The 72089-nt window shown below is 40.8% G+C and overlaps 2 protein-coding genes across 2 annotated transcripts; both read left to right on the plus strand.

Moving 5' to 3' along the window:
- Nucleotides 1-1234: 1234 nt before the first annotated feature.
- emp2 (epithelial membrane protein 2) lies at nt 1235-16859 on the plus strand. The gene is made up of 5 exons (XM_079564043.1): nt 1235-1355; nt 14545-14682; nt 14765-14873; nt 15058-15198; nt 16404-16859. The coding sequence occupies exons 2-5, from the start codon at nt 14605-14607 to the stop codon at nt 16571-16573; spliced, it is 498 nt and encodes a 165-aa protein (XP_079420169.1). The 5' UTR covers nt 1235-1355; nt 14545-14604; the 3' UTR covers nt 16574-16859.
- Nucleotides 16860-26908: 10049 nt separating this feature from the next.
- On the plus strand, nt 26909-29566 carry atf7ip2 (activating transcription factor 7 interacting protein 2). Its single transcript, XM_079564044.1, has 3 exons — nt 26909-26995; nt 27192-27382; nt 29204-29566. Exons 1-3 carry the CDS (start codon nt 26912-26914, stop codon nt 29406-29408), a joined length of 480 nt encoding a protein of 159 aa, XP_079420170.1. The 5' UTR covers nt 26909-26911; the 3' UTR covers nt 29409-29566.
- Nucleotides 29567-72089: the final 42523 nt, after the last annotated feature.

Here is a 72089-nt window from a genome sequence, read left to right on the forward strand (position 1 = left end):
TGACAGGTTGTCCCACTGGCTATCAAGGATGGAAATTGGTTAAATTTTCCAAAGATGGGAACAGTGATTATCAACACATTGCCTATATATACACAGGTCGAGCATAGCCTGGAACGTTTGGGTGTGTTCCAATGGTGATGTGCATGTGCTATAGATAGTCTCCCTTGACATTAATACAGACACAAAAGAACATTTTGTGCAGCATGTGGACTTGACAAGAAAACAAGATGTGCGAAATATTCATTGTACATCCCAAAGTGCCGATAACATCAACCTCTTAACTCCCGCCTGAACTGAGAGCATTTTCTCCAGTTCAGCTTTACTCAAATCCTGTAGGCCAGTGTAACGCCTCATTTGAAAGCTAAGACCTACAAAACTAAATTGATCTTTTTCCTCACGTCATCAGATTTTTTTTTTCATCACTTTTTTTTGTTGGGCAGTCATCTCGTTTTTGTCAAATTTTCGACTTTTTTTTGGTCCATTTTTTTGTCAAATTATTCGCATTTTTTTTGTGTCAAATTCTTATCACTTTTTCATCCATTTTTTGTCAATTTTTTGTCAATTTTTTGTCACATTTTTGTCAATTTTTGTCATTGTTTTTGTACATTTTTTGTCACTTTTTTGTCACTTTTTTTGTCACTTTTTTCACATTTTCATCCTTGTTTTCGTCTCAGTTTTGTTGCTATTTTCACACCTTTTTCCCCCAGAAGCTTTTGGATTGGGGTAAAGCTGGAGAAAATGTGCTCGGTTCAGGTGGGAGTTAAGGGGTTAAACAACTTACATACCAAGAAAGTGAATTTAAACAAACATGTCAGGGGTCAGGCTGATAAAGATGGCTTCCTAAAAATAAAACTATGGTAGGGCCTATGCCATCACTTTTATCTTCTATTCATCCCTTTTTTTGACTTGACTTTTATTAACTAAGCTTCTTAACGCCTCACCACAATTACTTTTATGGACGTGCTTCCCGCCTAAAACCAGAACTATAAACTGCTGTCAGCGAACCTCTCAAGTATCACCACATACACACACTTTGGACACGCAAGGATGGACGACTTTACGCTTCCAAACCACGCCCATCTCCTGATCCTCCCCATCTCTCTCTCTCTCTCTCTCTCTCTCTCTCTCTCTCTCTCTCTCTCTCTCTCTCTCTCTCTCTCTCTCTCTCTCTCTCTCTCTCTTCCAAACTCACTGCGCGCTCGCGATCCAAGACAACTTTACAATTCGAACTTTTTTTTTTTGGCCGCAAGACTTGGAGGAGCGAGAGTGGGGTTTTGTCACCTCCCATTGCCAATATACATTTTTAATCTTCCACAAAAATAGACTACACCGCTTTTCTGCCCTGCCCAAATTCTGTGAGTATTCTATTTATCACAAATTTGCATGTTTGGCTACTGCATTCAAATTGTCTGTGCCCTTTTCCCGTAGACTTTCTGCGTTCTTGTGAGGGCATCCTTTGGCTTTTTTCTTGTGATAGCCTGGTTCGGTGTTGTTGTTGTTTTTGCGCACAGTGTGTATCAAAAGTTCCCTCGCCCGTGGGTATTTTTACGCACGTTGCTAAGTCCAGGTTTGAGCGGATGGAAATGAAAGGGGCGTTGTCAACGTCCCCCTGCTTGCGTGCGTGCCTGTGTGAACTGTGAAGTGTATTAGTGCAGTCAATGGATGTTTGCACTGTAAAGAGGGAAGCAGGGGCTGTTTTCTTTCTGATAGGGGCAGGAAATTCGCCTTTAAAATGCTTGCGCAAACGCCTTCCCTTTAAATGGGTCAATTGAGCACTTTGGATCCCCGCTCATTTTGAATTTCCTCATAATGAATGACGCTTGTAAATTACCAAGTAGCCCTTGCCATCCGGTTGTGCAGCATTTAATACAGCCACCTGTTAACAACAACTAAGCTGAAAGAAATAACTCATACAGACACAATGTTTTCTGATAGTTTAACGGCATTGTTATGTATTATGTCACTAAGGTTAACAAAATACAACATAAAGAGTGTTAAAAAGTGAACGCATCAGGCATAGTTTAGGCCTGAAAGTGTCATTTTATTTGAATTGATGTCTACGTAAAGAAAAGATTGTAAGGAGTGAGAGACTGTGCCGGCCAGGCTTGCCATTTGGTCTGGAGCGCCCTCTGCAGGCAGTAGTTTGAAGTAGGGCTGTGCAATTAATCGAAATTCGATTACGATTTCGATTATTACACTAAACGATTACAAAATTAGCATAATCAAAACAAAAACAAAAAAAAGAAGAAAAAAAATCACTTTAAAAAAAAAAAAAAAAATCTTTTTCATTTTTTTCTGGCAAAGCACACTTGCATTATTTCATGGCGCTGGGATTATTTTCTCTTCACATTTCACGTGCCATGGCTCATGCTTTTGCCTGACATAAAAACTAACAGCGCTGTGTGATGATGTCATCAGGCCGCGCTGCTCAGTTTACTTGCGCAGGTGTGAGCGCTGGCCAGCAGGGGGCAGGTGTGAAACAGAGACCTCTCCTTAATCGAGGCATACATGAAATCATGTACTTTTATGACTGCTCAGAAAACAGAAAATATTCAGCATTGTTTTTTTTATTATTATTAATAATAAATATATAAATAAAATAAAGACTTTTTTTAAAGGCAACAAATAATCGTTTGAATAATCGTGATTTCAGTTATGACACAAATAATCGTGATTATTATTTTTTCAATAATCGAGCAGCCCTAGTTTGAAGGATAGTTTCTAAAGCAGTGAAAACCTCTGAACCGAGCACATTTTATCCAGCTTGGCTATGCCCAAAATCTAAAAGCGCTTGAAGAAAGCATCAAAGGAACGAAAGAGCGACAAAATTGCAAGACATTATGAGGCTGCCCGATATGGGTTTTTCTATGGCCGATGCCGATATTTTGGGATGTTAATTGGCCGATGTCAATAGGCAAGGCAAGTTTATTTGTAGAGCACAATTCATACACAAGGCAATTCAAAGTGCTTCACAGTTGCATATGCTCGGCCGATGTTTTTGACCAATATTTTTTTTTCCAAATGTCTGGTCTATTATCCTGTAAAAACAAATACTTTGCCGCTCCAGCGCTGGCCGATTTTATGGTATTACTTTAGGTGGTCCAATCATAGTTTCTGTCCCAGCTTTGATTAGCTGTCGTTAGCATTAGCATATTGTTACTCGCTGCAGCATTTTGCACGGCGATCAAAAATACAATAGTGGAGGTTAAGACTAAATCATTGAATTCTACAGATTCTGCACTTCACAATGATATGCAGCATGTCCATATTGTCGGAGGTTTAGTGAAACTTTTGTTTAACAAACTTGAAGCGAAACAATTTTCATGGCGATGTTTCTCACGTCCCCTGAGGCCGAGGGAGCTGTTTTAAAGCCCTGACTTCGCTCTTTCCAGTGCACAAAACAGGAAGGCTCTATCATTCCCAGAAATATCGACTTTTCCGGCACTAGATCGGCTGCTAGTCGATATTGTAAAATCCCCAAATATCGGCCCGATATTGCAACAAAAACGCAACAAAAACATGACAAAAAAGTGATCAAAAAGCAACAAAAAAATCAGTAAAAACAGAAAACAAAAAGAGCAACAAAAATGTAACGAAAGAGAGGCAAAAACGCAATGAAAAAGCAACAAAAATGCGACAAAAAAGTGGCGACAACGCAAGGAAAAATCTGAGATGACTTTTATAGGTCTTAGCTTTGAAATGTAGAAAATGTGCTTGGTTAAGGTGGGGTATAGAGGTTATGTAAATGGCACGCTAGTGAATCCAAGGTGCTGTGATAAACACTGTTTGATTGCAGGACTGCTCAGAACAGGTCCGCAGATGGATTTACAAATGTCGAGAGCAGTTTCGCGTTCCCTCTGTGACGCAACAAAATCCATAGTTAATTTGTAAGAACTTATTGTGAAGTCAAAACATGAACACACTGTGCCAAATAGTTCTCCCATTTTAATTAAATCATACTGTTATATTGTTATCGTCAATAGCATCTGACGAGACGCCCAATTAGTGCGCCCGAGTGGAATTCAGCACCGGGATGTCTAGTCTGTGAAACACGGGGCGGTACAGGCAGCCCGACCAAACACCATGTCGAAGCAGTCGAGCTTGTAAATCTGAGCAAATTACTGCAGTAAAAAGTTAAAAGTAACACAAATTGGAGTAGTGATAAGAAACGCGGCGACAATAATATTGCGTTAAACACGTGCCGTTTTGTGCCATGTGGAAACCATTAAAATGCTTTGAAGGATTTTGTGGGTACGGACGTAAAAGGGTCCAGCGTGAAAAAAGCTTCAGAGGGGTGTCAGAGGGCAGCCTTAAAATGCAGCTGTTTAGAATAATGATTTATGACCATGGCAAGATGAATCACGATCAAACTTATCTTTCAATTTACGAAATCATGCATAAAACCTTGCTAACCCTGTTTACAACTCCACAAACATGTCCTGAAGTGGATGATTATTGCCTTGTGTGAACTAAATGTTGTGTAAACAGCAATACTTGGGACAAAAATGTCTACAAGTTTGTGTATAGATCTCAGGAGACAAAAGAGGCTTCTTCAGCAACTAAAAGAACGGCTTGAGAAGTTTCGCCTGTGTCCACATTACAACAACATGTCTCAGTTGGTCTTTTGTTTATCCCCGTTGGGCTGTGAGGAAAAGGTGTGTCCTCTTTGTGATTTCTCTAGAAATAAGTCTTGACTCGGCTATTGTTGCACACACACCCTGATATCAAGACGCTGGCGAAGACTCGGGGTGATGTTCGTAGCGCCATGAGTGCGTGACACAAGAGCTATTGTCGTCTTAATTCAATTAGAATACAACAACCTGCATTTCTTGAACTTTCAAATTTCTATCAGTCCTATCATCCATACTTCATTGAGATGCAAGACTTTTTGGAAAGTAACCATAGAGGAAGGTCCTGGTATTCCTTTGAGTGATTCAGTCTGTTTAGTCTTGTTGATGTCATGAAGTTGTGTCTTCCTCCTTTCTGTTTTTCGAATGGATCTGATCCAATCCTTACCTTCTCAGAACTTGAACTGCCTTTACTACTTGTTATTAACTTTATTTAAAGGGCTTCAATCCATTCTAAGCCTTCCATGTTTTGGAATTGTGTGTAACATTGTGTTCTTTGCACTGCGCCATGTATGTAGGCATGCTGACTGCTTAAGTTTTTGGGGACATCTAGTGGCAAATGAGACAATGCCACGTCACATCCTTGTCTGTCATACTGATACAAACATGCAAAGTGATGCATACCAAGTTCTCTTCTTTTGCATTAGCCAGTGTAGATGCAGAGGCCCTGTAAGGTCTGTTCTGTTCTGTGAGTTTGTATAATATGAACAAGAAAATGAAACGTCAGCATTTTCCACAGAGGGAACCGGTCGACACACTTGGCCCGTGAAGCCTGAGCCTCCCTTCGCGGGGCTGGATGGAGCAGAGGAATGATAGGTTTAGATTAGCGTCTGCTGTCAGGAGGTGTGTGCACTTTCAACACTGCCCTGTCCTGTCTGGTGTTTCATCTTGTTCGAGCAAATGACAGAATTCTTATAAGTAACAGAAAGTTATACAAAAGACTTTGTGTATGCGATGACAGTATGAAGGTGGTAACAGTACGTTCACCTTAACATTGTTCTCCTTTATGTGATTAAATTTACTACTACCCATCCTTCAGCGAGAGCAGTGTTTGTGTATTGTGCAGAATCCTATATTTTGTGGACTGTCAATGTATTGTTGTTCTTTTAAATAAGTTCAACCACATTATCGTCCTTATTTCCGAACGGGGGGGCACCAAAACGTTTCCGCCGCCCTCCTTTTGAGCGATGTGCTTGTTTAATATCCGTCGCGATGACTGATGGTCTTCACATGTGGAGGGCCGCTGTTATTGTTGTAGTGACTGACACTTCACAGCTGTGCCGGCGTAATGCGTGCATTATGAGAGATGAGGCGTGACACGTGTGAAATGTGTGTGAAATCTCCATGTTAGGCAAGTAAAAGGCAAGCGTATGAAGAAAGTTATTTTTATGGTGTTTCTCTGTGTAGGACTTGGGGAATTATATTCATATTTTTATACATTACAGCTTTGTACTGTATAGCCAGATATTAGGTTTACACATTATACATTACGTTATCTACTAAATGCTTTATTTTGATAACCTACTTCTATCATCAGGAACCCAGTTGGCATCACATGTTTATTTATTTGCAATGTACAACCTGGTATGGTCTTCAGCAATATTGCCAAGCGTATCTATCAATGTTTGCATCACTCTCAGTTTAATGCAACGTAGCATGAGGCGTCCATAGCAAGAAAACAGGCGATACTGGGATTGTGAACAAGTGCAGCCTGTGAAAGGGGGACATATCCTTTCTAAAGGGGAACATATAATTTTCATCATTTTTAATATGTTTCCTCTCCACAAACGTGGCTGGAGTGGTATTTCACTTTAGTTGTTAGGGATTCTGTTTACTTGGTCATTCACACTTCCTTCACTGAAGTGCTCAGATCTGGATGATTTCATTTTGTTTTCGAATGTCAGCTTAGTGTTTCAAACTCTTTATGATTTGGCCTCACAGCCCCTGAGAATGTTTGTGAAATCTTGTGATGAGGCAGGACGTAGAACAACGCGAGCTTCCTCCAGAGGAGACTGTTCTGTGAACTTTAGATCCTCCACTTTTGGACTGAATTGTTTCTCTGTAAAAACTGCAGGGATGTGGAACTCGTTGCCATTAACTGTTCGAGAGACTAGCACCTTGAAACAGTGCAAACTTAACCTGAAGAAGTGGTTGAAAGACGGTCAGATTTGTGATCATTAACACAAAACTGGTTAATCGGGTTAGTGTTAAAAATGTATGAAGGTACAAGTTAAAAAAAAACTGTATATAATTGTAATTGCTAGTGTAAATATTGTAAATATTGCATCTGAATGTTTGTTGATGTGATCCTTTTGCCGGTGCCTTATATGTATTTTTTATTGTGAATGGACTCTGAAGTTAGATGCTCATTGGCCACTGTATAAACCTGCAGAATAAATAAATAAATAAATAAATAAATAAGATTTATATTTCCTGTATTGAGATGAAAAATAAAAAAACCCACACGATTTAATTTGAAACCAAGTAAAGTAAAGAGCCGTATAGCTTCTACTTTCTTAGTGTTTCTTCCCTATTATTTCAAATGATAAAACCTAGAATATTAATGGTGTGATGCCCAAAACAATGTTTATAAGCCACGATATGTCCACTTTAATGTTTAAAATAATACAGTCTGAGAATCTATTTGCCATTTGCAAGTCCACGCTGGAAATGTTTCTGATTCCGTTTTAGTTTTACAACATGTGTTACAAAAGTTACATAACACGGTTTTGTGGTTAACAAAAAAAATCCCTCTTGTCCTCTCAGCTTTTCCCAAAAACCACAACATCTGTTAAACTTATGGCACCATGACTGAACTTGAACTTGCTCAAACATGGGAACCATGAGGCAGCTGATGAACACAGCATATGTATTCCAGGACCATGCAAATACAGATATTGTGATTACACCAGGCAGACAGCAACCGGACTTTGGGGTGTTGTTTTAGCTGCGATGACTGCAATATGAATATTCAAAATTAGCAAGTAGCAAAGATGACAGTTAGCTTACATAATGAAAAGTATCCTGTCTTAAAGTGATAGTCTGGATGTCTAGATGTTTTACAAATTTTATAAAATGTACAAAATCGTCCATCGTCCATTTTGTTGTAAAGTAATTATGTACATACGGTGTATATATTATTCTTTGTAAAGTCCCTCCTTCTCGAATCTCAGCAACTAATCAGAGTGTAGTATTTTCCCGTGTCAATCAATGAGATTTTGGTGTGAACCAGCCTGTCAGATCCAATCAGAAGGAGGGGCTTGATCTTTTACTTTTGAAAATTCTGTTCCTGTTCTCCTCATTTTACAAACCCGCAAGGGCTTTCTGGTTAAGGTTCACACTATTTCTCCTCACTTTGCAAACTTGCAGACTATCACTTTAAAGGGGGCCCTCTGACCTATAAACTTGTTTTGAAATGTATATGATGAGTGCATATGGCATGTTATTCTAATCGTGTCTTAGTCACCTTTGATACATTTGAAAATATACACTGCGTTCCAAATTATTATGCAAATGACATTTTTCTCTGATTTTCTAAATTGTCAACTCAAATGAGAGTCAGCATAATTTTCAAGTCTTTACCTGGTAGAGGATCATTTAATTTTGGTGGGAAAAATTTCCTAGTGATAACAGTATTTTTTTCAAAAATAAATATAGTAAAAACCTCAAAATCCACTGTTCCAAATGATTATGCAACTCAGCGTTTCAATACATTTTAAAGCTTGTAATTAACTGAAAATGGTAATTTGTTGAATTTGTAGCATTAGGAGGTCATATTTACTGAAATCAAAAGCTATTTCAATCAAAAAAATATTAACAGGTCAAGTTGTATTTTACCAAAGGAGCCCTTGTGTGATAGCAGCTTCAAAACTCTTAAATCCATTAAACTTGTGAGTTTTTGTAGAGTTTCTGCTTGGATTTCTTTGCAGGATGTCAGAATAGCCTCCCAGAGCTGCCATTTGGATGAAAACTCCCTCCCACCCTCATAGGAGTTTTTTTTGTTGAGGCTCCAAAGGTTCTCAATAGGGTTGAGGTCAGGGGAGGATGGGGTCCACATCATGAGTTTCTCTCCTTTTATGCCCATAGCAGCCAGTGATGCAGAGGTTTTCTTTACAGTATGACATGGTGCGTTGTCATGCATGAAGAGGATTTTTTTAGGGAAAGCACGGCTCTTCTTTTTGTAGCATAAAAGACAGTGGTCAGTCAGAAACTCCACATATTTTTCAAAGGTCATTTTCACACCTTCAGGGAGCCTAAAAGGGCCTAAAGGGGCCGACCAGCTCTCTACTCAGGATTCTGGCCCAAAACATGACTCCACCACCTCCTTACTGATGTCACAACCTTGTTGGGACATTGTGGCCATTCACCAACCATCCACTACTCCATTGATTTGACCATCCAGGGTTACACGGCACTCATCAGTGAACAAGACTGTTCCTCATGTATTTCTCAGCCCGTTGCAGCTGTTTCTGTTCATCAGCATTCAATTAACCCTTTAGGGGAGGCCCGGATAGAAGGTTTATGCACAGCTGCAGCCTCTGGAGGGTCCTATACCTTGATGTCCGGGAGACTCCAGAGGCACCAGCAGCTTCAAATACCTGTATACTGCTTTGTAGCATCTGTTCTCTAAATCTGATGTGTTTGTCTGGCAGAAAGCGTCCATATTGTGCCATTATCTGCACAAACCGGAATGTGCTCTGAATCATCCACAAATCTCTTATCAGTATGATGATTGCGCTTAATCTTTCATGAAATATCGAAGGTTTTCATACCTAGACCAAGGCATTCAACTATTTCACGCTTTTCATCAGCAGACAGACCCTTTTTCTTTACCATATTGCTTGAAAAGGATGATCTGCATAATAAAGTGGAACACCCTTTTTCAGTAGTTTTTCCCTTAACTGGGCTTAACCTGACAACTAATCACCCCAGGTCTCTGAGATTCATGTCAGTGATTCATAGAGCCCCAAGACACAATACCATCCATGAGTTATTTTTTTTTTTTTTTACCTTTTTGACACAAAAATCCAATTTGCATAATAATTTGGAACGCATGAAAGTGTCCATCGAAATGTGACACTCATTTCTCATCGGCATAATATGTTTGCATGAAAAAAAGTTCTGAAAAAAACCTGCCTCTTTGTATGACACTTCTTCCTCCCTAGTCCAGTCAATAGGCCTTTACATCTCTATAAAACCACTATGTGTATATGATTTTACTCTTTACCCTTTGCTTGCTCGGCTCCCCCTCTGGGATTTGAAGGCAGCAGCAGCAGAAACAGAAGCAGCAGCCGTGTAACACAATGAAAAGCAGCTGTGTGTATATTTATCTACATGTCTAGGAGCTTATGGATTGCTCCCAGGAATGCCAGTGCAGGTTGAAGCGGACTTAAAGATGCTGATGAGCCAGATAACCCATTGATATTTATATAGTGTGTAGTGTTGGCCATTTTGTGATATATGTTTAGCGCTAAACATGCAGAGGGAACTGCATTGACCATGATTCTTTGCTCTGTTAATGCCTCAATTTATGTAGCACTTTAGCATTGTTAGCATGAAGAAATCGAGGTCCAATATTACGCATAGAAAACATTTGTTCAACTGTGTTTACATTTATGTTTCTAACTTAGAGAAACTGCGCTTACAATAGTTGTATCACACCAGACTATTTGGAAGAAGATGCCGCGATTTTATGGTAGCATATTTTATGCTAGCTAGCTTCGGGTGACCAGATGTCCCAGTTTACCCAGGACAGTCACAGTTTTTTATTATCCCATGTCCCATGGTTTTGTCCCAGTTTTATACAGGTTGAGTCCCAGTTTTTCCACCAGTGCTGTGCCAGAAGCAGCGTTTTTTTTTTAACTTGAAACTTAATGACTTCTGGCCACTTGTGCATCAAACACAAAGTTTCCATAGCAAATTATCCAATAAAAGAAAGCTAACCCTCAGGTGTATGGTCTATTTAACTGATATTACACTTATACAAAAAATCAAAACAAGCCCTGGTTTTTGATGTGGGAAATCTGGTCACCCTGAGCTAGCTTAGCATTTGCTTAGCATTTGTTTTAAGCCGTCTTGAGACCAATGTCCTGCTGAAATTTGGTGGAAATCCTGAAAATCCTGTAGGTAGCCTAAACGTAAATTTACCATGCATCTTTTATAAGTAAGATTATGCGGGAAAGAACCAAATTATTATCTTTTTTTAGGAACCGACTATAGACCTATTCTCTCAGCTCCTCCCCCTGCCATATTAAAAACTATAGTAACTTCTTCAACTCAATGAAAGCATTACGCTGCTAAACCACGGTCTACCTTGTCTTTCATTGCAGATGTAATGACTGTTTACATCCCCATTGACTCAAAGTCTATAGCTACCTTTGATGGCCCCCTCTCCCCCCCAAAACCAGCTCCACTTCAGACCCACATGTTCCCTCACTCTAACTGGAGCCTGTTTCCTGTCTGCTGGCGCGGGGGGGGGGGGACGGGGACGAAAGACTTTTCTCTCTCTCACTTCATGTTTCAATCTACAGTAGGAACAACACACTGCTCTGACACGCTCTGCCCACGCCATGTTGGCACAGAACAGAATCCCAGGGTAACCTAAATAAAGTTGGGATTTTATCATTCTTAGTATTCTCATACATCACGGCACGATATAAATGAGTTTTGTTCTTCAGTGTCTTGTAAAAGCAGGCAGCAATGAAAGCCATTGTTCTATTGGTAAAGCTTTTTTATCGATCGTGAACTAGCAAGCTGATTGTTATTGTTTCCTTTACTGAGACTGTATTGTTGTTTCACAGTTGTGAGACTTGCATGCGTTAGAAAAGTGAGGAATGATTTCGTTTTTGGATCACAGCTGACAATTTAATACAAAATGAAATGATCTGGCAGGAAGTCAGCAGCAGAAAGATGTTTAGCGATCACGGGTTTAAAGCTACAACTTGAAATCGCCGCCTTGTTGTGTGTTTAGGTGCAAGAAAAGCAGGAACAATATTTATGGTAAGTTTAATCCGATTTATCTGACAGCAGTTCAGTTTACATTCAATATTTGAAGTCAATTTGCAAGGCTGACTCCAGATTAAATATGGTTTTATCAGTCTTTAATCGCTGCTGCGTGGAATAGAGTAAAGTAGTTCTTGGCCTGAATGTTCCAAGTCAGATGTTGGCAATAAAGCTGAGTTCCAGTCATTGTTGTGTGAGCTGAAGTCATCTCAGCAGTATGTAAACAACACCCTCCTACACAGAGTAATTGGGCATATAGACATAACATTAGCACATTTACTGTAATTTGCCGTTGAGTCTCTAAAGCACAAACATTTCTCCAACTGTGATTTGCTAATTGGTGACAGATGTTAGCTGTTGCTGTAAACATGACGTGCCAGTGTAAAATTACACAGCGAGAATGAGTGATGGAAGCAGTGTTGCGTATTTGATGCTCTTTCAAGTTTATAATACATGTAAGCAACAATATTTGCTTTGGACTTTACTCTAACACTCTATAATAGCTCCCAGTTATCATCATCTTTATACAATAACAGGCCATTGCTCATCGTAAGATCATGGAGCTTGGGGTTGTGTCGTCAAAACTGCATTTAAATAATAGTTTAAATTAATGAGTTACAAAAACATATAACTTTTTTCAGTAACTAAGGAAAAGAATAAAACATATTACTTGCACAAAGTATAAGAATATATTAGTCAATACATTTCAAGTAACTTGAGTTACAAGTGCATTTAAATCTATAACACGAAGTTGCAGCCCCAAATCCAGTTGCCGTTTGGTGTATAGGATATGCAAAAAAAAAATGTAAAAAAATGAGAGAATGGGGGAAAGTGAAGGAAAAGGAAATCTCTGACTGCACTTTTGCTCTGTGGCATTATTACTTTTTTCAGTTTGTATTTTGTAACTACATGTAACTCAAAGTAGTGTAACTCAGCTACAGTAATATGTTTATGTTTTATATATTCCATTTGTAAAGCTTTACTGAATATATTACAATTTTCAAGAAACTTGCCCAACACTGTAAATAATGCATAAATGTATACAGTAAAATTCCGGGGTAATCACACAAAACCATCTGGACACTAGTGAGCCGGCAGCTCTACATTTTGATTGTTTTTTTATTTATTTGCTCGTTACTCTTAACATGGTGGATTTAAGGCCATGCCGCCTTTGCTCTGCCCGATCCCGTCAGATCTCAGAAGCTAAGCAGGGAAGGGCCTGGTCGGTACTTGGATGGGAGACCAATCACAAATCACCAAATCACAGGCAAAGTTTATTTATAAAGCACATTTAAAATACAGTTGACATTGCCCAAAGTGCTGTACATGTTTCAGTGAGAGACTGTATAAATATACACACGGTACAACAAAACAACATAGAATGCTCAACTCAGCTCGTGTTGAAAGCCAACGCATAGAAGCGCGTTTTTAAGAGTGACTTAAAACTCTCAGTGGATGAGGCTGATCGAATGCTCAAAGAGAGCTCGTTCCAGCGACCACAAACTGTCACCTCAGGTTTTTTTCTTAGAACAGGGACAGGAGAAAAGCTGTTGGTCACATGACCGCAGGGCTCTCACAGGAGCACAGGAGTTGACAAAGTCAACATTTGATTTAAAAACCAACAGGAGGATTTTAAATTGTATCCTGAAGAGACTGTAGCACAGGAGTGATGTGGTCATAGCGCCTGATGCCTGTTAGGAGCCGTGCAGCTGCGTTCTGTACTAGTTGCAAACGACGAATGGATGCAGCATCACCAGACGTGTAGAAATGTGGACACATTTTTCCAGCTGGTTACAAGGCAGATATGGTTTTACTTTAGCAATCAATTGAAGCTGAAAGAAGCTTTTTTAACCACAGAGCTGATTTGTTTGTCAAATTTAAAAGAGCTGTCAATCATGACTCCAAGATTTCTTACATGGGAGCTGAAGGGAACACCGAGATCAAAAGTCTGTTCAGTATTGCAGAACATAACAATTTCAGTTTTGCTCTCGTTTAGGTTGAGGAATTTTAGCTTCATTCAGTCTTTCACTTCCTGGAGGCAGCTCCGCAAAGACTGCATTGAACTGCTTTCTGACTTAAGAGGCATGTAAATCTGGACATCATCAGCGAAGCAATGAAAGGAAATATCATATTTTCTAAAAATCGAGCCCAGTGGCAGCATACAGAGAGAGAACAAAGCTGGGCCTAGAACAGAGCCCTGGGGAAGCCCACAGGTGTGCTCAAACCCAATATAAGCCCTACCTTGAGCCACAACGGAATACATGTTACAGCCATATGAACCATCTCGGGTCCTGAGAACTTCAGGGAGGGGTCTCCTAGTGCTTCCCAGAGTCAGGACTAAACACGGTGAGGCTGCGTTTAGGTTTCATGCAGCTCAAATCTGGAATCTGGTCTTTATGAGGATGTGAGACAGGCCTCACCTCTGACAATGTTCACATCCAGGCTGAAAAAAGTTATTTTTACCCATGCAATATGACAACTGAAAGTATTTTATCTGCACTCTTGCCTTTTACTGTAATTGATACATTTTTATGTTGATGTTTTATTGATTTTATCTGTTTTCTTGTAATTTTATGCGACTGTGAAGCACTTTGAATTGCCTTGTGTATGAATTGTGCTCTACAAATAAACTTGCCTTTCCTGTGAGTGACCAAAACATGAATATCCCAAAAGTAGGTCCGCACAACATGAGAATAAATTGCATCATACATACATACATACATATGAACTGTGTCAATACAAGGCTAATATTGTAGCAGTTTTGGCGATATATTGGGCAGCCCAATGTCATTTGTCACATTCCTTGTTCCACACAGGCAATCGAATAAATGATTTGAACCATTACTCCTAATCATTTATTGCAGGGAAACATGTGACCTTATACGTTTTTTACATTTTCTGTCTTCCCCAACAGGCCCTTGAAGACTCGGTGTCATTTTGCAAGTAGCTGAACAAGAAAAAGTCCAAGTCCGCCATGCTGATCGTCCTCGTCCTCATCATCCTCTTCCACGTCGTTGCGGCCGCCCTGCTCTTCGTGGCCACCATATACAATGTAAGCCGCGGACCCGCATTGAATCGACGGCCTTGTTATTGCTGTGATTACATGTGTTTGACTTGAGTTTACTTTGGTGTAGGCGTGGTGGGTGGTTACTCCGGCTGGACGTGACGTGATCTACGCCGACCTGTGGTATTCCTGCAACAGCACGTGCTTCCCGGTGGAGAACAGCCACACCGCTAGTGCAGGTAAGACACTGCGAGCAATTATTTATATCACAGAATAAGTCAGTGGCAAGAAGATTAATAACCACATTTCCAAAGGTTTATGAACAAATAATAAAAAATGTCTAAAGCTTATATTGCTCTTAGCAGGACAAGTACTGTAAGTTATATAATTCTAACATCCCTTTTTCCATTCGTCCCCCTACAGCCTATTTGCAAACCGTCCAGGCCACCATGATCCTGGCCACAATTCTGTGCTGCGTCAGCTTCTTCGTCTTTATCCTCCAGCTCTTCAGGCTCAAGCAGGGCGAGAGATTTGTTTTCACTGCAATTATCCAGCTCTTGGCCGGTAAGTCCCATGCATTTGACCCATATTTGACTCCCTCTTCCTACACAAGCCGGTGTGAGCTCAAGTGCAGCTCCCCAAATGTTGACATTTCCACATTACTTTGCCCACTTTCAAAACTCTTCGAGATTTATGCATGTCTACTTTACTTAATTCCATTTCTACTTTCATTGCATTGAGATATTATTTTGGCTACGATAGTGATATATCTTTAGGGCTGATATATCATTGTATCGATATCAAGAACATTCAAGATATTAATATCGAAAAAGCAATGATATATCGTTATCGTATTGATATATCGAGATATAAACATTCAAAACATTTAAATCGAAAAAGCAAGATATAGACAATATAGATTTTCATCAATGAAACTGCACTCTTTTCTATTATGTTTTGTTTTTCTGAAAAATGCTTGGTTATCACCCAACCCATAGTTGGGTAGCACAGCGGTTAGCACTCGTGCTTCACAGCTAGAAGGTCCGGGTTCGATTCCCACCAGGGACGGGGCCTTTCTGTGTGGAGTTTGCATGTTCTCCCCGTGTCTGCGTAGGTTTCCTCCGGGTACTCCGGTTTCCCCTACCACTAAAAACATGTACAATAGGTCAGGATAAATGTGAGTGTGTTTGTGAGTGCGCATGGGGGACGACGGATGGAAATTAGCCCAAGGCTACAATCCGGTGTGGCTTGTTTACATGCATGAGACCCATGTATGTTCATTAACATGCACTGACCCGACCAAATAAACCAATAAATAAATGAATAAATAGTTGTATCGTATCGATATCAAGATATCTGGCATGAATATCGAGATAGGAAATTTTGTCCATATCGTTCAGCCCTACTACTAACCTTTCAGGGTGTTCTCTCCTATAGTAACTCAGCCAATCATCCTAAATGAATTAGTAGCTCTCTGACGGTTTTTATTTTGTGCATCTTCATTCTCATTTTCGTATCATTTTTGTCGCTATTTTGACCCTATTTTTCACGAAGCTTTTAGACTAGGGTAAAGCCAAACTGGAGAAAATGTGCTCGGTTCAGGCGGGGGTTGAGAGGTTATTAACATGCACTGTCCCTACCAAATAAAGCAAACCAAGCCAACACCCTGACGAAATGACTGTTACCGCAACAGCTGGTGATGCAATATCTGTGTCGCAAGAAGCCACAATAAATCACAGAAATGACAGAGCTGTTTTTTGTCTCTCCAGCTCTGTGCGTGATGATCGGAGCGTCGGTCTACACCGCCCAGAAGGACAGCTTCCACATCGCGAGCCTCCGGGACGGATCCTTCGGCGCTTCCTTCATCGTGGCCTGGGTCGCCTTCCCCATGACCGTCCTCAGCGGGTTCATGTATCTAGTACTGAGGAAGCGCAAATAGAACGGACGGGGCAAATACACGGGAGTTAGTCTACTTTACAAATCATTCGTAATATTAGCCTCAGGAGTTGTTCAGCCGTGCTTCTGGCGGTTCGCTGTCGACGCTTAATGTGCCAAAGATACACAAACCATCGGGCTGTGGCGGATTGTCGGATTAAAGCGTCAATTTCCTGCGCTTCTGTTTGGAAAATGTCACGTACTCCAACTTACTTCACTTGATCCCTTCACAAAAAAAGTCTTGACGGTTAAATGCATTTTATTTTTAAAACTTTCCCCATATGCATATAATAAAAAAAGCTATAACTTTAGTGTCCAAACAAGCTAGCCATCTCCTCGCTTAGTCATATTTCAAAGTGTAATTTCCTTTTCCACATTATAATAACTTATTTCATTCTCTTTAATCCCAGGTAAACTGCACTGACTGTCATCTACATATGAAGTACAAGTACACTTTTTTTGTTTTAAATGTGTGGCGTGTACAAATACTACTTACTAATGTAAAAAAACTGTGGATTCTGTCTCATTACCTCTGGCTATCTTTCCGCAATAGCTCAACGTTTGAAGAAGTTTGTCGAATTGAGACCACGTTTTGTGAAGTCGTGTGTGTTTGTAAATAGTTGCTATGTAGGTGAAGCTGTTTTCTGCCCATAGATGTGTAGTCTTGTCATTAGGCTTTATATGTAGGATTTGAACTTTTTTTGTTGTTATTTGATTTGTTTCTTTCATATTTTTGGATAAAGAAACCAAATGTTTTTTGGGGGATGACAACATTGAAACATGCTATTTGCAGTCATAACTCTAGACGAGCATCGTTTTGTAATACATAATCTATTTATTTGAAGCCACTGTTGTGTATTTTCATATCATGTGACTGATGGTGCTAGAAAACAAGTATTTTAGAATGTTTCAATTGAATGATTTGAATTAGTTGGTTACGTCGTCTAGACATTAGTACTTTCTAAATGCTTTGTTGTAGTAAAAGTTGACGCATTGAGTTGTAAAAAATAAAAAAAATAAAAAATAAACGCATTTTGCCCTGGGTAGTGCCCTGTTAGATTTTGTGTCACTATTTCAAACAACAAAATACTTGAAAACGATCAGGGGCAATGTAACTTGTAAAAGCTTTGTAAAACATTAGACCTTTCATTGCAGGAGTAACGACAAAGATTCTATGTGCATTTATCTGTTTGTCACTTAACAACACACTAGCTGTTTTGTTTACATTTGTTTTACCTGTATTGGATCCAGGACAAGTGCAACATTACATTTCTAATAAAATAGTCATTTAATACTGTCTCAAGGTCAAATCTAATCCAATACACGTGATCTATATAGCACATTAAAACAAACAAAGACTTCCCAAAGTGCTGCACACATTGATACAAATGTGCCTTTGCTGTGAGCGGCTCAGCTCTCCTAAGACATGACTGTAGCTTTACCAGGAGAGGGTACGTCTCCAGCCTGACTCCATGGAGATGTCGAGTAAAGTCAGTAGAATTGGACATTTAAATAGGTTAGGTTCTCACCCAAATCCATTCTTTAAAGAAATAGCATTTTCTGTGTTGAGCTGGTCATTACGGGGCATGTTTTGTGCTGATGGCAATAGTGTAGTCTAAAATGTTACGCAGTGTACCTTTAAAGTGATAGTCAGTAAATTTCAATATTAATATAATAGAATGACCACCTGAGCCTGCCATTTAATATACCGTTAGTAACATAAAACCAAAGTCCTTCCCTTTGCTGATCTAAGCTACTAGCCAAAATCCCCGGTGCCATAACTTTGATCAATGATGACACAGGCTTTCCTTTGAATTAGCACGGGAGCGAGAAGGGGCTTTCTGGTCCAATCATGTGCCAAGGGATTGGGGATATTGAGCATTGATTTTAAATTTTGCTTTCTTTCGCTCCTCATTTTGCAATCCCACAGACTATCACTTTAATAAAGTAACAAAAACTAGAATAACTAAACAAAAGAGAATTGAAACAATAAATAACAACGTCTACATAAACTCAATTAATTGACATAAAACGGCTTAAAAAACCACAAAACAAATACAAGACACATGAGGACACAATGTGCTCAGTTCAGGTGGGGGTTAAGAGGTTAATTGTTTTTTCACCACAAAGCAGTCCTGTGACATTAATTCTAGTCTAGAATATATCTTTTATTGTTGGAATGGGCCATCTTATATTCTGTAACTTTATATAGGCTATAATTGCACAAAAAGGCCACTTCTCAGCAGTGCATAAAAGTAACGGACTTTTAATCTATAGAAACAGCACCATCTAGCGGCCAATGCATGAAGGCGTGAGCTGTGTTTATTTTTCACGCAGGCTGAGTGTTCACGCAACAAAATAACGACTACAGGAAGCGTACTCATTCTGTGCGTGAAATACAAATGTCCTCATTTTTCACATTATGTGTGTTGAGCTTGTATATTATATCTACGATGTAGACTGAGTTTATGTTTTACAGTTTACTACCGTTTCCAGGCGTTGACCCTCCAGACCTGAAGGCGGCGCTAGAAACCCATAAATGTCCGCGTAAACACTTGGAGGCTTTGTTGCAGAGAGAACCCGAAGCATGATCAAAACATATCGACACTAAAACTTGTTCTGCACAAAGCCTCATCATCTCACAGGTAAGTCTGGCTGTATCAAATGTAGCAAAATCTAAACAAATAACTAAATAAATAATGGAAATATTCTTCGTTACAACAGCTAACAGTTTTGACAACACCGCTTGAACCACAATGCTAACGCTAAAAAACTATGAGCACACGTCTTATCATCCAAAAAGTGTAACATAATGTAGCTCGAACTGTGTAAAGTAACATGTTTCGCGAGCTTAGGTTATCATAGCTAAGTTATAGATATCGTGCTGTGCTAAGTTATGCAACTAAACATATGGAAATCTGATAGCGCGTGTGGGTGGATCAAACTATAAAGAACACGTTGCAATTATATATGATTTATATATGTTAGATTAGCAGCTGTTTCCAAAACAACTCAACAAAACAAAAGAAACTAGGCTATGCTGTTTCATCACTGAACCTACATGAGTTAAAGTTTTGCTCTCTCCACGCAGTCACGCCTCATTTACACCGAGTACGTTTTGTCCACGGCCCGTTTTACGTACGTCAAATCACGCATTCCAATTTACACAGTGTTCGTACTTCTTTAATCCGTCATGTAGTAATGTAGCCTTTTAATCACATACAAATCAGTAATGACAGCTTACTTTCTCAATCAATCAATCAAACATTATTTATAAAGCGCTTTTCACACCGAAAGGTATCACAAAGTGCTTTACAGATTACAACATTTAAAACAATACGCCTGCCACAACCTCCCATATATATATTTTATATATTGGGATTAAAGAAATAGATTAGTCAGTTAAAAGCTAAGATAAAAAGGTGGGTCTTGAGCCTGCTCTTAAAAACATGAACGTTCCCTGCAGACCTGAGCTCCTCCTCAGGTCGTTCCAGAGGCGAGGGCCGTAATATTGGAAAGACGCCTCACTGTGAGTCTTTTTGTTGACTTTAGGAATAATTAGAAGACCCCTGCCGGAGGAGCGAAGGGGCCGTGAAGGTTCACAAGGCTGACTTTAAAATGTAATATAAGAGCTTACATTAGTTTCCTACATTTTAGCTTCATTTTTTTGGGAATGTTTAGTGTTTATGTGTTTACCTGCGCCTCAAGAAACATCACATTGAGCTGCCGTTGGTCTGTGTCCTCTCTTCCTCCTCTCATCATCTGCCTGTTTGTGCTCATCTTTCCCTCTCGGTCTTCTTCTCTGTTGTCCTCTGTCCTCTCCTCGTCTCTACTTCTCCGATCATCCCAGCGTGACACTATTATCGAGAGTTGCTTCATGTAGCTTGAGAGACAATTGAAATGTCAATATGAAGGTGTTTATCACCCGGGAATTGTCCTTCGTAGTAGACATTAGGAATAGTTCACTGTTTTTCCAAACTGAGATATGTTCTTGCCTGAGCTTGGACGAGTTGAGACCTGTCCGGTCTTTGTTTGTGCCCGTGGAAGAGCGTGGTAGCTTCCAACTTCACCCCGGTTTGGAGCTCTAGGAATACATTGGGAGAGGCCAAATCCTAACAACATCTTTAGTCTTTTTGCGTGACTGAGGGCACGCACAAAGACCAGACTGGTACGCACCAACTCATCTAAGCTCAGCTCAGGTAAGGACATATCTCAGTATGTTAAACGGTGAACTATTCCTTTAACTTGTTGACTGGAGTGGGTTGGTTGAGTTTGGCTGCGTCTGAAACCATCAAATTGTAGCCTCTAAGCACTAACACTAGCAACTAACTCCTTAACCTTTCATGGGGTCGACTGTTAGATCTTTGTGCAGTTAGTGAACTAGAGCTTCAGCAGCATTTTGAACAATCCGTCCATCCTTAAACAGGGGAAAGGGAAGTGGCGCAGTGGATAGTTAGCATCACCGGTTAGTTAGCACCAGAGGTCCCTATGCTAAAGTGGCTATGATAGTTAGCATCGAGGCTCCTTTTCCTAACTCCTTCCTTACTGACAGACCAATTCGGAAGCATCTTGTCATGGCGGACGCTGAGGCACATCCGGTTTGGCTTAAGAGCTCTTACCAATCTGCTCGTTTCGGACACAGCCTATGTTTCCATTTTATCTTCAGACGCTTCTCCTCCCTCTTGTGAAAAGTAGACCATTAACTACGGGTGTAACGGTTCAACTATCTCACGACTTTAGTACGGTGCATATCATCAGATTGTTGCTTGTTACACCCCTATAACACACTCAAGGTAGAGGTCCTGAGAATAGCCTTTCAACAATATTTGGGTGCAGCTGTTGTGACTACTTAACACGTGTAAATTTTTCTGGTATTTGAGTCTTTCTTTCTTTTTCTTTCTTTTTTTAAAAGGTGTTTTGTAAAAAAAAATGTATTTGAAAAGAAAAAAAAAGTTTATTTGACCGTATGGGTGGATGCGTGGTTAACATGACCCCCTACTTTCCATCCCGGTGGCCTCTTGGACCAATTGTCTTTTAGGGGTTTCTGGTAGGTTTTCACTACTTGTGGATCTGTGTCCATGATTACGTGTACATTCCATACCAGAAACACACAAAAAAAATCGGAAATAAAGTTTGTATGGAAAGCAAAGGCGCCAAGCTAACTGCCCATACAGCCACGGGGTCACTGAAGGGTCCTTACATAATATCAACTCTCTTCTTTTTTTCACGATGCTTGTACTTGAGAACGTTTTTGTTGTTGAATTTGCAGAATGAAGAGTTATCTAAGGTCCGCATCCCCTGCATCCGCTGGAGATAAAATAAAGATCTCTAAACGAGAGGTAGTCCTTTTTATGGCCTTCTCCTACTGTGCTCCAGTTCTTAATGTATTCTATCTTTTTTACCTTAAATACCCATGGTTGTGTCTACAGGTAGAGAGAATGGTGGCAACGGAGGTTCACAGCGCGATGAAAAAGAAGGAGAACCAGTTGGACGCCTTAATAGATAGAATTCAGCAACAACTGGACCAAGGGATGAGCTCTGAGGCATCAATGAAAATACTGCAGGTCAGTAAACAGCTTAAAAACTGTGCACTTGGATGAAAATTTATATTGTTTAACATCTGTTTTTGAACATTTTCTTTTCAGAACCGGGTGATGCTGGTATCACAACGAGCAGAAATGGCCCTCGAACATTTGAACGAGGTCTGGGAACCTGAAAAGTTCAATAGAAAGGTTTTGTTTTTTATGTGATTCCAATTGTCACACAGTTTGTGACAACAGTTTTAATTGTAGTCTCACACTAATGAAGTGGCATTTTTTATTTTATTTTATTTTAATCTACATCAGAAATCACCCATTCAGAGCACTCCATACACAGTGGTGATCATGTTGCTACGGCTGCCCTTTGGGGCAAACTGACAGAAGCGCGGTACACGGAGGAAACCTACGCATGATAAAGATAGATTGGGATCTTGCTCAAAATGGACCTTTTTAAAGGGATATTTCAGGATTTTTGGCATAGGGCCTCATTTCCTAGTTATCCAGAGTGTTGTTGATTTCTGGAGATATTTTTTTCTTAAATTCATGCAGTTCTTATATCTGAAGAGCTTAGTGGTGCTAGGCTAGTGCAAGGCTAGTGCATTTCTATGGTATCAGCTAGCCTGCATTAAAAACAGTCTGACCCGCTCCACAATGAATTACTGAATTTTGAGGGTCTATTTTCTCGCAGATCACGCCGCCGCTGCATAGCTAACAACCACAAAGCTGATGTTGCTCAAATATAAGTTGTTTTAAATGCAAAATAGTTATAATTATTCTATGGACACAGACATTTATATGGCTAGTCTGGTGTTATAAGTGATTTGCCTCAGGTGCTCTGTGGAGTGGGTCAGACTGTTTTTAATGCAGGCTAGCTGATACCATAGAAATGCACTAGCCTCTAAGCTCTTCAAATAAAAGGACTGCATGAATTTAAGAAAAAAATATCTCCAGAAATCAACAACACTCTGGATAACTAGGAAATGAGGCCCTATGTCAAAAATCCTGAAATATCCCTTTAAGTCTCACGTTTCAATGGAAGTATGATATTAAGGCTATGCTACACACTGGCTGTTTCCCAATTGCCAGGATCCTCGGCGTCTCGACCACTTCTGACGTCATTCGCGTCATCACGGCGCCGCCAAGTGGTGTTCCATTTCACCTGGACCACTCGCCCCCTCGCAGCTCGACTCCTCCGTTTGGCTCATTTACGAAGGATACAGCTGTGGATCCTCCGCTGCCTCGGAGAGCTGAAATTACCCATGATGCACTGCAGCATAGTTTTTTTTTTCTTTTCTCGCAAAACTTTATTAGTTTGAACTCACTTTAAAAAAGTTGTGTTCCACATAAACAGTTTCCTGGCCTCTGTTATTCATAAAACAGTTGTTTTAATGAGCATAGATTGACACGTGACCTGACGCAGCCGCTCGCTCCGGAGGCCGTTCCATTTGAGCTCAAAGGCGGCGGGGAGAGGACACTCTGCTCCGTTTTGGAGGAGCCACCACCGAGGACGTCAACGAAGTGGCCAAACGGAGGACGGATCCTTGCAATTGAGAAACAGCCAATGTATCACCAAATGGCCATGTTGCCACGGTGCAACTGCAAACACATGGATGTATGGCTCGACTTTAATATGTGTCAATGCCATATGACATTTGAAGTAAAGTTTAATTAAAGAAAAAAAAAAATGTACAAAGTGAAAAAAAATAAGGTCCTAGTTTAGCATTTTATTTTGCCACAATTTGATGGCGAGAAAAATTATGATTTTTGCGAAAGAATATACTGTGCAGATGTGATTTAGTAAAACGTCACAATAACGATATTATTGCGATATTTGAAGATGGCGAATAGAACCTTTTTTCCTCATTTCGTGCAGCCCTTATGATCATCCCAAAAAATGTCAAGGCACTCTAGATAATAAGCCTCATGTTTGATGTGTAATCTGCGATCGTTTCAGATGCCAACGTCATCGTCTCAGGTGCCAACGTCATCGTCCCAGATGCCAACGTCCTCTTTTCAGACGCCAACAACGTCTTCTCAGTGTTCGACACCACCTTTCCAGGCTCCGACTCCACCTCTCGCTGACTCCCCTGTGGTCGAGTAAGTCAAATACAGTCTCACTACAACTAAAGGCCTCTGCATACTCCACAAGACGCGAGAACTTTGTTCTTGTTCTTGAGGCAAAAAGAACGAGAACAAAGTTCGTCTGAGCTCTGACATTTCATACTCCACAAGACGTGTTGCTGCCGAACTGCCACGCCCCCTTTTTCCGCAGCCAAAACAAACAAGGAATGACCGAAATAAAACAAGCCATTTGACTTCAAACTATTATAAAATGTATCAGTCACGATATTGAAAACATTTTGAAGATTGACTTCATGTTTAGCCACATCTCACGCTGGTTTATTATGTTAGAAAACGTGTCACTCGGTAAAACCATGTTGTTTCATTTCATTTTATTTATTTCATTCAAAAGTGATGTTGTGCAATCACAATAAAACCGCCAAGCCAACACGGTCTGAATGAAACGGAGCAGAGGAGAAGAACAAGTCTCATAATATCTAATAGTTTCACGTCCGTGTAGCTCAGTACAGGGTTTGTCCATCCAAGAACCTTCACTGAACATGTTGGTGACGTTTCCCGGTGTTTGATGAAAGGGTCTATGATGTACAAGCTTGGTATTCCTCCGTCCACAAGCCTGAACCACTTTTTTTTTTTTCTTTATCACTCGCCTCTTTTACGCAGGCAGTGCCAGGCTCTTCTGTTTCCTCTTCGTCCTCGCCCAAAATGTCCGCGTGTTTCTCCCCAGGACTTTGTTGCCATGTGCGTGTCCTTGTAATCCTTCAGCGAAGTGTTTTACTGCCGCGAGTGGTGCCTCAAAACTATCCATGTTGTCTCCGTTTTCCGCACCGGTGTTAGGACGTAAACATTGGATTCTCGCTTCCCGCTTCCGCCAAAATAACCCCGCCCACTAAAAATCCAGCCAATCACAGACAGAGTTCTCGCAGCCCTGCCGAACAAAGTTCTGCTGAGCTGATGCGTCAGCCAGAGCTGCCGAACAGGAGCTGCGAGAACAAAATGACGTCATTTTGTTCTCGCAGCTCTGGGTGCGAGAACAAAGTTCTCGCGTCTTGTGGAGTATGAATAGGCCTTAAGGCATCGACTCTGACAATGTTCAGATCCAGGCCGTGCATATGACAACTGAAAGTATTTATCTGCACTCTTGCTTTTTACTGTAATTTATTAATGTTGATGTTTTATGGATTGATTTTTCTTGTAATTTTATGTAACTGTGAAGCACTTTGAATTGCCTGTACAAATAAACGTGCCTTGCCGTTTTCTGTTTGCAAGATTAATTTTTTATTTGTCATTCAGCTCACATTTGGAGGTGAAAAATGTTCGAACTTTATCTCAATGTAAGTGCTTCATATTTACTATACACAGTAGGTTGCAGTGTTCACTAACTTCCTATTTGCAAACTCTTCCGTAGCCACGCTCGGCTCAGAAGACCCTGATGTCACAGAATTTATGGTAAGATTTTCAATTGTCTGTTTTCTTACACATTTTTATTTGTTGATTTGTCATCACTTTGTTGTTTTGTTGTTTTTCTCAAGGAAAGTACAAAGAAAGAGTTTGCACGGCTTCGTGCAGAAAACGCAGGTAGCTTTCTGTTTGATAATGTCTGTAGCTCATTTTTGAATTTTGAGGCAACATCAAAACTACAAATTTGACTGTGGATTGCAGCTTTTAAGGCGGCCCTTGAGGATATTCGAGATCGAGCGACTCCGTCTCCTACAACTTTCCGTCGACAGCCTGGGGTATGTCACATGGGCGACAGTAGCTCAGGCGGTAGAGCGAGTCTGCGTACATTGGTGCATGAATGGGAGTGTGAGTGGTGCGTTTAAGTGCCCAATGTGTGGAAAAGTGCTTTATCAGCAGGTAGGAGGCGAGCTCTTGAGAAGGAGAAGGAAAATGTGCATGAATGAAATGAAAGCACACAGGTTTTGTGAAAGTAATCATTAGTCAAACAATCATATACTTGGCCTCCTAATTTATTTATTTATTTAGGCTAAATTGACATTAAATGGCATTTTACATAGATTTTTTTGTGCAGTTTTTGGTTCTTTTTATGTTATGATTATCATGATTGTTATGATTATTATGATTGTCTATTCATTCATTTATTTTAACCAGCACATCTATAACCATGAAACATGAGCACAACAGTTGTACAGTATTGAAGAAACAATCCTCCACGTCTGATGTGAAGTTACACTTTTTCAGACCATTGTCTTAGTTTGCTAATTCAAGAGAGTCTGCATTGGATTCTTTCTTTCTGTTTAATGTCATAGAACTCTGCAGGAAGTGTGAAATCGTAGCCCATTATCTGGAATAATAATAATAATAGATATAGAAACTAAATTGCAATAATCTACATAATCTATAAAATTGCAAATTGAGGCAACATGTAAAAGAAAATGCCTCCATTCCTCGCCAATACTTTTTTCCATTTGTTAATTGATATTTTGTCAGTTGCTTTTTTTCCGCTTCAAAGTTTTGTTTTGAATTTGAATTTCAAATAAACTTTTATTTGAGGTGGTCTTAAATGTGTGCAGGAACCCTGCTTGAGAGCCAGTGTATTCAGACACAGAGTAAGTGTTCGGTTGACACTTACTATAATTGTGTTTTTTTTTTTGCAGGTGATTGAGGGACTGGCCAAGCTCATGCATATCAAAAAGGAACCTGTGGATCCAGCAGAGGAGATGAACGCTCCCGCAATAGTACCAGTACCCGTACCCGTACCCATGCCAGTCCCAGTGAAGAGGGTCAAAGTGGAATGCCCCTCTCCTGAACCTGACCGCAGCACCAAGCGGATAAAGTCGGAGCCTGTAAGACACACACAGTACAGCATTACACAGAAATCACCTTCTTTCATTTCTATCCATTTTACTTTTTGGATGAGCCATTCGTTCGCTTAATGATTTATCAACAATAATGATTGTGATTTTAAGTTTGAAGTAAACAGTTTCTTATATCGAGTTAATCCATTGATTTATATTTGTGAATTCTCTTTTCAATTCATAGGTGCAGCTGCTTCACCCGCCTCTACCTCAGCTCCCTGTCCCCATCTACGTACCCCCAGAGGCAGCTCAATACTACCCCCCTCCCAAACTGAAGGTGGAATTAGCCCTCATCACAAACCCGTCCCCTCAGCTGTCCGTGGTGTGGAGTGTGGCGGAACTCGACACCAGTGTGCCGCCAATGGACACTTACAGGTACAAAACCCTCCATAACATTTCAATATATGGCTAGATACTTGAGTCATCGTGTCATATATCATCAGCACCGTACTGCAGCAACTAACTGCAGAATAGGTGTAGTTTTTCTTTCCATCTCACATTTTTGTATTGTTGAATTGAAGCAATCAGTATCAATGGCCTATGTATGGTGAGACGGACCATGTTTTCCATATTTTTTACATTTTATTTACCGTTTATCCTTATTAGTTGAACTTGCTTCACTAAAAATGAAATCTTTTAAAAATGCATTTAAAAGAAGACTGATGAGGATTATGAACAAAAACTATGGCCTTCAAAAAGGAGCTAATAAAAAAAGGAGTTAATTACAGGACAGACCCGAATCTGAACCAAGAAGAGAAGACGTGGCTGTCTCTTGCATTCCTGTTGTATCCTCAAAGCTCCAGTGGCTCTGGCAGCATAAAGTCTGTGGTTATTTCAAACCAGTTCACAAATTAGTGAATTGGAAAAAGAAGTCATAAACGGCGCAATGAGTTGCATTCAGTACAGTGTAAGAAACAGCCCAGCCATGTAATGAAGCAGCCGCTTCACAAGAGAATATATCAGAACTGTAGAAACTGCAGCAACACTTAGTGGTACATCTTCATCTTTTATCCGTCTTTTAAGGTCCAAATTATGACCAAAGAGAAGAGGGGGAGGATTGAGGGAGAAGAAGTGACTGGTGCAATTTGTGCAAAAATCATCTTTCATTGAACAGATAGCAATTGGAATCGTTATCTGTCGCACTTATACACTGACTGGACTCTTCAGATCTAGATCAGAGAAGCAGCAGGGCTTTGACAAATCCAAATTAGAGACGTAAGTGGTCCAATGACCCATCTCAGCTGACTGATGAGGGCCAGTGTAACTGCACGTACACATCTTTGTGCGTTGTACAGATGGTTTGCTATACATCTGACAAAGACTTTTGTTGTCTGTGACTGGTCTGTTTTTTTATGTGATGGTTTAATACTTGCAACTTGTGCGGTGCCGGTCTTGACCGGGTCTCCCAGGATGAAGAGATACTGTGTCTTAATTTGTAGCCAAATAAAAACTAAACAACAAATTTAATCAAAATTTTGACTATAAGTGTGCCTTTGCAGGGTTTCCCCAGGGCATTAAATTGGATTCAAACTGGCATTAAATCTAAATTTACTGGAAAATTATCACATTGCTCAAAAGTTTTTACTGTTTATCGTATATCCAGTACTCAATTTTGGGGGGTATGGCGTGTAAATAAACTATGCAGGGGCTGAAGCTTGTAATCAGACGCGCGTATGTGTTCACCTCAGGCACGATTCTGTAGAGAACAAAAAAACTGCGCAGTCGCTGCTAAGCATTAAGATATGAATGAAAACGGTTTCCTGATTCTTTGTTCTTTGGTGACAGTGGACTTTCCTCTCTCCCTCTTTGATATTTCAATATGGGTTTGAGTTTGTAGTACCTGTCTGTCCAGCGAGGATGTCACATAAAAATCCCCTTAAAAACATGTTTGTGATCCAGTGCCTTGTTAAATAAGCTTTATTGAAGCGTATGGTTCCTATGATCCGAATGCCTGGGCTCTGGAAAGGCATTTCAAACCACACCTGCTGATCCAATCGTCATGAATACTTCCTCTTTTATATACTATAATACTAATAATTTGGATGTTGAAAAATGTTGTGAAATCGAATCGAAGCATAAATAATACATTTTTTTGCTTCCTTTTTTTGGCCCATGACTCATTATTTAGTTAACCAATCATGTTTTGGAAATACAAAAAAAGCTAATTTTCACGCTTTGCTTCTCCTATGTCTACAGTGTGTTTTTCACCGCTGAACAACAACTCGGCTGTGGCGTCTTTGGCGAGTGGCAAATAATGGCAGAGCATCCAGCTGGGCCCCTCCCCATGTTAGCCCTTATCCCCAAGTACAACCCCGGACAAAAGATCTGTGTCACTGTGGTGGGAAAAGACAAGTTCGGCCGATACGGACCCTTCAGTAAAGTGGCCTGTGCTTATAGTTGATGTCTGTGATCTGCTGTTTGTATTTACCTCTATTCTGCCGGAAACCTTCATGTTTTTAATGTCTTATTTGAGCCAATAAATACCATTTTATCATAACATCAACCTCAACCATAATGTCTCCAATGGCAATGCTGCTAGGTTTTACTTTTAGATTGTACACTTGCATATAGGGAGTAAAGAAGTTATTGTACTATTACTCCACAGTATATAATAAATAATATATAATACATGGATGAATAAAAGGCAAATCTTCCCTGATGAATAAAAGGCAAATCTCCCCTGATGAATAAAAGGCAAATCTCCCCTGATGAATAAAAGGCAAATCTCCCCTGGATCAGTAGCATGGTGGCCGGTTAGCGCTCATGCCTAACATCTCGAAAGTCCTGGGTTCGATTCTCACCTGGATGGGGCTTTCTGTATGGAGTTTGCATGTTCTCCCCGTCTGCATGTTAGTGGTAAAAACATGTGCAATAGGTGAATCCTCCAGCCAGGTGTTTCTGATCACCAGCCTGGCTCCACATCATGGAGATGGGTCCCTGAGCGCCTGCAGCTCACTGCTCAGCGACACTGAGGGTGAGTCAAATGCAGGGAACATATTTTTCTCTACAGAGATGAATCAAGTATAACTTAACATTAACACTTAACATTAACTTAACACTTAGTACAGTCACCACTGTGTCTCCACTAAGTGGGCTAGTGTGGGAGGAATGTCCTGGTGTTTGATTGGGCTGTTGCGACATGTGCCTTACAGCTCATTGTCATACTTCTGCAAAATAGATATTAAACATTAACAGGTGAAAAAGTCGAAAGGTGCCGCGAGTCAGGCGCTAATCGTAGGAGCAACTTGGCAATTCTTTGACAGGGAAGAAGGATTCAGAGACAGTAAGTGCCTTATTTAATGTTAAATGCAGCAGTTTGGTTTTGCTTGGGGAAAAAAAAAACTTGTGGTTTGTGCAAACATTTATTTTGGGACTGGCTGCTGTAGCCACATTTCATAGGCCTGGCTTAGTTCTGGTTTACATTGCATTCCAAATTATTATGCAAATTGTATTTGTGTCATAAAGGTTAAATTTGTCGTATTTTGATTAAACTCGTGGATGATATTGAATCACTGACATCAATCTCAGACGCCTGTGATAATTCATTTGTCAGGTGAGCCCAGTTAATGGAACTACTGAAGGACGTTCCATATCTTTGTAAAAGGTTCATACTGTCTTCTTAGGTTAAGCCTATTACAGTTTTGTTCTTTTAGCCACCAGGTGACGCTTCTGAGGAAGATCACAGGAAGTGATCGAAACTAGTAAAGCAGGTAAACTAAACCTTCTGTCTTACTAAAAGAACAAAACTGTAATAGACGTTCCATATCGTTAAGCTGACCACCACTTTCAACGGGAAGGAAAAAGGATCTCTCTGCTAATGAAAAGCGTGAGTTAGTTGAATGCCTTGGACTAGATATGAAAACCTTCAATATTTCACAAAAGATGAAGCATACTCATCGTACTGTGAGATTTGTGGCTGATTCAGAGCATACACGGGTTTGTGCAGATAAAGGCACAATGAGGACGGTTTCTGCCAAACAAATACATCAGATTAAGAGAACAGCTGCTACAATGCAGGTATTTGAAGCTGCTGGTGCCTCTGGAGTCTCCCGAACATGAAGGTGTCCAACCCTCCAGAGGTTGCAGTTGTGCATAAACCGTCTATCCAGCCTCCCCTAAACTGTTAATTGAATGTTCATGAACAGAAACACAGAAACGGCTGCAGTGGCTCAGAAATACATGAAGACTCATTTTCAGTCTTCTCACTGATGAGTGCGGTGTAACCCTGGATGGTCCAGATACTCCATTTGCTTATCTTCTATTTTGACACTTTTTTTGCCCAAATACAATATATTTTGGCTGTCACAGGAAAGTGTACCGTCAGTTTACCATCATGGTAATGCTAATTACATCTAGTCTGCCAGTTCACATTTGATACAACTGTTTAGCTCATACAGTAGCTGTCAAGTCAAAGGATAGTCCAAGGAAACCAAATCATACCTTTTTCACGGCGTCCTCCCATATTCGTATTCTCCCATAAGTCTCATTCCTCTGTCTCTCCAAACTGAACTGCCACCTGCAGTGGCCTGGGTGACTGTTGTCGTGAGGTTAGCACAGCTGTCAAGTCCCCTGTTTTGGTCGGGAAATTACCGTATTTGACTCCTCTTGAAGCTCAGTTGGGGTGGTGGGACGGCTCGCAGCGGGTGGCCGAAAATGTCCCTTATTTTCAAATCCGATGGTTTAGATGCACAGCAAGCTCTGGTCTGTTTTCATGAATGTTTGCTTATGTCGTACATTTCACTCCACTACAAGAGTACCATTGGGTACAGGGACTTTATATCAAGTTTTCATAGACAAGTGCCCAAACTTCTTTTGAGTAGGGTAAAGTGCTTGGAGAAGCATTCTTTTAAAGATCTCAGCTCCTGCGTCTGTCCCTTATCAAGAGGCGGGCCTCCTCTGACCACTTGGAACATGCAGCACTTAGGTTTTATTAGAGCTGACACCAGTGGAGAGCTGGTGCTTATGAATGCAGCGCTGGAGCTGGTATAAGAAAAAAGACGCCGCCACACAATCCAAATTGGAAAAGCAGAGGTGGAGCTGGGAGAGCGATTAAAAGAAGCTATTGTCTTCCAGGAGAGGCGTCTGCAGAATAGTGTCCTATTTAGTCTGTCCCCTGTGATGTTTTAAAGAGATTTTGTAATGACATGTTTTAGCTGACTGAGTGTTCTTCACGGGCTGGCAGTTTATGAATGAGGTAGACATGTTAACTTAGGATGATTTGACACAACACAATATCTGTTCCTTTTAAACGTATTTGTTTTTAATCTTGTAGTGTTTATTTATACGTACTACTTCCTGCAAAGACTTCAATATGAGATCCTAAATGTGTAAAAATTGCCAGCTCTGTCTACAAACAAGTCTTGCAATAGCAGCAGGTATTCTGTAAAATAAGGTCCGGACATGTTTGAAATGTGCACTGTTTAAAGTAAATCTGAACTTTGAGAAAAATCACAATTTCCAAAAGCGTTCGACAAAATGGAATACAATGAATAGCCATCGTCAGGGCCTGGGCATAGGCGAACCAGGTGCCAAATTTTGTATGTGCTTTACCCTTTGAGGCACATTCCTTTGCCATCCACAACATGGCCAACTTTTGATCATGACCGAGCGGCTCTTTTCAACGGTTCGAACCAGATCTCAGTTGTGAAAAGAAGCAGATAGTTTTTTCATTACATTTTACCAAGAACGTGCCTGAATTAACACAAGAATCAGCCCCACATCGGAGCAGGTGACACAAGTGAAAGCTAAAGGCACTAAAATGATTTGTCAGACAGCTGTAGCGACGCAAGATTTTTCAAAGCGTAAATATCAGTTCCATTGTAATTTGAGATCATTTAAATTTTAAAAGTGTGCCTTTTATCGATGGATATTGTGAGTTTTCTGGCTGACATTATTACACTGTTGAGTGGCTCTTTGATGTGAACGGATCCCAAAGACTCTTCTCCCGGTTAAGAGCCATGAATCCCATTATTAACAGAAAGTGCTGGTGCATATAATTTCTTTGTTGGAAACTAGAGTCTAGACTTTCAAGCTCTTCAAATGAGACCTGGCTCTGGTTATAGATAATTTGGTAACACTTTATAGTAAGGTTACATGAAATCATGCATGAATAACATGAAAGTATGCATGAAATAATGCATGATTTCATGATGTACTTATGCATGACAATATCATAACTCATGAGTTAACATGACTTCATGTTCTTTCACAGATGACTTCATGCATGAATTAATTAACTACTGTAATGAATTCATGAGAAAATCTTGTTAATATATCATGATCTTAGAATCAGGATGAATTCATTAAAACATTCAGATTTTTTAACAAAAATATTAACTTATCATAATTATGAAGTTAATGCATGAATATCATGATCATCATGACTTAAGAAAATCAGTTTGCAAGTTTTATACCTTAATATATCACTTACTGCTGTAATGAACTCATCATTAACTAATCGCTTTGGATAATAACCAAACAAAGGACAAAACAAACACAAACATCATAGACATTATAATGTATAACTGTCCACAAAGCATTTTGTTTAAGAGTTTAAATGAAGTAAATGTTTGTGGTCCGTTACATTTCACTTACATCAACATGAACACTGCCTATGGCTTACATTTATGCTTAACTTTTTAAAAACTTCCATTAAAACTTATTCATGATGTAAATAAGTAAAAAAAAAAATATAGCACTTTTTTACTCTTGCACAAGTTTGTCCAAGGCACAAAGTTCATCACTTTAGTATCGGGGACACAATCATCATGAATTTATGAATGAACTAAGGGTTATTCATGAGTTCATTACAGCAGTAAGTGATATATTAAGGTATATCTTGCAAACTAATTTTCTTAAAAATCATGATGAATCATGATGATATTCATGCATAAACTTATTAATTATGATAAGTTAATGGTTTTGTTAAAAAAAACGTAATGTTTTAATGAATTCATCATGATTCTAAGATCATGATATATTTCTCATGAATTCATTACAGTAGTTACTTAATTAATTCATGCATGAAGTCATCTGTGAAAGAACATGAAGTCATGTTAACTCGGGATGAGTTATGATATTGTCATGCATAAGTACATCATGAAATCATGCATTAATTCTTGCATAATTTCATGTTATTCATGCATGACTTCATGTAACCTTATTATAAAGTGTTACCGATAATTTCATTTCACTGTATTCAAGATTTTATTAAAATTTCTATCCAAATCAAGAAGAACAATCTTATATTCATTAGTTATGGTTTACATTTTGAACATTAATTTTCATTCGCTTATATTCAGAAAAAATAAAATAAAATAAACCTTGTCAAAAATAAGAAGCAAAGGTCATTTAATATTCACACAAGGATGAAGTAGCCCTCGGCTCGGCGGATGTGACTGCATTGCCACAGTCCAACACTAGATGGCAATGTTTCACAACACAGGAGCGCTGACCATTTGTCAATATTTTAGTTCTTGCAGTAAAAAGACAAAAAGCTGCAGTGCACAGAGGTCTGACTCCGGTCTATTTTTGGACACCCTCACAACGTCAAGCCACGGAATACACGGAACATTAGCGCTCGATACACAATCTACAAAGTAAGTTTTATCTGGCGAAACGTGACGCACCACAGTGAACCAGTTGCGGAGTGACGCCAGCCCAATGCTTTCATCTCGATCGTTCGCAATGATTGAGATCGAGTACAAACACTTGGAACCATAGACATACATAGGCATACATAGGCTTACATAAGAATACATATAGCTCTGCGTCCTGTGTTCCGTGTTGTTGACCCTGCATGACTACAGCACATGTTTGCAGAGCGTTGATGCTGCTGTAAATCAGTAGTGACAGGTGCTGCTGACAGTGCGACTCCACTAACAATTCAGGAGAAACTCAAAAAAAACGCACGGCTTATTTCACCTCGATATACCAGTCCCATACGGTACAACTTATCACTTTCCATATCGCACCTTTCACATTAGACATTCCCGATGACATTTTGCAACCGTGGCCTGTTTGTTTTACTCTGCGCTGTCCTTGAATTATTGACTAGTTCCTAAATGTTTGGATGCTTTGAAATCGCACGTTTCCAGACCAAAGATTCAGGAACACTTATTTTTTCTACTACCTTTCTCCGACCTGCCTTGACGAAAACTTCAGTCGCAAGAGTCCTACGGTTCGTGACTGATGTTTGCCATGACAGGATAAATATTTGATCAAAACTGAGCTTCGGAAAATGTCTGTTTAAAAGGGTGACAGACAAACCAGACTTTCTGAATTGGTCGAGGGCGCGCAGCAAAGTACTGTATGCCGGGCTTTCTTTTGTGATTGTGAAAAAGCGCGCCATCCTCAAGGTTTCATCAAAAATGCCAGCATTCACAAAAAAGCTTAACGGAACATGTGGATTTTTCTTTTTTTTTGAATATCCACTGTGGAAAAACCATCAAACATTAAAAAAGGAATCTGGAAAGGCTCCAGATTGAAATTGTTTGGGAAGAGAACAGACGTGTTTTTCTGGGGAGATTTGCGGCGGATTTGATCGAGCGAATCTCGTATTAGCCAGTCACACACAAGACTCAAACCGCAGCAAGACAACAAATCACCAAAGCTATTAAATATTTGTGTTATTTTTGAAAAATGTTGCTCGTCTGTAGCAGCATTTGTTTATTTGTCATTAGGAACCCCATTAGCCGCCGCAAGCTGCCGCTGGTCTATCTGGGGACCAATTTAAATCAGTTTTCATTCCAACATCATGATACAAAAGCAATATATTAGTCATGTAAAACCTCATATGTGTTCTGTCCTCTGTCGTAAAGGAACAGGCCACCGTTCTTCCATGCTGAGATATGTTCTTACCTGAGCTTAGACGAGTTGATGCGTACCTGTCTGGTCTTTTTGCGTGCCCTCAGTCAGACAAAACAACCAGATGTTGTTAGAATTTTGGCTTCTCCCAACATATTCCTATGGCTCCAAACGGGGTTGAAGTTGGAAGCTTCCAAGGTGTTCCACGGGCACGCACAAAGACCAGACGGGTACGCATCAACTCGTCTAAGCTCAGGTAAGAACATATCTCAGTATGGAAGAACTGTTTGCCCTCACACACGCAAAACACCCAAAGATGTTGTTAGCATTTGGCCTCTCCCAATGTATTCCTATGGCTCCAAACGGGGGTGAAGTTAGAAGCGACCAAGCTATACTATGGTCACGCACAAAGACCAGACAGGTACGCATCAACTCGTCTAAGCTCAGGTAAGAACATATCACAGTATGGAAGAACGGTGGCTTGTTCCTTTAAAGGCACACTGCGTAACATTTTACTATTTCTAGCAGTCCAAAACATGCTCCTAATGTCCAGCTAGCAATTTTTCCAATAGGTAATCGAAAGAATGTATTTGGATGAGGGCCTAGCCGGTTTAACTGTCATATTTGGCTGCCTTTTTGTGAACATCTCCATGGAAATGAGTTGGAGATGCCCCGTCCCCCCACTCCAAGTAAAGTTACAGTTAAGTCAGAACAAAAACAATAGGTAGCGTTCACGTGACATCACAACATTCTAAAGAGCCTATAGTTTAACATTGAGGTGGAGGTCAACTGACAGTAACTATGGTAACAGTGGTAACTGACAAAATGCATATTTCTATGTCTTTGTTTTTTTGGCTCATATCTCAGTCTTGACTGGAGGAATCCACATGAAACAAAAACTGTCACAAAGTTCATCGTCTCCTCTGTCGGCACATATGAGCTAATGTCCAATTATTATCTCTAAAAAATGTCCAAAAGTGGTGACAATATGCGAAAACATGAGCGTGATGAAAGTCCAATAGAAAGGACTTTCAGACAAAAAAATAATATCACAGGTTTGTGAATCCAATCACGATCAAACACTGAAGAGGAAAAACATTTGTCAATTTTCGTTTTGGAGATTTCTTACAAAAACTGTATTTCCCCCATAGAGTTGCATTGGCCCTGCCCTCCATCTGACATTATGACATCATCACATTCTAAATCGTGAACACTACCTATTGTTTGTTCATTTTTGGGATATTTTTGAATGATAAAAATAGCTGTGTTAAAATGAATGCTTGCTGACTGCACCTCTAGGCCTGTTCGACACCCCCTGCACCGCAACAGGACAGCACGGGTCAAAGGGTCAGCTTTGTACGGCTGAGGTGAGAAAGTTTTGCGCTGCATGTTATTCCAACCTATTCACTCTGTTTTGATGTTGTAAAAAGATGTTGCAAAAGCTCACGCATAACCTATAGACTTGCTTCATGCATTTTGGAGATGAAAGCTGAGGTTAAATAGAGCTTTTTGACCAAAATAGGCCATGGTCAGTTTGGAGAAGAAGTGGCACAGAATTGAAGAAAACATCTGTCCAACTGTTGATCCTGGGGGTGGATCCATCATCCTTTGTGCTTGTGTTGCAGCCAGTGGCACAGGAAACATTTCTTAGGTAGAACGAAGAATGTGTTACATTAATTTCCAGCAGATTCTGAAGGAAAACGCACCACCATCTGTGAAAAAGCTGAGGCTACAAAGTAAATGGCTTCTGCAAATGATCTCAAACAAACTTCAAAATCCTCAATGGATTACATTAAGAAATGCAGCCTGAACGTTTTATTCAGTCTCCTGACTTAAACATCATTGAAGATCTGTGGATAAACCTCCAAAAAGTCAACTCTGGAAGACTTTTGTAAGGAAGAAAGGGCTAAAATCCCTCAAACTATAATTGAAAGACTCTTGGCTGTCTAGAAAATTGTTTAAACCTGCGATAGCTGGTTATACCTGCCATATTTAGGGTCTACGAGGTATTACTTCTACAGGATGCCCAAACGTTGCTCTGGTCTTTTTTTTTACATTAAAATTATTTTGAAAATGTAAATGATGGAATTAAAACCTGACTTTTATGGAGAAGTTATGGGAATGTCTCATCTGCATCTTCATGCCTTTTCATTAGATCATTTGATCTGGGGTGCCTAAACCTTCACACAGTAGCTGTGGTGGCTGTGAATGGTGGCTGTGGTACCGCCACTTATACACTTGAGTCCACTAAAAACTCCACCCAGGTTATTATGACCTGTTAATATTAACATGTTCCTACCAGCGCATATTATGACTGCCCTAGTTTTGCCTTGGAGTCTTTGAGGTCAAATAACTTTTACTACTTTCAAATAACTACTTTCCACATGATCTGCAGGAGAATAACTAACTACACACAGTGTTGGTGCTTGATTTCAGATTGGTCATGCTGTCACGTTGCATTTTCATAAGTGCAAATGAGAGCCACATCATCATCATCATAATCAATGACAGGCAAAACAAACAACGCCGCCTCTTAGCGCTGTGCTCCCAGACCGTAACCCGGGGTGAAGATGGTCCTCATGTAAACAACAAAAACAAACTATTCAAATGAGCCAGTACGTCTTTAATCTGTGAACATTTTTAAACAGCCGTTCTTTTGGAACAGAACATTTGGAAGTTACATTTTGTTAACTGCGAGACTTGTTTCTAAATCTAATACTTTAAGTACGTATGTGAAAATGCAGTGAGGCAGGTAGGATTTCTTTAAAGCGGATGTGGGGCTTAAACACAGACTTCATGTAGGTGCCACAGCATTGATATTTTATGGTTTAATTGAAATATTGTCATAAACTGTAACATTAAGAATGGACTTATTGTGTTGCCTACTTCTTGATGTAACCATGAGGAAATGGTGGCTAGATCTGGAAGTTCCTGGCTCCCACTGAAACTTTTTTGTAACTCATGCCCCTTCAGGCCCTAAGCGCCACTGCAGGTGTCATAGCATGTTGCAGGGGGGTTTTTTTCTCATTAATTTTCCGTGGCTCCAAAAACGCGGTCAAATTGCTAGCATGAACAAGCTTCAGCTAGCCTGCGCTGATTGCTATGGGAGAAGCCTAGCACCCTCGGTCCATTCTTTATTTTACGGTCTGGTCTCAGCAAGTACACAAGTAATACACAAGTGCCAGAGCTGGGGAAGCTTTTCCCTAGAGCTCCCTCCTCAGGCAGCAGCGGGAATAACCGAGAGAAAAAGTTGTTTTCTTTGTACAGCGTGTTCAGCAGCTTCATAGTGTCCTGATGACCAAATATTGAATGCAAAACCAATCTAGCTTTAAAAGTGTGGAAGACAGTTTGGGGTTTTAATTATCATACCAGCAAATTACTACAACCTTAATTTTTCAGGTCTGAGCCTTTATTTTGAAATCCATACCAAAATATAACAATGTATTGATATTGCTCTTCAAGCTTCTACAGTTTTCAATGTAGTGACACAAAAATTATTAACAGTTACCAATTATTATACTACTATACTACAACCTTTAGGGTTTGGACCTTTTTTAGGGTTTGGACCTTTATTGTGAAATTTATATCAACAAATATGTTTATAAATTTAAAATGTGTATGTTATTGTTACAATGATTATAGAAATTCACAAGAATGGCATGCTCTAAAAAACGTTTTAGCACTGTAATAAATCTAAATACTAAATTGTGGTCACTGTGGCCACCAGATGGAGCTATTGCAGTTTTCCATTATGGCCTGATGTCGCTAATTTACGACGTACAGAAATCTTCAAATAACCCCAAAAAAATCCATCACACGAAGTTCATTCCAATCAATAATCTAAAGATGGAAACGATGAGCTGCTACATAATGTTATTTTAGCGCAAATCAACTTACATTTCAAGATTTCATCAAAGTTGCAGCCTCGATTTGCAGAAATGCTATTTCCGCTAAGTAGCTACCATGACCCGGATGTGGTTCCTTCTCTGACCGGTCCTACGAGAAACTAGTGCTTGCAAAACGTTCCTAGGCTCAAATGGGCAGCTGTGGCTACAATAGTGACTAAATTAGAATAAAAACTGGTACAAAAGTGTATTTACTCAAAAACCTCCATAATATCCATGTAAATAAAGTGTTAATTTCACACAGACTAGGCCGGTGCCACATGTAATCAGCGTCCAGAGGTCAGTAAAGCATGACGCAGCAAAGATGGACACCACAGCAGCCGGCGGACATATTGTTAACTGGCACAGTGATTTATCAGGGCCGCGGCGCAGACTTCATGAGAGCTGACATGTGTGTGCGTGGGTGGGCGGGGCTCCCGGTCACATGGCCGTCACATGCATTGAGGATGTTGTGACATCAGCTGTCCCCGGAGGACACACAGGGGACCAGCGCTGATACTGAGGAGGGGCAGGGGGGTCTTACACAAGTCTGAGGAATATGGTTTTAAAAGTGAGCAAGGCATTCTGTTTCTATAGATTTGGATTTGGATCTTTACTGAAATGCAGTTATAGACCTCAGTGATGCGGGACATTGGTTTCATGTGATATAACAATAATGCATAGCCCTAAAGTCTACTATTATTAAGTTAAAGTCTTTCATATTTGTTTAATTGTTTTTCCTGGCCTTGACACTATTACCTCCTGGTGCTTCCAAAACTGTCCACTGATTTTCCATTCACTATTTTCATTAATTATTTCGCCCTATGCTGCCTTCATGTGCTCGGGTAAAGATGATCCTTTTCAGTTGTGCATTGTGTTCAAGGGCTTTTGTACCATAGCAAAGTGAAACATAGAAAAAGAAACAACACTCTGTAAACAGATACATCCACATGAAAGTCACCTACAAACCTACTCATCTCAGGAACTCGGGCATCAAAATGATCTCCCAGTTTCCCAGTGGAAAAATACGAGAAGCGGTGGCGTTCATGTGCAATTTTCTACTCAGCAAGTAGTATTTAGTAGTGATGGGTTAATGATACCTTTGTCACACACTTTCAAAATAGCGTCACACTGTATCACACTGTGTTGGTTGGCTTATAGGCGCCATCTAGTGGTGAGAAGGCATTGCAGCAGTGAGTCTGAAAAAGCGAACACTGACCGCTCATTTATTCTCGTTCAGAAATGTGAACCAAATCGTCAGGATTGAGCTGTTTAACAAATGAGAGTGATAATTTAGGAAGAGGAAAACTGCTCCGGATAATGAGAACAGAAACATATTAATGAGAGTTCATGAGAAGCATCAGTGATACAACCATCTAAAAAAGTCCCTGACCAAGATTTAATAAACGATAGTGCTTGTGACAATAATAGGACACCAAAGATATTTTTGCTTCTGTTTACCAGTGGATGTTAAGGCAAACGACTACACCATCAAAGTTCATCATCTTGACTCGAACTCATGACCCCCTGCTTGTTAACTGGACACTTTCCTCACAGAGCTACGTGAACAGTATGACAACTTTACCAAGTACTGCCCTATAACTATGTTTTTTCTATATGGACCTGACAGAGATGGCTCTTGTGCTTTACACAATATCTATTGAATCATTCAGGGCAGATTCGCCTCGCGGCCAAAGGTTTGGGCGGCCTGGGGCGGCCGCTCGAGCTCAGCAGCACCCATGGGATCAGCGCCCGGTGCATAAATCCCAAATGAACAAATGAGCCAGGTGTTCAGTCGGCGCCCCCTGCTGTTCGCTGCTGCACATTGCGTACGACACTACATGATGCAAAAGTGTTGGTCACGTGACTTTTCTTAAAATGATCGTGATACAACTCGACCGAGGTGTTGCTTTCTGTGCCTGATACGTGTCGATACCTCGGCTCATCACTACGCTAAACTACTGCTTTGTATCTGCTTTGATTGAAAAAAGCATAAAAACAATAAGTGCGGATAAAAGAGATGATATTAAAATTGGTCGCTAAATTGCTAAATGCATAGTCAGTTTCGTAACAATCAGCTATCAGAAATAACAATTATTATTGCTGCTATCTGTTGTGTTGAAAGGTTAAAGGTTATCTCATCTCGGGAACTCAGGCATCAAAGTGATCTCCAAGTTTCCCGGTGGAAAAATACAAAATACAAATACAAATATGTGCAATTTGGCTCCAAAACCCCAGCCAAACATGCTAGCATGAACAAGCTTCAGCTAGCCCACGCAGTCCTATTTTAATTTATAGTCCATGAATGTTTGTTTCAATATAGTTTTTTCATACCGTCAAAACTCTTGGTGTTGGAATGCACAAAGTTGGGGCTGGCCGTGCTAATACCACCTGACATTATTAGCTTTTACTGCTAGCTTATCCACTCCAACAACAACATTAGACATAACATAACGTCTATTGTCGAGCCCATATCACATTTCCCAGTAAAGGAACCACAGAAGTTCCCGGCAATAAAGTTGACTCATTGCTAACTTTCGTCTCCTTGTACTTCTTTGAAACTGCGTGTGTTTTCTTATCTCATCCCTCTCCATTTTGGAGCCTGAAACAGTCCTATTAAAAGGTGATTGTGCCGCCTCACTGTGCCATTCTCCATCTCGGATAATGAAGCCGCGGGAGACGTGTGCACATTCGGAACGCCGTTTTAAATCATCTCGCACACCTTTGTTCTCTCCGCCTCGCCTATAGCGCACACACATACAGCACATAGACGCACACTTCGGAGACACCCAGTCTGCCATAGGAGTTAAATCGCTTGACCCCTCGACCCTCCTCTGGACCAATGAGAGGCGAGGCGACACCGAAGCGCAACCCGCGATGACACGGAGTGAACCCCGGATGACCGACTATAAATAGCAGGCAATTTAGAACCAGGGAACAAGGGGCATTTCAAAGATTAATGACTCCATTCTACATGCATTTTACTACTTTTTGTCCTCCCAGCCCTATCTCCTCTCCGTTTCTCTATCGCTCTTTCTGCCATTGTTCTGCAAAAGCCCGCAAAGTGCATGTACACCGGTCGGGCACGGCTCCCCGGACGCGGGTTGTAATTAGCACATTAGCAAGTACCATTTAGTTAAGTAACTTCTTAGTCTGAAAGTTTTATCCTTTACCTTTTACTAACCCTAACCCTAACCCTAATCTTTTACTAAACCATAACCCTAACCTTTTACTCAACCCTAACCCTAACCTAACCCTAACCCTAACCTTTTACTAAACCCTAACCCTAACCTAACCCTAACCTTTTACTAAGCCCTAACCCTAACCCTAACCCTAACCTAACCTAACCTAAGTGACAGTACTTGAGTAAATGTGATGGCTGATCACGGGCCGGACGCTGTGAACGGATTTTTGCATTGGAATGAAAAGATGTGTCAAAGCTAGGTGAAGTTCATGCTAAGTGTTTTCCATGGATTCTGGAAGTGCACCTGACTTTTTATTACACCCATCTAACCCATTGAAGTGCCCACTTTCTCTCCGCTCGAATTTTTATGATATTTTGCAGTGGAAGGTCTGAATATTTGACGGCACCCTCGACGTAGGGGGTGCTTTAAGTATAAATGAAAGAAAGAAGGGGTACGTTGGGCACAAATGCACTAGACAAGAGGTTTTTCCAAATCTTTTTCAATTTTAGTATGTGATGCAAAGTTCACAGACTTAATAATCTCACACACAGACCACACTTTACACATTTTGTTTAGTCGGATTAAATCATGTTTCTACTTTTACTCGACGGTTCTTTACTTTTACTTTGAGTAGCATTGTGACGGAACAAGCCTATTACCGACTAGTAAGTTCAAACGCTCCCTCTCATCTCCCTGTAGCTGTTCTTCAGACACTCTGGGGGCCCGTGTCGCTGATTGCAAGGACAAATAATACCTAAATCCACCCCTTACCATTTCGGTCACTGTTTCCCCACCGGAGTTTTGTCTTTCCTTTTGTTTCAAAATTGGACTTTCCGGGGAAAGCTTTGCGCAGGCCGTTTTTCACACACTTCAGACACAGCCACCTGGGAGCTCCAGCGGTAATAACAAGCGCCTCAGTACAGGAGCAGATAAGTGGTCTGCTTAAGCGCACCTGAGCGACTTAGACACAGGGAGAGTGGATTCGAAGAGGAAAACTCGTGGAAGTTTCTTCTGTGATCATTTCTTTATTCAGGTCTGTCATTTATAGGGATAAGAACAAATGAGGTCACTTACAATGTCAAGAAAATGACACTGATGTTGAGGGGTTTTAGCCTCTACACATATTTAGTACTGTGACAGCACTTTTGACTTTTTGTGGTTGTTTTCGTGAGCAAGCCAAACTTTTTTCCACTTAATCACTGGGATAACAGTGTTTTTAACTACACTGTCTTATACACTTATTACTAGGGCTGGGATGATACACTTTTGTCACAATCCGATAGGTATCATGATACTTCGATACATATTGCGATACAGTAAGTAATTATGATAAGTATATGTATACCATCATGTGCCTGAAGAAGGCACAGAGCCGAAACGTTGTAATAAAACCTCACTTTTTGCAAGTTTCACAGTGTGCGGGAGTTACATTTTTTTCACATGTTATGAGCTTCACGCACGACTTCTCCTACGCAGTTGCTGTTACTAGAAAGTACATGATAAAAATGCCCCCAAACACAAGTATAGAAAAGACTGCAATACTTTATAAAGTGTAGCTGTACCAACTATAGTATTCTTATCTGAAGCCCTTACATGGAGGCCCAGAAATGCCCATACTTCAGGCATGGTTCCTCCAGCGCTTCCCTGGGCATCCGAAGCATACCCAGGCCAGTCAATCCATCAAGTCCCTGGGGTCTCCTCCTGACAAGACATTTCCAGAACACCTCCCTCGGGAGGCGTCCAGGAGAGTAGCCACCCCAACTAGTTCCCCTTAATGTTAAGGAAGCTCCGGCTCATTGAGCTACTCACCCTGGCTGATCATGTGAAAGAAACTCCTTTCAGCTGCTCATGGGATCTTGTTCTTCCCATTTTTACCCAGAGCCACATCCATATGAGCTCTGTCAGATTATAGAATGTGGATTGAGATCTATTATCTTATAATTACAGTCTGCTTACACTTGTATTCCAACATTGTGCCCTAGGACACAACGGCAGTGGGTTATAGGACAAACCCGCTCTACCATCTGAGCTACTGTTGCAACATCTATGAAGTAATGACACGGTTCTCATTCCATAACCTGACCTTTTACCACGCTTCATTGTATGATCTTAGTGTGTTGAATTACCACTGGAGAATTACAAAAGTCAGTCAAGTCTCCTGTGCCGCATAAGAAAGTCCTCTACGTTGCACACGTTTTATCAAAGGTGGCAGTATTAATGGAGGCCAGTGAATGGACCAGAAAAGGAAGAAAATGTATTCACTTTTTCCTCGGGGGGATACGGCTCTCTCCCAAATCTATACTGGGTACTATTGATCGTCCTTCATGCGGCCAACGTCGCAGCTAAAGGCTCCTAACTGCCTCATAGAGCTCCGGTCTGTGGGCTGTGCCGTATAGAGAATACCTGACTTTGCACTCAGCTGTGGGCTTCAGGAGTGCGAGAAGGAATCACCTAAAAACGACAAAATCATACAGTCTGAATATCGAAACCGAGATCCCTTACATTCATGTACATACAGTGCTGCTTATTGTTGTAAAATGAAGCTATCGCTGTTAAGAAGAATAGGGTCTCTATGTCTATGTGGCTAAAAACAGCCCAGGGTACAAGAAGTAGACAACTAATAAGTCATAGCTGCTAGCCTTTACCACCAAACCTCTGTCCGTGCTTTACCCCCGGGCCTGCCTGGTCTATTGAGAATTCCTGCCATTGTATTATATATGTCCCTTGTGGAGCTCCCCTTCGGAGCAGTTTGCATTGACTCTCTAAGGACCAGATAAGGCCCACTCACCTTTGGGCAACATTTTACATAACTTGATCTATGCGACGTCAATGGAATATTAAAGCCATGCTGCAGTATATTCCAGGATATTGTGCAGGATGTTGCTACATCCCAAAAACAGCTAAATTGGTGTAAACTGATCAACTAGACATATCTTTGCGGGGGCAAAATAAAGGATTTGGAAGAAGACCGAATGTGCTGAAACCTCATGTTTGGTTATCTGTAGTCAAAGCATAACAGCAGCTTTTTCTTCAAAATGAGCAAAGTAGCATGTAATAAGTACAGACGAGCTCACTCATTTTATTACACAGACGGTAGAAAAGTAATAGGGTGGCTTCCCCCATAGTGTCGGGCTAACTGAAGGTCGTTCATGTTAGCAGTTTGGCTGGGTTTTTGGAGCCATCGCCTATATTTGGAATGAGGAGAAAATGAAAATAGAGAAAGAACACATCCTTGTAACTCTATCTTAGTGAGGTCATTCATAGACATAATGTATTACCTAGACCCTAACCCTGAACCCTAATTTACCCTTGATCCTAACCCTAATTTAAACCCAATTCTAAACCTAAAACCACATCTTGACCCTCAAACAGTCCTTCAAAGAAGTGAGGACCACCCAAAATGTCCTCACTTTCCAAAAATGTCCTCACTCAAACAGGACAAACATGTATTTGTTATTGTGTTGATTTATTTGGATCCCCATTAGCTGTCTCCCAACTAAAAGCAAACAAAAAGCTAAGCAGGGAAGGGCCTGGTTGGTACTTGGATGGGAGACCGTTTGGTAGCACCAGGAAGGCTGGGCAAATGTAGTGAGTGAGTGAGTGGTTGGTCGGAGGGGCTGCCTTGCTTCCATCAGTCTATGAGCTATAATAGTAGCTTATCATCACCGAGTGAGGAGTGAATGAATAATGCAATGTAAAGCTTCTTTGAGTGTCCAGAAAAGCGCTAATTAAAACCAATGCATTATCATCATCAGAATAATAAAAACATCATTATTATTATTATTCAATAAAGTCAGGCAAAAAGGTTTTAATGGAAAGTCCATTAGAGCAAGGAACTTTTGAAGCATTGCGATGCTACGTCCAAGCTTTTCACTGTCTATGATCGCAATACTTAATGACTTTATCCAATGGACTTTACAGCCCATAATGAAGTAAAGAAGTCTGCTAAATCAGAACACAGTTATTTCTAAGATAGGCATTAATACTATTTTCAGCCAAACCCAAACTGAGTTGACAAAAGAAAAGTTTGTGACTTAAATTATACATCTAATGAGCCTTTGAACTTTTAAAAAATACTACGCTGATAGTCAGATTGATTCATATTTGTTTAAAGCTCTGGGAATGTCAACCTGTGCTTTTTTTTTTCAATTCATGTAGTTTAAAATTCCTTATATGTACAGATTTTCATCGCGACAAAAGCGTATCGTAGTATTTATCACCCATAATTAATAATTCTTGTATTTCCTTTTCTTTATTGTGTCAAATGCAACACAGTGTGGCTTTTATTCTCAATATATTAGGCCCCAGTGAAATGACAGTACAATGGCCACTGTATTTTAGATTCTTGTATCTGAGCACATGCGGACAGCTCAACGCTATCTCCGCGCTGATAAGTTTAGCATATCGTGTATCTTTATCTCTTGTGCTGTGTCCCTCTTGACAGTGCGTGGGCCGGCTTAATCTATCAGAGCAAATGGAGGCTGACATTAATGAAATGTTTAATACAGAAGTGGCCAGAGAGCAGGTGCGGAGAAGGCCATGTTAAGAAGCACAACACAAAGGTGGACATGTGGATATTTCCACTCATAAAACGAGCAGATATGCGCATTACCGATGACGTATTTTGGGTAATGACAGGGGACATGCGCTGACACAGGGGGTCAATAAACACTGATTTCAGATGGATAAACTAGTCGTGGTATTTGAATCTGAGGAGCTGGATGTGAGTGTGAAGAGCTCTACTTGTGGAGAGCTCATTAATCAAGAGAAATGTGCATCTTTTGGGATTGAAAAAAAAGTATCCTGGTCTGCCAGACTCCACACTTTTGCTGTTAAGTGCAAAGAAATGTGAAGTCTTGTAGGAAATGATTTGGTTGGACCTCCTTCAGCTTTGATTAGACTGCGTTCCAAATTATTATGCAAATGACATTTTTCTAAGATTTTCTAAATTGTCAACTCAAATGAGAGTCAGCATAATTTTTAAGTCTTTAGTTGGTAGAGGATCATTTAAATGTGGTGGAAAAAATTTCCTAGTGATAACAGTATTTTTTTCAAAAATAAATATAGTAAAAACCTCAAAATCCACTGTTCCAAGTTATTATGCAATTCATCATTTCAATACATTTTAAAGCTTGCAATTAACTGAAAATGGTAATTTGTTGTATTTGTAGCATTAGGAGGTCAGATTTACTGAAATCAAAAGCTATTTCAATCAAAAAAATATTAACAGGTCAAGTTATATTTTAACATTGGAGCCCTTGTGTGATAGCAGCTTCAAAATTCTTAAATCCCTTAAAATTGTAAGTTTTTGTAGACTTTCTGCTTGGATTTCTTTGCAGGATGTCAGGATGCCTCCCACCCTCATAGAAGTGTTTTTTGTTGAGGCTCCAAATGTTCTCAACAGGGTTGAGGTCAGGGAAGGATGGGGTCCACATCATGAGTTTCTCTCCTTTTTTGCCCATAGCAGCCAGTGATGCAGAGGTATTCTTTGCGGCATGACATGATACGTTGTCATACATGAAGAGGATTTTGTTAGGGAAAGCACGGCTCTTCATTTTGTAGCATAGAAGACAGTGGTCAGTCAGAAACTCCACATATTTTTCAAAGGTCATTTTCCCACCTTCAGGGAGCCTAAAAGGGCCTAATGGGGCCGACCAGCTCTCTCACCATGATTCTGGCCCAAAACATGACTCCGCCCCCTCCTTACTGACGTCAAAGCCTTGTTGGGACACTGTGGTCATTCACCAACCATTCACTACTCCATTGATTTGACCAGCCAGGGTTACACGGCCTCATCAGTGCAAAAGACTGTTTGAAAATGAGTCCTCATGTATTTCTGAGCCACTGCAGCCGTTTCTGTTCATCAGCTTCAATTAACCGTTTAGGGGAGGCCCGGATAGAAGGTTTATGCACATCTGCAGCCTCTGGAGGGTCCTACACCTTGATGTTTGGGGGACTCCAGAGGCACCAGCAGCTTCAAATACCTGTATGCTGCTTTGTGGCATTTGTTCTCCTAATCTGATGTGTTTGTCTGGCAGAAACTGTCCATATTGTGCCTTTATCGGCACAAAACGGAGTGTGCTCTGAATCATCCACAAATCTCTTATCAGTACGATGATTACACTTAATCTTTCATGAAATATCGAAGGTTTTCATACCTAGACCAAGGCATTCAACTATTTCATGCTTTTCATCAGCAGAGAGACCCTTTTTCTTTCCCATATTGCTTGAAAATGATGATCTGCATAATAAAGTGGAACATCCTTTTTCAGTAGTTTTTCCCTTAACTGGGCTTAACCGACAACTACTCATCCCAGGTCTCTGAGATTAATGTCAGTGATTCATAGAGCCCCAAGACACGATACCATCCATGAGTTTCATTATTATTGTTTTTTTTTGTACCTTTTTGACACAAAAATCCAATTTGCATAATAATTTGGAACGCAGTGTACAGCAGACACTTGCTGTGGCATTGTTTCTACCAGCTTCTCAAAGATCCAGGGTCTGATCTTCTGTTTTGGTGCAACAACAGCGTGGCTTGAAGGCGAAGTTGGTATCTGGGGAAGTTGGTGTCTTGAGCCCACATACAGCGGTGCGCCAGTGCTTTTGCCGGTAGCCTGGAGGCGTTGCCTCCTTTTCCCTCTTCATTCTCTTCTTTACTTTAACATTGCACACAGACTCGTGCATCTTATTTAGGACAAACTACTAAACATTGTCCATGTCCTGGGAGAGATTGATGGTCCCATATCGCTTGAGCATCGGGATTTCTACGTTGCAGAAACGTGAGCCAAACACCAGCACGTGCATCCCCCATATCTGCCGCCACCCACAGTAGTGGAAAATATTCCAGTTTGGTACGGTCTGCTTGGGGAAGGAACACTGCCGAAATATCACCATGAGAGTCTGTCCAGTCGACTTACTGTGCCAGGTCTAACGCTGAAGATTGCGCTTAGCCCCACTCGTCTGCGCAAAAGTCTAGTCTATAGCCTGTGTTTAGAAACTGGGCCCCCAGTGTTGCATTCATTTTTCACCAAGATACCATACCCGCTTTATTTATAACACACTTTTAAAAACTCTACAGTTGGCCAAAGTGCCGTACATCATAAAACAAGGGAAGAATTAGTAAACACACCAGAAATAGAAGACAAGGACAAATCCATGAATGCAAACAACATACTGTAGGAAATCAATCAATGGTAAATGGACTCAACTTATATTGTGCTTTTCTACCTTTATCAGACCTGTGGATTTTCTTACTCAATCTTGAAGAAAAAGCTAGTCAAAATGTGAGGTTTAATTGCATATACGGAGAACACACACAAAGCTGTGCATCAGAGTTCTGCCCAAGTCAGCTTTGGCATCACCTTATAAAGGTGAGCACACCAAAGGCAGAACAGCATGACAAGGGTCAAGTTACAGTTGGTGTGTATATGCAGATCATCAGGGAGACAGACACTTGGGATGTTAATGTAATCAGGAAAGGCCTTTTGTTTAAGGGCCAGGCCGCTCTACCAACTGCGCCACCACTGCCCCAATCAATCAATCAATGGTTTGTATAGCCCAATAACACAATGGGCGTTGCCTCACAGGAATGCACAAACATTAAACCAATAGAACAGAACAGTAAATAAGACAATGTAAAGTTCAGGCAAATTAAGTATCCAGGCAAACATAAAGTTCAGAAAAACATCGGCAGCAGGTGGTGACGGGTGCGCCCCCTGTCCTTAGACTCTCCGACACGGCGAGGAAAATCTCCAAAACACAGTGAGGAGAACCACAGAAGGAGAGATCCAGTCCCATTGACGGACAGGCTATAGAGACTGTGGGAAATTGATGTTTTTTAGCTAATGTTATATTTTATAATGCTATTGAATGTTTTTGATGAATTTAATCTATGTGCTTTAAAGTTTCAGTTGAAAACCAATCTTTTCACACGCACATTGCTGCAACAATACCCCATTTCTCGCTCTTGCATTCTTTTGCTCATATCTATGGAGACGTCCAGGTGCCCTCACCAGTCTGGACAATAATAACTCCAAATAAGGCATCAGGAAGACACTTCTAGTGGAAAACTACTGAGAGAAAAGCTTGATGACCTTGGCCTAAGCTCAACTCATCTCCTATCTCTTCGTGAACGTCACATTTTTGATAATATATATTGTAAGAGCGCAGTTAGACGATGCTTTTCCCGGGACTGCCCCGCTCGAGCACCGTGTGTGTGTGTTAGTGTAGGGACTTTAGCGCTCGGAGAATCTGTGTTTAGAATTGTAATTGTTATAGGGAATAAATCTTCTTTGACTAAAGCTACTGAATTTTGGTTGTTTCTTCTTGGACCTTGGGATCAACGAACACGCTTGGCGAGACCTTTTTGATACTTTAATACTTTAAACTTAACTGTTTAACTGTGTTTAAATTGATCTTATGGAGTCAGATCTTGTGTATATTAGAGTGCTAATATTTCCTGTAAAATCGCCTACAGTTTTGGTGACCTGCCCGACGTGATTCCAAGTGACCAATGGGAACCCCAGTCTCGTCCGCAAGGATTTGAGACAGGCAACAGACCTCCGTGACCTCTGCTCACTTGTGTACACCGCCGCGGCACTTCTAAAAAGGTAAGGACAAGCCTGTTGTTTTTAAATAACCAAAATTGTCCACATTGGAAACAGAAAATTGTGTGTACACAAGTAAGCATATCACTGAGTGTCTGCCGTTTCAATTTGAAATAAAATACAAAAATTTAAAACTTAAGAAAACGTTTAGTTAAAGGTTTTTGAAAAACACAGATTGTCTGAATGTGGTGGCTCGAACGGAGAAGTAGGGACAGGACTTAATGTTGTGAAATGTGCTGGAAGTGTGAAAAGTGAAATGAAATGTATATAAAAATGTATATAAGTTTAAAGTGACTGAAAGGGAGTGGTGCCGCGTGATACTATAGAAGTCAGTAACGGGCCAGATTTGGGACCGCGTGATACTATAGAAGTCAGTAACGGGCCAGCTCGCCTAAAGGTACAATTATCGGAGGAGGTCGGCGTGCCTTGCTCATTAACGATATTGTAGCCTGCCACCCCGTAGACTGGGAAAGACCTAGACGTAGGTTCTTTGTTGCAACGTTACGGTATACGTTGGGGAGGTTTGTGGTCCTCAAAAACCGTTGTAAATATAAGAGTCACTTATTGTACGGTCGGCACCGCGTGATACTACAGAAGTCAGTAACGGGACAGCTTAGGCACCGCGTGATACTATAGAAGTCAGTAACGGGCCACCTTGGGCACCGCGTGATACTATAGAAGTCAGTAACGGGACAGCTTAGGCACCGCGTGATACTATAGAAGTCAGTAACGGGCCACCTTGGGCACCGCGTGATACTATAGAAGTCAGTAACGGGACAGCTTAGGCACCGCGTGATACTATAGAAGTCAGTAACGGGCCACCTTGGGCACCGCGTGATACTATAGAAGTCAGTAACGGGACAGCTTAGGCACCGCGTGATACTATAGAAGTCAGTAACGGGCCAGAAAACTGTTGTAAATATAAAAGTCACTCGTTGTATGGTCGGCGTGCCGTGTTGTATAGAAAAATGTACATGGTATTAAATTGTGTAACCCGTGATATTAAGTATTGTGTGAAAGCTTTGAAATTGTGTAACCCGTGATATTAAGTATTGTGTGAAAACGTTGAGTGAAAAAGGATGGTGAACATGAGAGAGAGTGTGGAAGAATATGGATGTGATGGATGGATATGTGTGAGTATGTGTATAAATAAAAGTTGTGCAAAGAGCTCCTTAAAACTAGCGTCTGGCATTGAAAGGAGTTCACATAACTAAAGTTGAGGAGGAAATAATAATAATAATAATAATAATAATAATAATAATATAAAAGGAAGAAAAAATATAATGGATATAATAAACTATAACATGCATACTAACAGAAATAGATCAAATGCAAAAGGTTAAATAAATAAAAGGACACTGCTTTAGGTTATGGACTCAAACGTCCGTACTTTAAGTGCATATGGGAGGTTTTAATTTCTTTTATATTTACAGAGATAAAATTTGTTTAGCTAAGCAGCAATTTAATAAAGGACAAATGGGAAGAAAAATTATTTCTATCAATATATATAGTTAATAACAGAAGGATAGTCCCATATAAGTTAAACTTTAATCCCTGTAGGGAAATCCATAGAAAAGAATTACAAGATGATTGAATTCTCATTGATAAAACATGGTTGGCACAGCGACAGTTTAAATTTTACTTCTATTTATGTCACTTCTTGTTACTGTCCAATGAGGAAGTGAGACCATAGTATTTGTGTTGTAGGTAGAACCTAATGAATATTAAATTTTTTAGCAGAATCTTAAGTATAATTGTTTTAAATGTTTTAGCACAATGTTTGTCTAATGCCATAATCGTGCACATGACAAATGTCAGTTTTAATAGACCTAAGGAAAACCTTTGCTGATATCTGGCCTCGAAACTAAATACCGTGTGAATGAAAAACACAAAAATGTATTAATTGCGACAAATTACTGAAACAAATATTCCTGTGAGCAGTCGACGAAAGATAACACAAACCTAAATCACATTGTAGCAACATGCAGCGTTTCCCCTGCCATTATTTACAAGTAGAACAGAATAAAATAGAGCAAAGCATTGGTGAGAGATGGTGAGTGTGTGATTCGATGGTGTGAGACAGTCTGGATTTGAAAAGTGGCAGAGAGTCTATGGTACGTAGGTCAGGAGGGAGTGAGTTCCAGAGCTGGGGGCAGAGCGGCTGAAGGCTCACCCCTGGTGACGGAGCTGGAGAGAAGGAGGGGCAGAGTGTGTGGGCAGGAGGACAGATATGTACGGAGGAGCCAGGTTAGGAAGTGCTTTGAATGTAATGATTTTTGTATTTTGAATTAGATTCTTTGTTTTATGGGAAGCCAGTGAAGTTGCTTGTGAGAGGTGAAGGTCCGTGTGATGGCGTGTGCTGTCCGTGTGCTGTCCATGTGATGTCCGTGTGCTGTACGTGTGCTGTACGGTTTTGAAAGAGCTGCATTTCCTGGAGGGAGTTGTCTAAATTGAACTGGATATTTATCATAAAGGAATTCAAACAAAATGGTTACAATATTATCTACAGGCTAGATATTTTCTCCGGCAGTGTGCACATTTTGGTCTTAACTTCTTAGTCAAACCGATAAACATATAAGGGAAACACTGACATGGTTTGAGAACTATATAGAGTTATAGAGTTTTTATAAAGTTTGGGATAAAAACATGTACAATAAGCCTGGATGAAAGAGAGTGTGTTTGAGAGTGCGCATGGGGGACGACGGATGGAAATTAGCCCAAGGCTACAATCCGGTGTGGCTTGTTTACATGCATGAGACCCATGTATGTTCATTAACATGCACTGTCCCTACCAAATAAACCAATAAATAAAAACAAATAAAAAATAAATTGCAAATGAACACCCAAGACTGACCAAAAAAAAATAAATAAATAAAAAAAAAATGTAAAAAAAGTAAATCCCTTTAATCTGAAATAACTGACCATATAAGAACCAAAGCAATGGGCCAAACATCGTGTATGAGCTACAATTCTGAAGAAATATGAAAGATCGAGTTTTTATATGAACAAAGATGAATATGATGGTTTTGTATTGTGAAGATTTGTAAATACTGTGCAGAGGATAAAAAAAACTGTAAATATTTAGAGTATCGGACATGAACGTTGAAATATTGCCAAGAACTGACTGATAATTGAAAATATTATTGAACACAGCCTGATGTGAATTAATAGAAGGAACTGAGGGGCAGATCATTAGATTGATCTCCTGATCCCTTACATTCAAACTGTATTGGCTTAGCAGTTTTAGTATTATCATTTTAATGGCACCTCTAAATGAAATAAATAAATATAATGGACTTGAACACTAAACAATACGGTGCAGTGTTTATCTCCTCAGGTACCTGGCACATTGTGGAGATTGACTTGAACACCCTGATGGCAAGGACCTTTCCAGGTATATAACAATAATGAGGGGGACACTTGAAACGGACCCCTGAAAAATGAATGGGGGAAAAGCCGTTCTAGAGACTGGAATGTGGAACGTGGACAGACCTGATCAACCTGGCCGCAGTCACCATTCTTATTGTCTGACCTATTTTGATAAGGGTTCTATAGGAAAAAATAAAAAACATGGGCAAAAATGAATGCTAATTTGAACCAATTGTATATTAAGGGCTTCAGTGAGCCCTGGCACTGCCTGGTAATAGTGACGGTGCCATTGACAGTTACCCTGACTGACCCTGACTTTGACATGACGGACCCTGAGCGTTCCCTGGTTCCAAAATGGCCCCTTTGTTGGGTGAAGACCCGGATGAAGACATCTTCCCTGTCCCTAGTATTGATTATAGCACACAATACATACTTTACGATTTGCTAATACACCTTCACTACAGATAACTGTTCCATGAGAACTGTGTGATCAATTATATATCACATGTGCCTTACTGACAAGACAAGAGCATTATTAGCATTATTAATGACTAATAATGTAGTAGCCATTGTATGAAAGCTTTCTACTTCACCACAAACCTTATACTCATTTGATATACTGTGACAGAAATATATGCACTCTGTTATCACACTTACGTTATACTCATGTGTTTATAATCAAATTATTTTAAGCACAGTGTTGATTCTCTATTATATACCTTTACGTAAATGCCATGTTTAAATTTTGTCTTTCTAATTATCATATTAAACTAAACCTTAAAATGACACAACTTCTAAATTGTTGATCTCAGTTCTCCTGGAACTACAACTCGCACACATGTAGAGCTGGAGCTAACAAATAGGTTTTAATCAGGTACACCATTAGTTACGGCCCAGGGACAGACGACGAGGCAGGGATAGAGAGGGTTTGAATCTCCTGGTACTCGTCGCAAATTCATGCCTGGTACCGGCACATCTGAAACTTTCTTGCCGTAAAGAAGGGGGCTGATTTTGAGAGTAGTTTACTAATAGTTTTAGGGCTGTAGCGGACCCCAGGAATGAATGAGACGGAGAGTTTCGAACGGGTGCAGTAGTTTTTTACTGTTGGTTGCATCAACATAACGCACCGTGAAAACTACAAAAATAAACAGACAATATGCTAATTAAACATGTGCTCACATGCACTTGACACACACAAATGAAATTAAATTGGAGTAAAATGTACAAAAATTATAAAATAATGTCCACCACAAACACGAACCTCGCTCCGCTTTCCTCAGGGCAGCTATCTTGCATTAAGTTGTCCAAACCAGACAGAAAAGTCCATCATTGCCGTCACCGCTGCAGTCCATGTAGCTCAAGACGCATGGGACGAGAAGTCTGTTGACTTCCGGGTAAGCGAAGAAGTAAAAACTAGGCGCGAGCGCCCTCTAGTGGACAACTAACATACATTTACACTCCCACCAATCATGTATAAAATTAAAACAAATACATGATTCACAAATGGGCGTAAACAGAATGTAAACTTTGCAATAACATGTCTGACGTGAGCATATCACGCGGGAACAACGTCCAATTATCATTACCAGTTACTTGTTACTTGCTTTAGTTACTTTCTAGGAGAACAACTAGTTTTTGGATTGGCCGCTCAATTACATGAGGTTTATAAGGCGTGCCTTGTTTCTTTGGCGTATTACGATCACCTATTTGAACTTTTACTCTGCGCACTAAACCATCATCTTCTTCCGCTGCTTCTATAACTCGGCCAAGTTGCCATTGGCTTCTAGGAAGCATCTCTTCTTTGATAATGACTATGTCATTGACTTTTAGGTTTCGACGTGGTACGTGCCATTTTTGTCTTGTGGAAATGTTCAAAAGGTATTCTCTTTTCCACCTACTCCAGAACTGTTCCGTGAGATATTGAACTTTGCGCCACCTTTTCCTTGCATACAAATCTTCTTTTACAAACTTTCCAGGAGGTGGTAAAGCGACTTTGGATTTCATTAGTATTAGGTGGTTTGGAGAAAGTGGTTCAGGTGACTTTGGATCATTGATTGAGTCAACACTTAGCGGTCGTCCATTGATTATTGACATTGCCTCATAGAAAAGTGTTCTGAGGGAAGCATCATCCAACCTTCCGGAGCTCTGAGCGATTGTGGCATTGAGAACACTGCGGATGGTTCGGATCTGGCGTTCCCACACGCCTCCAGCGTGACTAGCAGATGGGGCATTGAACACAAACTCGCATTGTTTGTCGGCTAAGAACACTTCAAGGGCATTGGTGTCACATTGTTTGAGAGCTTCTCTAAGTTCATTTTTTGCGCCCACGAAGTTTGTGCCTTGGTCACAGTAGAGCCTGCTTACAGCTCCTCTTAGACTGATAAAACATCTCAAGGCATTAATGAATGAATCTGTGGACAAATCTTCGAGCATTTCTATGTGGACTGCACGTGATGAGAGACAAGTAAAGAGTAGTCCGTATCGTTTGTGCTCTTTACGGCCTTGTTTGGTCATGAATGGTCCAAAGCAATCCATTCCACAGTACACAAAGGGCTCTGAGATTTCGACTCGCTCCTTCGGAAGCTCGGACATACGTTGTTCTTCAGTCGGGCGTCTTAACTTTCGACATTGCACACATTTGTTTATCATCTTTGCCACTTCCTTACTTCCACCAATCACCCAAAATCCATTTGCTCTTAACTCCATCAATGTTTGACTTCTGCCTTGGTGGCAGATTTTGGAGTGGTAGTGGGACATAATCAGATTTGTTATGTGATGATCTTTAGGAAGTATAATGGGATGTTTGAGTTCCTGACCAAGAGTGGATTTCTTTAATCTGCCTCCAACACGGAGGAGTCCCTGATCCAATACGGGATCTAATGGAAACAGAGGACTTGGACTGGGAAGGTTTTCTCCCACCTTCAACCTTTCTAGCTCTTGGGGGAAAGCATGCTGCTGCAAAAGGCGTATTACTGTGTCAGCAGCTACTTTTCTTTCTTCGACTGTGACAAGATTGACGTGTTGAGTTTGTTTTGATCTTAGTCTCTTTATCCTAGCGATTACTTTGAGAAGCATTGACCAACTAGAGAACTTTGTGAGACGACTTAAAATGTCATTTAGTTTGGTTGTTTGGGTTGTGAGTACGTTGACAGCTTTTACTTCTGGATCTCCAACTAGCAGTTTAGTTGTCTTGTTGGGAGTGAATGGGATGTCTGACTCCCACAGAAACTTTGGGCCGGATAACCAGTTAGTTGACCTGAGATCAGATGCACTGAGCCCCCTAGAGGCATGATCGGCAGGGTTTTGTGCCGTGTCAACATAATGCCACTGTTTGGGTTCAGTAGTTTGCCTGATTAACTGGACACGATTTGCGACAAAAACGTGGAACCTTCGCGCCTCATTGTTAATATACGCGAGGACGACTTGGGAGTCGGTCCAAAAGTACTCATCATCGATGTGCATTTCAAGTTCTGCCTTTAGCATGACACTTATTTTAGCTGAAGTGACTGCGGCTGAGAGTTCTAGTCGTGGAATGCTAGTGACCTTTGTAGGTGCGACTCTTGCTTTAGCAATCACTAAACTACAATGCACTTTGTCTTTGTCATTTTTGTACCTTAAGTAAGAGCAAGCACCATAGCCTACATTGCTGGCGTCGCTAAAGTGATGCAGCTCTACTCTCACAATGTTGTCTAGATCGGGTGGATGATAACATCTGGGAACTGAGATTGTCTTTAGAGTTTGCAAACCATTCTTCCACTCCTCCCACCGTAAGCGCAAGTTTTCAGGAATGGGATCGTCCCAACCAATGCCTCTGCGGCACAGCTCTTGCAGAATGCTTTTACCACTCAGAATAAAAGGAGCTACAAAACCGAGTGGGTCAAACAGGGATGAGATTGCAGACAGTATGCTTCGTCGAGTGGGGGTTTGCTCTTTTGCGCTGGTATGGAAACTGAAAGTGTCTTTTTCGATTGACCACTGGATACCAAGCACTTGTCCTTCTGATGTTGAATCAGGTTTGAGATTGAGAGGCTCAGTGTTATCGGCTCTTTCTGAAGACTCGAGATGAGAAAGAGCGTCGCTGTGGTTTGAGTTGAATTTATGCAGACGTAAACCTGCTAGTTTGCACAGTTGTTGGGCTTCTGTAATGAGCTCTTTGGCCTCGTTCACTGAGGGTACACTAGTTAGCCCATCATCAACGTAGAAGTTCTTTTCGACAAAGTCTGCGGCTTTTGGGTAGTCGGATTTGTGTTGCTGTGCTAGGTATTTAAGGCCAAAATTTGCACAACCAGGCGAGGAGCCAGCACCGAATAAGTGGACAGCCATTCTGTACTCTTTGGGCTCTGTGTCCAATTGGCCGTTTTCCCACCACAGGAATCTCAAGTAGTTGCGCATCTCAGTACAGACAAAGAACTGGTGGAACATCTTTTGGATGTCACAGATTATGGCCACTATTTCTCTTCGAAAGCGACATAATACTCCCACCAACGAGTTAGTCATGTCAGGGCCGGTGAGGAGTGTATCGTTTAATGAGATGCCGCAAAACTTAGCTGAACAATCAAAGACAACTCGCAACTTAGTGAGCTTCTTCGGGTGGTACACCCCGTGGTGTGGGATGTACCACACAGTCTCGTTCTCAGTTTCAAGAAGGGCCAGTTCGGCATCACCATTACTAATAGTGTCTCTCATGAAGGCTGTGTAATGTTCGTGATACTGTTTGTCTGCCTTTAACCTTTTCTTAAGGTGGTGCAGTCGGACGGTGGCTAGCCTCTTGTTATTTGGAAGGTCTGGTGGGAGATTGTCTTTGAAAGGGAGGGGCATCTCGTAGTGCCCGTCTGGCCTTTGCACTATTGTGTCACTCAGAAGTTGAATGAAGCGCACATCATCTTGAGACACATACTTGTCTTCATAGTTTCTCTCATTGAAGTCTGACTCCAAGACTTTTAGCACATCAGTAGCCGACGGTGTTGGGACTTCTCTCACTTTGATACGATGCACATAGCTCTGATTGCCTTGTCTGTCTAAGTGGGGATTTGCTGACCCAATGATACTCCAGCCCAGTATAGTTCTTTGAGCAAACGGCTCGTTAACATTTCCAGTAACTACCTCTAGAGGCGCTAGGGCTGATGGGCAGTCATAGCCAATTAACAACCCCACATCACAATCTTGGAGTGGCTTCATTTCATTGGCTAAGGCTTTTAGGTGTGGCCACTGAAGTGCAGTTTCTCTGGTGGGAATATGGGACTTGTCAACCGGGATAAAATCTCGAGAGTAAGCTTGATCTATTTGGACGTGGGCATCAGAGTCAAACCCACGCACTTGCAAGTTGCAGGCAAGTTTACTCGCTACTACAGTGTCGACAGAGGTCATTGTACTTAGTTTTAACTGCACTGGTTTAGAATCAACATTCAGTTCAGAGGCCAAATCTCCTAAAATAAAAGACGAGTCACTTTGGGTATCGAGTAAAGCATAGGTGAGTATTTCTTTTTTAGGCTGTGAGGCAGCTGAGACGAAGACTGGTACTATGCTGGATGTGGCGGATGTTTTCCTTGTTAGTACGTGAGCCATGACTTTGTGTACTTCTTTATTTGCGCTTTCCACTGTCTTTGCACTTTGTCCTGAGACATTCTCAGTTTCCTTTTGCTTTGGTTCTTTTACCTTTTCTATGTGCAGACATGTTGGGTGGCGTCGGCTGCACTTACCACAGGAGTGGCGCGCTTTGCATTCTTTAGTTACGTGGCCCTTTCTTAGGCATCCGAAGCACAGGTGATTTTCACGAATGAATGCTGTCTTTTCGTCCATAGTCTTTGCTGCAAATGTAGAACATTTCACTATGCCGTGCGTGTCGTCTCTGCAAAACAAACAAGGTAACTTTTGTTTAGGAATGGCTACAGGAGTTGAGCTGTTTGACTTGGTTTGAGCGGTTGTGGTGAGTGCTTTGGCTCTCTTAATGGATCTCTCTTCTGAAGTCTTTTCGTTCATTAAGAATGGGGAGGCAATAGGATTGCATGCTACTCTAGCTTCCTTCTGCATGAACTTTGTGAAGTGAGCGAAGCTGGGATATTCTTGACTTTTGTCCATCTCATCCACAACAATACGACTCCATCTTTGTGTTATCCAATCGGGTAGTTTCTTGAGTAGCTTGTGATTTTCCTCGCAATCGTTAAGAATCTCTAGACCCTTGACTTGAGGAATAGCCTCAGCACAACTTTGTAGAAAATCTGCAAACTCTCTCAGTGCTAGAGGGTCATTGGCATTTATTTTGGGCCAATTCACAAGCTTACTTCTGAAGGCTCTTTGAACCATGAATGGACTGCCATACCTTTCCTGTAGTACATTCCAAATGCCTTCATATGCCTGCTCAGTATTACGGTAGAAGTATCCCTCCACAGCTTTCTTTGCTTCACCTGTAAGATAGCTCTTTAGATACAACATTTTCTCACATACAGGTAGCGGTTTGTTGCCTACTAATGCCATGAACGATACCTTCCAGTCCATAAACTTTAGGGGATCACCACTAAATGTTGCGGGCTCAGGTAGGGGAAGGCGGTTCAGTGTCAGAGAGCTTGCAAGGGTTTGGGCCAAGTTAAGCTCTTGTTCGGCTTGGCGCGTTTGAGACTGGAATGGTGGGGCGAGAGGATTTAGGGAGGGCTGAGCAGCAGTGGGGCTATTTGCAGAGCTAATTGAATGCTGAGATGGCGTTGCAATGATTTCAGACCCATCTTGGGCATCATAAACTCTTACTCGAGCAGCTGCCACCTTTACCTCACTGTCTGCCTTTAGTAGCTGTAGCTTCGATTTCTCCTCCTCTATCTTTGCCTGTATTTCAAGCTCCTCTTTTTTGAATATCGCAAGTGCCTGAGATTCCTTAATCTTCCAATCACACTCCATTTGAATAACTTTAGCTTCCTGTGCAAGTATTTCTTTAGCGACACTGGCCTGCTCTACTCTGGCAGCAAGTTCAGCTTCTGCATCTACACGATTATCCGAACTAGTAGATTTCTTTGATGTGGCAACAGAAAGGACTGTTTCAGTGTTAGTTTCTCCAAATACTGAGCCATACTCTCCCTTATTTAGTATCATCCTGACTTTTTCCTTTTCAAGATGATCGTTAAAGGCTTCCTCAATAGTATCTTGTCGTTTTTGAATAAGCTCACATATTTCCGTAGTAATCACATTGCACGCATCCATCCTTTTAACTATTTCTGGAGTTAAAGAGTGGTTGCGACGGATGGGCTCGTAGTATAGTTGGACTACATTGTGCTTATCTCTAATGTCATGACTGGATTTATTGAGTCCTTCAAGGGAACAGAAACATTTTAGACCTGTTCTAATGTCTTTGGCAATTTCTTTCCAAGACTCGTAAGCTTTATTAAATGCCTTTTCGTGTTTCTTTGCCTCTTGCTCTTGCATCTCTTTAACTTTCTCAGTTACTTTACGGTCACGACTGCTGGATCTAACCATTGGCTTCTCTGTAGTTTTTGTCTCTTCAGTAGTTGACATTTTGTTATCTTGATGTGTATATTGCTTTTGGTTTAATGTCTGGATTTACCTTTCAACGAGTTTGTGCTTTAACTTTAAGACTTTGGAACACAACGCTCAGCTCAGACATTTACACCTTTTCAAAACTGGGCAAAGCAATCATACATATGACAAAACGTTACAAGCTTGAATACTGCTGATACACTACGAGGCTTACTACTCAGAAGGTGATAGTAAACAGATCCATACAGTTCAAGAGATTGCACTGACTCAATAATAACTTCAGGTAAGCTCACTTGTGATTAGCGATAGTCTTTGCTTAGCATTACACCAAGCTTTTCAATGTAAGCGAACCGAGAACTCAAATGGCGGCTGGCGATGATTTTGGCGGCAACCTTGACTGGCGTAGACCTTTGGCTGGCTTGCAGATCCGCTGGCCACACAAGGGATCCGACATGGCATGGACACCGGCTGGATGGATTTTCTCACTCTCTGCTTCGAGTTGTCGCTCATTAGCGATCGAGTTTTCACTGTAGCGGACCCCAGGAATGAATGAGACGGAGAGTTTCGAACGGGTGCAGTAGTTTTTTACTGTTGGTTGCATCAACATAACGCACCGTGAAAACTACAAAAATAAACAGACAATATGCTAATTAAACATGTGCTCACATGCACTTGACACACACAAATGAAATTAAATTGGAGTAAAATGTACAAAAATTATAAAATAATGTCCACCACAAACACGAACCTCGCTCCGCTTTCCTCAGGGCAGCTATCTTGCATTAAGTTGTCCAAACCAGACAGAAAAGTCCATCATTGCCGTCACCGCTGCAGTCCATGTAGCTCAAGACGCATGGGACGAGAAGTCTGTTGACTTCCGGGTAAGCGAAGAAGTAAAAACTAGGCGCGAGCGCCCTCTAGTGGACAACTAACATACATTTACAAGGGCATTTTTTCTTTTCCACCCGTTGTTGTGACACATTCTTACTCTGTGCTGCTATGCCACATCATTGCTGCTTACACATAACCGCTGATGGGGCACCATAGTGGTTTGGTATCTATCTCCATGGCGACCGGATATGTGCTGGCCTGGCAGTGCTCGTTTCTGATGGTTTAAATGGAGATCTGCATATCTAGCCACTTCCTGCCTATACAGTAATATAATGTTACACTTCCGGGGTTTGTAGCTTGTCATGGGTGGACAAGCTAACGGGGTATAGTAAGGGTCACTTTCACGTAGTTTAAATATATATGAAAATGAAGCGCCTGGGATATTGTAACGTAAGAGGCCGCTTCCACAAAACACAGTGCATTGTTTCGGTTGTATCCGAAAGATGCTCTAATCAGGCCAAGATCAGGACAGGAAGTGCTCCAGCAGCACATCGCAACACTCCATCGCAACACTCCCCACACATTCCTTTTTGAAACACATGATTATGAGCTAATGATAAACATTTTTCCCATCGAGCCCATCCTACTTTGAATTTGAAAACAGCCCTGGAAGGTGGTATCATCTGACTAAAACCAGGCCGGCTGCAAACTATTCCACACCGGACGTCTCTTCTTCCATTGAATAATTTTCCTTTTTCTGCTTCCGCTAACCACTTGTAGCAGTTAGTCTCCAGGTCAGAGCTGCAAGTTAAGGTCTCCAGTTGGTTCTTAGGAGTGTTTCCTGTTCCCACTGTACGTGGATATATTGCTCCCTGGTCGTAAGTCACACTTTACACCGCTTACATGCTTCGTTTGAACTACTCTGATGGCCTGGGTTACCCCAGTCCAAAAGAGGGAAGATTGGTATGGGTATTATAGTGCCGTGAATTTTTCTTTTTCACAAATAAACACCTGACACACCACAACATTCACCATTAACAGTAGAAATACACCACAATAATAGCGGCATGTGCAGACCTTACAATCTCAGACTACTATTTTAATGTTGGCGTGATGCCACGAGACAATATGGCACACACTTACTCTATTGCAATAACTCTGTGGTCGTAACCCAGACCGGGAGTGGGGCATACACATAATGGCAACTGCCAAGACCACATGTAATCACACTTTCCAGAACAACGATTTATGGTATAATGTGACCAGACCTTTTTAAAATGTGTGCCCGACGCAGTGATTATTGTACCAACCTCATTGACCCGCATGGCATGACACAGACAACCCAAAAAAAAAAATGCATTAAGTCAATATATGGTACAAATATGCCAAATGGACTGCTAATCACAGGAATCTGATCAATTGCTTTGTGTGTACCCAAATGCCCAAAGCTTCAGGAACCCCATCTTTATTTGTCAGACCATACCAATCCAAACCAGCTCTGACATGCTACCCTCCATCCTGTCTAAAGGACTGTTAAAAATATATCACTTACATTGAACAGAACCCCCACCTTTGAATTAGAAACTACTATAGAATTGTGTCACAAAAGCCATCGCTGACCTGCAAAAACTGGCAGAGACCAGAAATTTCTGTTGCTTGTACTAATCATACTGATTTTGTTCTGTGTCTTTGCCATGTGCATAGTGCCCTGTCTTCGCAGCATGCTGTCTAACATGATAACCTCGATGGTGGGACCAGGAGGACAGCACATTACATACTGATGCCGGTATCAACGGATGCTGCGGAGACAGCGGACAACACAGAGACTGATGAACTCCTGCCATAACAGTATGCATTGAACACACACACACACACACACACACACACACACACACACACACACACACACACACACACACACACACACACACACACACACACACACACACACACACACACACAAACACACAACACACAACACACACACACACACACACACAAACACACAGATATATACATTTGTATTGTAAGTTTTTTGAATTTGTATTGGACATTTCAAAAATATATATTTTTTATACACAGCCAATTCATTGTTTGCTTTTGCCATTTTTGTGATCTCTGGTTAGAGATCAAAAGAGGGAATGTGGGAAATTGATGTTTTTTAGCTAATGTTATATTTTATAATGCTATTGAATGTTTTTGATGAATTTAATCTATGTGCTTTAAAGTTTCAGTTGAAAACCAATTTCTCGCTCTTGCATTCTTTTGCTCATATCTATGGAGACGTCCAGGTGCCCTCACCAGTCTGGACAATAATAACTCCAAATAAGGCATCAGGAAGACACTTCTAGTGGAAAACTACTGAGAGAAAAGCTTGATGACCTTGGCCTAAGCTCAACTCATCTCCTATCTCTTCGTGAACGTCACATTTTTGATAATATATATTGTAAGAGCGCAGTTAGACGATGCTTTTCCCGGGACTGCCCCGCTCGAGCACCGTGTGTGTGTGTTAGTGTAGGGACTTTAGCGCTCGGAGAATCTGTGTTTAGAATTGTAATTGTTATAGGGAATAAATCTTCTTTGACTAAAGCTACTGAATTTTGGTTGTTTCTTCTTGGACCTTGGGATCAACGAACACGCTTGGCGAGACCTTTTTGATACTTTAATACTTTAAACTTAACTGTTTAACTGTGTTTAAATTGATCTTATGGAGTCAGATCTTGTGTATATTAGAGTGCTAATATTTCCTGTAAAATCGCCTACAAGACCAAGGGCCGATGGGAGCCCCTCAGCAGATGGGCCAGTCCTGGTTGGAGCTTAAGTTCTTCTTGTCCATTCCCTGTAGGCAGGTCTTGATCTAGATCTGGTATTGATGGGAGAGTGTGACCAATGGGCAAATAACTAGGTCGTTCACGATGTTCAGGGCGTCCGCTAATCTGATTCTTTGAGCACATGTGGCTGAACCCAGACCTGACCAACTGCAGCAACCCCAGGACATAACAGTTTTTTTTTTTTTTTTTGGTCAGGCAATGTATATTCACACGGCTGTGATGCAAAGATATAAAATCCTGGCAAACTATGTGGCAAGTTCTTGCGGTAAAAAAGGACCTAAATTTCCGACTATATGTTGAGACCCGAGGCAAAAGCAGTTGGCCTACACCAGATGTTCTTTCAACCCACACGCTTCATATGGCGCGCCATGTCAAGTGTGTTTTCATGCTAAGCCATGCATTCTGTGTCTGGATCGGCATGTGTGGGTGCCATATGTCCTGTGTTTTCATCAATCTAAACCTGTTGCATCATCGGGAGCTGTCTTTCCCCATTCCCCCCATCTGGTTAGAGAGCTCTTATGAACACTGACCCCTCTGAGCATGTTGGGTCAGGGGTGTGCGCTCAAAGCAGACCCTCAACAGCTGGATGGGGACCAGGCCTCCTCACACCGGACTAAACCTCTTTACCTCACCTCACCTCACCCCCCCCCCAATGCTGATAATCAGGCCCAGAAGGTGCCGGACATGTGCGGTGCTTATGAAGAGGCTAATGGACAGGTGCGGTGCAATTAATAACTTGAACCAAGGAAGGCTTTATGGGTCAAGGAGAAACTCACGGCAACAATAACTGTTCACAAATGGGTTTATGCTAAGCTGGTTGGTTTGATCATGAAATTTCAAACTACGAATACCATACACTTTACAATTCCATGAGTTCACACAACCGTAATAGTTGAGCTATTTTGAAAAGAAACGCACAAATATATTCTCTTTACCATGACCTGCAACAGGACTTTTATCTACCTACAGTTTTTGAAAGGAAAGTCCGGTCGTGCAAAAGCAGGTGTCAGATCTAACAACTGCTTCAATGTCAAGATGAAGGCTTTGGGCCTCTTGTATTTAGTAAATATGGACTTTGGAGACCGCAAAATGTTTTCTCGCTCACTCTTTTGTTTCCACTCCGCAGGTGTTCCCCCCCTATTCCTAATAAGCCTTTCAGGGCACTATAAGGTCATGCAGGGCAGAGTTTTTGCAAAGCGCTCATTGCCGCCATATCAGATTCCGGCGGTCCATTAGTCCAAAATACCAGTGAGCCGCGCTAACATTTGGAGAGCAGTATTTATGCATGGGTGTGAAAGAATTGACCTTCAGATAGCGAAAACAAATCAAGTAGTCAATACCAGCCTTGGCCCGGCAGTGCACAAATATTCCGACTGTAGATTGTTATTGCGGTGGACAAATAGGGATATCAGCCAGGCATTTCTATCGGTTTGTTTTATTGTAATGTTGAATATTGAATATGAATATTTTAGCACAAGAAGGACCAAGAAGAGTGACTTGGCAGTACTATATTGAGTTTTTTGGACACCTTTGCATTGTTATTTATACATTAAAATGACTTTAATAATGAATGGAAGAACAGGTTTACATTTTCTAACCGTCACAGTGTAAGATAGTGATAACGATGTGCAAAAAGCATAATACCCCTTCATTGATTATATTATAGACCCTGTTTCAAAATGATGGATCTAATCGAATAGTTGAGGTTGTGCTTTATAGTGAAATTACATACACTGCGTTCCAAATTATTATGCAAATTGTATTTCAGTGTCATAAAGGTACACAAAAATAGGTTTTCAATGAAACTCATGGATGGTATTGTGTCTCAGGGCTCTCTGAATCACTGACATCAACTACTGAAGGACGTTCCACATTATTAAGCAGACCATCATTTTCAAGCAACATGGGAAAGAAAAAGGATCTCTCTACTGATGAAAAGCGTGAAATAGTTGAATGCCTTGGACAAGGAATGAAAACCTTCGACATTTCACAAAAGATTAAGCGTAATCATCGCTAAAATTTGTGCAGATAAAGGAACAATGAGGACGATTTCTGCCATAGACAATACATCACTAATTAAGAGATTAAGAGAACAGCTGTTACAATGCAAAAAAAACAGGTATTTGAAGCTGCTGGTGCCTCTGGAGTCTCCCGAACATCAAGGTGTAGGACCCTCCAGAGGCTGCAGTTGTGCATAAACCTTCTATCCGGGCCTCCCCTAAACTGTTAATTGAAGCTCATGAACAGAAACAGCTGCAGTGGCCCAGAAATACATGAAGACTCATTTTCAGTCTTGTTCACTGATGATGTAACCCTGCATGGTCAGATGGATGGAGTAGTGGATAGTTGGTGAATGGCCACAATGTCCCAACAAGGCTGTGATGTCAGTAAGGAGGTGGCGGAGTCATGTTTTGGGCCAGAATCCTGAGTAGAGAGCTGGTCGGCCCCTTTAGGCCCTTTAGGCTCCCTGAAGGTGTGAAAATTACCTTTCAAAAATATGTGGAGTTTCTGACCGACCACTGTCTTCTATGCTACAAAAAGAAGAGCCGTGTTTTCCCGAACAAAATCCTCTTCATGCATGACAACGCACCATGTCCTGCTGTAAAGAATACCTCTGCATCACTGGCTGCTATGGGCATAAAAGGAGAGAAACTCATGATGTGGACCCCCTCCTCCCCTGACCTCAACCCTATTGAGAACCTTTGGAGCCTCAACAAAAAAAACATCTATGAGGGTTGGAGGCAGTTTTCATCCAAACAGCAGCTCTGGGAGGCTATTCTAACATCCTGCAAAGAAATCCAAGCAGAAACTCTCCAAAAACTCACAAGTTTAATGCATTTAAGAATTTTGAAGCTGTTTTCAAATAATGGTCTTATGTTAAAATATACCTTGACCTGTTAAGACGCTTTTGATTGAAATAGCTTTTGATTTCGGCAAATATGACCTCCTAATGCTACAAATTCAACAAATGACCATTTTCAGTTAATTACAAGCTTTAAAGGGGCTAGATGCAAGTTCGCCATTTTATACTCACTACTGCCACCTCAGGCCACATGTGTAACTGCACCTTCTATATTAAGCTCGTGCATGACGGCAATTCGACCCGAAGTGACACCTTTTTGAGTGACCGTACAGGATTTTAGAGGCAGTTGTGGTGAACAGGTCTGAGCTCATTCTACACATTAGGACATGGCCGGAACATGTAGGGGGAGGAAAATACATAATTTAAACATTTTTAAACTCCCTATAGTCCCTTTAAAATGTATTGAAACTATGGATTGCATAATAATTTGGAATAGTAGATTTTGAGTTGTTTATTACATTTATTTTTGAATAAAACACTGTTATCATTGGGAGCGGTTTTTTCAATCACATTCATTTTATCCTCCAGCAGTTAAAGACTTGAAAATTATGCTGACTGTCATTTGAGTTGATAATTTAGAAAATCTTAGAAAAAGATCATTTGCATAATAATTTGGAACGCGGTGTACTAAATGTAAAAATTATGAAAATGATAGAGAACAAGTCTGATCGGGACACTGTTTAAAGGTGAAGGCGTGTGGACTTAAAAAAAACACGGAGGAACACTTGAAAAGACCGGCACAACCTTTTTACATGAGGTTGTGCAAAACAACTCCAGATGCTTCGCACGAAAGCTAACGGTTTGATTGTGTCTTAAAAGCCAAAACAAGTTTATATGCTGCACATATGCACCGGACCGTTAATGCAAGTGAAGTTCTTGTCCAAAGTATTGACGCTTTTTGAAGGATATTTCCCAAAAAAGTGCTGATACCACATGCAAATTTATGCATGCTTCTATCCACCGCGGCAAAAGAGGAGCGCACAGCGGGATGAGGTAATTAGAGGAGAGCCGGTTTAAACAAAGTAAAAAAAAAAAAAAGAGGCAAAGGAAAAGCTTAGGCGATAACACTGTGAGCGGTGTGCACTCTAAAATCCATTATTCTATTGTGTCTGCGCCGAGCAACGGACAGCTTTCTGGAGCAGTATAGAAGCTCGATGTATTGCGGTTTTAAAATGGAATCAGGGGCCCGGCAGAAAGCTATTACAGTACATTACCATGTTTCCGGAGAGCTTTGACGACATCCAGGCACAAAAGAAAAATGCTTTGAACTTTATGCAATAAGACAAAAACTAGAGGAAGGATGGCAGACTTTTGAATGGGCATAATTGTGAATAGCATAAAGCATAGATCGAGGTGTGTGCTCAAAACTTAATAACATACGGCCGTACGCGTAATCGTGGCTTACAAATATTCGGCTGAGCACGTTAGCATAATGATATTTTACGTTTAAGTTGGAAGAATGCCTACTGAACGTATGGAAGAGACGCTAAGGAGTGAGAGAATAGAATGGCCCTGATTTCCTCAAGCATTAGTGGTGATGGCATGTGGTCAAACTGAATATGAGCTTTAATTTTGGCCAGGGCATTGTAGTAAATCAATGGCAATCAATCAATGGTTTTGTACAGAATGAAAAAATAGAAGCAACACACACCAGAAGTACTCTCAGAGGTGCAGATGTTGAGGAAAATCTTTAAAAATAAAAAAAAACAGCATCGCACACTCAAGAAGCCGATGTCCAATTTTTAATTAAGATGATAACGTTTCGGCCTAGCCTTCATCAGATCATTCTTTTTTCATCTTAGAACCACAGTGTGTGCGGAGAGGACCAGCCCAGGTGGCTTGGATCTTCTCCAAAGAGTGGGAGGTGCCCATCCATCAGGAAGCCACACCAGTGCAAAACAGTCATTTTTCTACAAAAAACAAAAGTGGTTAAAATATATACAAATATATACAAAAGTCTGTAATACATATATCCAACAGTATTACAAGAAGCATTTGAGATCAAAGTCCATACTTAGACCATGAGGAGTCAAAGTCTTTAAATGGTGGATCCAAGGAGGAGATTCAAGGCAGTTTTACTTGTTCAATCCCAATATATCTTAGTGATGATATGGGATGGTTGAATTCAACAAAATGAGCTGCCACATGATAGTCCAAGTTTTTGCATCTTATCGTACGTCTGTGTTCTGCAATACATGTTTTTAGAGCTCTACTTGTTTTACCCACATAGGCTTTTCCACAAGGACAAGTAATCAGATACATTACAGATTTGGTATTGCAAGAAATGATCCCTCTCATCGGTACATTTTTGCCTGTATGGATGTTTGAAGCTGCTACAGCGGTATGTGTAGTTACACTGACTACAGCCCCCACAACGGCGGTTACCATCAGGTATAGGAGCTAAAATCGCTTGATTTGATGTGGTTTTAGAGGAAGGAAGATGTGAATGCACCAGTTTATCTCTGATGTTCCTACCTCTTTTATAAACCACCAGGGGTGCTCCCCACTATCACTTAAAAGTGGATTGTAAGATGTGCCAATGTTTTGTTCAAATGCTCTTAAATTTCTCTGAACCCTTTGAATGGACAGTAGAGAATATTGGATGATTACTTGATTTTTTTAGTTGGATTGGCCCTAAGAAGTTCCAACCTTGGTCTGCATTTTACTTTGGTGGCAGCATCATTAAGAACAGATTTTTTGTAACCCCTTTGTTCAAAGTTTGACATCATCGTGTTCAAATTTGTTTCAAAGTCTTCTTCTTTTTGACATATTCTTTTTAATCTGCAAAACTGGCTGTATGGAAGACTGTTTTTTGATGGTAATGGATGATTTGAGTCAGCCCAAAGTAAAGAATTATGAGCTGTGGGTTTCTTGTACAAATCAGTGTACAGCCGGTTCCCTTCTCTTATAATCCACAGATCCAAAAAACTTAACCGTTGGTGGTGGTGATCCATGGAAAATGATAAAAATGGAGAGCGGGAATTCAAATATGTCAAAAAGGCCTCAAGCTTAAGTTTAGATCCTTTGAACAAGCAGAATATATCATCCAGATATCTCTTCCGGAGATATATATTTTCTTTAAACTCATTATGGTTATAGTTCCAGTTCTCCTCAAACAGACCCATGTACAGGTCAGTATTTTGCACAAAGCTGATTAGCCTCGTCGTGCCTTTCAACTCTTGATTTTTTATATTTTTAAAAAGTCTTTGGAGATTTTGAATTT

This window comes from Gobius niger (genome assembly GCF_951799975.1).
Source record: "Gobius niger genome assembly, chromosome: 10".
NCBI classification, from domain to species: Eukaryota; Metazoa; Chordata; class Actinopteri; order Gobiiformes; family Gobiidae; genus Gobius; species Gobius niger.

Coding starts and splice junctions, on each gene's coding strand:
- atf7ip2 (XM_079564044.1), top strand. CDS start 26,912: ATGCCAGTCCCAGTGAAGAGGGTCAAAGTGGAATGCCCCTCTCCTGAA. Junction 26,996..27,191: donor AGCGGATAAAGTCGGAGCCT/GTAAGACACACA, acceptor TTCAATTCATAG/GTGCAGCTGCTTCACCCGCC. Junction 27,383..29,203: donor CCGCCAATGGACACTTACAG/GTACAAAACCCT, acceptor CTATGTCTACAG/TGTGTTTTTCACCGCTGAAC.
- emp2 (XM_079564043.1), top strand. CDS start 14,605: ATGCTGATCGTCCTCGTCCTCATCATCCTCTTCCACGTCGTTGCGGCC. Junction 14,874..15,057: donor CAGCCACACCGCTAGTGCAG/GTAAGACACTGC, acceptor GTCCCCCTACAG/CCTATTTGCAAACCGTCCAG. Junction 15,199..16,403: donor AATTATCCAGCTCTTGGCCG/GTAAGTCCCATG, acceptor TTGTCTCTCCAG/CTCTGTGCGTGATGATCGGA.